The 72,089-nt window shown below is 32.3% G+C and overlaps 6 protein-coding genes across 8 annotated transcripts in view; 3 read left to right on the forward strand and 3 right to left on the reverse strand.

Moving 5' to 3' along the window:
• Positions 1-16,691: 16,691 nt before the first annotated feature.
• Positions 16,692-18,153, reverse strand: LOC106766043 (2-oxoglutarate-dependent dioxygenase DAO). The gene is made up of 3 exons (XM_014650808.2): positions 17,730-18,153; positions 17,333-17,648; positions 16,692-17,246 (listed from the first exon to the last, which is right to left on the reverse strand). Exons 1-3 carry the CDS (start codon positions 18,065-18,067, stop codon positions 17,001-17,003), a joined length of 900 nt encoding a protein of 299 aa, XP_014506294.1. The 5' UTR covers positions 18,068-18,153; the 3' UTR covers positions 16,692-17,000.
• Positions 18,154-31,073: 12,920 nt separating this feature from the next.
• Positions 31,074-37,134, reverse strand: LOC106766874 (beta-glucuronosyltransferase GlcAT14A-like). The gene is made up of 4 exons (XM_014651651.2): positions 36,576-37,134; positions 36,135-36,210; positions 35,854-35,969; positions 31,074-31,664 (listed from the first exon to the last, which is right to left on the reverse strand). The coding sequence occupies exons 1-4, from the start codon at positions 37,063-37,065 to the stop codon at positions 31,147-31,149; spliced, it is 1,200 nt and encodes a 399-aa protein (XP_014507137.1). The 5' UTR covers positions 37,066-37,134; the 3' UTR covers positions 31,074-31,146.
• Positions 37,135-46,361: 9,227 nt separating this feature from the next.
• LOC106757729 (cation/calcium exchanger 1-like) lies at positions 46,362-48,104 on the forward strand. Its single transcript, XM_014640497.1, has one exon. It carries the CDS (start codon positions 46,362-46,364, stop codon positions 48,102-48,104), a length of 1,743 nt encoding a protein of 580 aa, XP_014495983.1.
• A 4,508-nt stretch (positions 48,105-52,612) lies between these two features.
• Positions 52,613-57,352, forward strand: LOC106764738 (chaperone protein dnaJ 72). The gene is made up of 3 exons (XM_014649139.2): positions 52,613-53,212; positions 54,334-54,403; positions 56,961-57,352. The coding sequence occupies exons 1-3, from the start codon at positions 52,815-52,817 to the stop codon at positions 57,036-57,038; spliced, it is 546 nt and encodes a 181-aa protein (XP_014504625.1). The 5' UTR covers positions 52,613-52,814; the 3' UTR covers positions 57,039-57,352.
• A 4,357-nt stretch (positions 57,353-61,709) lies between these two features.
• LOC106776446 (membrane steroid-binding protein 2) lies at positions 61,710-65,444 on the reverse strand. Its single transcript, XM_014663944.2, has 2 exons — positions 64,979-65,444; positions 61,710-62,363 (listed from the first exon to the last, which is right to left on the reverse strand). The coding sequence occupies exons 1-2, from the start codon at positions 65,296-65,298 to the stop codon at positions 62,087-62,089; spliced, it is 597 nt and encodes a 198-aa protein (XP_014519430.1). The 5' UTR covers positions 65,299-65,444; the 3' UTR covers positions 61,710-62,086.
• A 3,597-nt stretch (positions 65,445-69,041) lies between these two features.
• Positions 69,042-72,089, forward strand: part of LOC106770907 (cleavage stimulation factor subunit 77) — a 46,256-nt gene continuing 43,208 nt past the window's right edge. For all 3 annotated transcript variants that reach the window (XM_014656757.2, XM_014656765.2, XM_014656773.2), the window contains exons 1-5: positions 69,042-69,239; positions 69,328-69,393; positions 69,468-69,530; positions 69,664-69,773; positions 70,533-70,633. In XM_014656757.2, coding sequence (XP_014512243.1) covers positions 69,237-69,239; positions 69,328-69,393; positions 69,468-69,530; positions 69,664-69,773; positions 70,533-70,633 — 343 coding nt within the window. In that variant the 5' untranslated portion in view covers positions 69,042-69,236. The remainder of the gene's footprint in view (positions 69,240-69,327; positions 69,394-69,467; positions 69,531-69,663; positions 69,774-70,532; positions 70,634-72,089) is intronic.

Raw genomic sequence — 72,089 nt, forward strand, 5'->3', positions numbered from 1 at the left:
AAACAGAAGTTAGTGCAATTGATCATCCTACCCCTATCCTTAGGTGGTATTGCAAAATCAAGAGATTACTCACCAGTTCATGTCATTAATGTACGTCCCCATATCAATAAAGACAAACATCAATATACCGAATGAGTTAAACGATAAAGGCCTTAAGCACAGATGATAACCCAACAATAATCAATCGAAACATATGAAGACCATATAAATAATCAATAGTTTCAATAAGAGAGAGTATCAAAAGATTACATTGTTTTCCCCAACAACAATAGGGTTTAGTTCACCATAGACATGGTGAAACTAGATGAAAAATGGAAGAAGAATGGAAGAACAAACCCTAGAAAAGATGAAAAGGAGCCTAAGCATCCAAGAGATCCTCTCCAGAGAGCAAAATTAGGTTTGGTCGTTCTTCCCTGTCAAAAGAATGACTCTGAATTCGTAGTAGGGGTATATACAGGTGAGGAGCGCGTCAAAATCAGGCCCAAGTCCAGCGAGCCACCGCCGGGCGGTTTAAGTGTGTCGCCCGGCGGTTTCCCATAACCTGCCGCCACTGCCCGGCGGCAATCGCCACCGCCCGGCGGTTTCCCTCAAATCCGTCCAGCGTCAACGCCATGCCTTCTCATCGTCCTGGACCGCCCGGCGGTTTAAGTGTGCCGCCGGGCGGTGCTTCGACTCTTCAAATCTTCATTTTTCTGCTCTTTTCTTGAGTCAACGACCTGTATCTCAACTCCATTCTTTACTTTTCTCAAATTAGCTACAAAACAATGCAAAACAAGCATAAAATCGCTAAAAACAGCTTTTGACTCTCTTCAAACTCATTTATTGAGTTTTGCTTGATTCTAAGCTCATTCCGAGTAGTAAAGGGTGTAATTTGGTCCAAATTGACATATGAAAATCATTGTTTTCAACCTTCATCAATATCAAGCAAAACTTTATAAAGAATACATCGTCTGATAAGTGACAACCAAAACACTTTAGCCTTGAGAAAAAAATCTTATGTTTAAATCATCTTATGAATATACATTTTCTTACAAAATGATGAATTTATAAATGAAATGAAAAATGATAAAATGTCTTAAACATGCCACACTACTTAACGCTTATCAATGTCGAAAATATTTAATGAATGTATGGAAAAGTACTTTGATGCTTGTAAACTTTATTTCTTGATATTTGTGCAGATAAATAAAGCGAAAAGATATGATTAGAATCATGGAATCCAAGAAAAAGACGTTGTGAGAAAATAAGAACATTATAGGAATGTGTCCTTGAAAACCATATGCCCTATCACATCGTACAAGCTCAAGTTTCGCTTAAGTCTATAAGAAAAAGCTCTATTGTTTTACAGTGTAGACTTGAGCCTAACCAAACTACTAGAAAAGTCTATTAAGCCTATCTTGATGGTCAACTCAATATCCAACGGTCATCTCACGAAGTAATATATAAAGAAGATCAACCCAAGAGAAAGTAGTTGTTGAAAAATGTAGAGGAGAGAAGAGGTGAAAAAGAAAAAGTGAAAAGTAAAATGAAGAAATATATTCAAGAATGATCTACTCTTCTTCACCTTAGTGCATATAAAGTGTGATGATCTTCAAATCAAGAAATATGATGAAGATGTGAAAATTTGAAGAAGAAATGAAAACAAAATAAGAGATGAGAAAGAAAGGAAAAGAGTACACACAAAGGAGATCATAACGATTCAACTCTAATTTATCTCAACTTTTATACTGTTTGATGATTTTTACATTAAAAGTTGATGATGAAAGCAAACTTGAGCAAAAGAAAATATAAATAAAAAGCTATGATATATAGCTTACTATTACATCTCCAAACTTGCAACGTTTGAAGCTTTTGGAACGAAGAAAAAAGTAGAAGTTGAAGGAGAAATAAGAAAAGAAGAAAGGGGTAAGTATCAGAAATATGGCTACACTACTACATACAAGCATACATCGTCTGATGCTCCTCAGCTCAAAGGAACAACCTCATTAGTTACCAAACTACACTTTAATACTTTTATCCTTTTGTAGAGAGTTACTCAAGTATGTAACTAAACAAGATTTCATATTGTATTGTATTGAAAATCTATCCTCTCATTAAGAGCTTCTAATCTATATCTTGTAAGAATCCCACATTGGATTTGCTATAAATTCTAGACCTAGTTTAGCCACTTAACCAGGAGTGGGTAACTTGGTCTAGATAGTTGTCTAGGGATAGATCTTGAATAGGATAAACTTGGACTAGACATGTTTTCTAGGGGACTAGGAATAATGTAAGAATACTTGTAACTAGGAGTGGGTAAACTCGATCTAGACAGTTGTCTAGGAATTGATCCTGAAGAGGCTAAACTCGAACTATACGTGTTATCTAGGGGACCAAAAGTGGTGTAATAATACTTACAACTAGGAATGGGTTAAATTCGTTTAATCTTGACAAGATTAATGAACCCCTTAAGAGTACTTAAGGAAAAACTGGATGTAACTCAAGATTGAGTGAACTAGTATAAAAATTATGCCTTGGTACTTTCTTCTTAAAAATTGTTGTTATGTTTCGATGTTATCTTCTGAAAGAATTTTTATTTACTTATCTTATAAATCGATCTTCTAAACATAGTTCAATTTCATATGTTTTCATTATAAGTCATCAAAGGTTGCTTTGTTGAGAACAATATTCACCCGCCTCTAGAGTTCTCTTATGTACTTCAAGTACATGAGCATGAGCTTCAACTACATAGAATTATTAAAAAAGAAAAGAACATAGTGATAAAGGCTCAAAAATATATAATAAGGACTTCCACACAAATAGAAGAACCTTAAGGAGAGTCCACTAGTGAAGAAGACTCCATAGAACAAGGAGAAGAAGATGAATTATCATTTATCTCCATGAATATCTACTCTATGTGGAAAAAGAAGAAAGGAAAACATCATGGATCAACTTTTAAGAATGATCATCAAACAATATATCAGTTTTGAATCCCTAGGTCTTCTTTTTTTCCTTGATCTTTTTCCACAATCAATCTGTTGAGCTCAGGCTCATGGAGCTTTCCAAACAATATTGCCATGGACATTGAGGATAAGTTTTGTGACGGTAAGATTGCGGTCACCTTGGGCTGCCAAGACCTGTCCAAAGACTTTAAGATTTTAACATTCGGTTCATCAGTATCAAAGTTCTTACCCAATCCTGTGAGGTGGTTGACGATATGAGTGAAGCGCTTTTTCTCGTTTGCTATGGTTTCTCTAGGATTCATTCTGAATATTTTGTACTCCTGAATCAAAGTATTTTTCCTTGCATGCTTTACATCATTTGTACCTTCATGAGTGACCCTGAGAACTTCCCACATTTCCTGAGTTGTCTTACAAACTGAAATTCTATAAAATTCATCAAGCACAACAGTAGAAGAAATAATATTTCTAGCTTTTATATCAAATTGTGCTCTTTTATTTTCCTCCACGATCCAAGGCAAATAAGGTTTTTCTTGTTTAACACCATCAACAATTCTAGTTGGGATAAAAAGACCATGTTCAACTGCTTCCCAAATGCCTTCATCAACAGATCCCATAAAGAATTGCATTCTGACTTTCCAGAAAGAATAATTATCACCAGTATAAAGTGGTGGTATGTTGATGGAAGCACCTTTAGCATATATTTGGTTATGACCGACCATTTTTGTAAAGTTTGAAAAACTATCAAAGCAAGCTCTGATACCAATTGTTGATATTGGTATCGCGCAACGGAACGTTTTAGAGAGCGTGTAAACTGGACAATAACCACTAGGAGAGGGGTGAATTGGTTCTTTTTAAATTTTGGTTTTCTTTTAGAACTTTTATCGAATAGTTTATAAATAAAAGGATGAAGGGATAGAGAAAATCACACAAATGATTTTATCCTGGTTCGAATCAAAAGATTCTACTTCTAGTCGTTAATCACTATAAATGATTGATTAACTTTTCACTAGAAATTAGTTTCAGATTACAATCAGTATGATACAATAATTAAGAACAAAATACACCTTCCTTCGACACACGCTAGAATGAATACCAACTCATTCAACTTGCAGAGAATTGTTTGCACCTTTAGACACATTAACCGCAAGCTTCTCCTTCCTCAAGACTTGATTAAGCTCACACTTAAACTAGAGAACTTCCTTAGAACAAATTTGTGCTCACAAATGGTTTAGGTAACCTATAAAAGGTTTAGGAGGGTTCTATATATAGGTCAGGGGTCAGAAAATGAAAAAACAGCTCCCAACTACTAGTGATAATCGATTGTCACAAGTGATAATCGATTATTTCAAGCTGCTATGGGTTTTGGAAAATGTGATAATTGATTATCCTTAGTGATAATTGATTATTGTTGAACCCTGGACAATATCAAAACTTGCGATGAAAATCGATTATCCCCTATGATAATAGATTATTGCTGCAAGAATCACTAGGTTATGTAAGTGTTTTACAATTTAAAAATAACTCTTATACAAGTGCTTTCTATAATGAATGCTTTTAACATTTAAAGTATTGGATTCTTCAAGTTTTCAAGTCTTCAAGTATATCATCATCAAAATCACTTTAAAGCATCAATGCTTCTCATTGGTAACAAAGAAGTGATCAAAATTTTAGAAGTTGGTATGAGTAACCCAATTTTTAATAGTCCATGGGTAAGTCAAGTCCAAGTTATTCCCAAAAAAAAGGAGAGATGAGAATAATTTGCAATGAAAAGTATGAGTTAACTCCCTCTAGAACTATTATGGATGAAGGATGTGCATTGACTATAGAAAACTCAACCATGCTTCAAGAAAAGATTATTTCCCACTTCCATTTGTAGATCAAATACTAGAAAGATTGGTTGGACAAAAATATTATTGTTTCCTTTATGGACATTATGGCTATAACCAAATAGTTGTGCATCCTCAAGATCAAGAGAAGACAACATTTCCTTGTCAATTTGGTGTCTACATATATAAAACAATTCCTTTTGGACTATGCAATCTCCAGTCATGTTTCAATTGTTGGTATAAACTTAAATTTTAGGGTTTTATTAATAATTTTGTTTAAATCTTATTTTATTAGTTTTAGGTCTAGTAATATTTAGTTTGATTTTGATAGAGATAAAATAGGGATATGTTGTTATGATTTTCTGTTTATCTAGGTACAATATTATTTTATGATAGATTAAGCAGATTTTATTTTTAAGATAGTTGATATTTTATTTTTATTTCCCGTAATATTGTATGTGCTACGGCTATTTAAAGCCCTTCAATTATCAATGAATTGTAGACTCAATTTTAGGAAAATATTTGAGTATGTATAACGTGAGATTTTCTTAACATCAACGATGTATGTTGGTCATTTCTTCTGATTTAGTTAAGAAAAACATTAAGGTCTACATGGATGACTTTTTTGTTTATGGTAAGTCATTCAATACATGCTTAGAGAAACTCAACATTATTTTGAAATGCTAAATAGAGACAAACTTGGTGCTTATCTAGGAAAAATGTCATTTTATGGTCAAAGAAGGTATTGTTTTAGGCCATAAAATCTCTATACGAGGTATTGAAGTTGATCCTACAAAGGTGGAGGTCATTTCCAAGCTTCTTTCACCTATTAATGCTAAAGAAGTATGGAGTTTCTTAGGCCAAGCAGGTTTCTATAGAAAGTTCATACAAGACTTTGCAAAAGTTGTCAAACCTTTGAGTAATTTGTTGGTCCAGGACACCAAATCCAATTTTGATTAAGATTTTCTCACGACTTTTGAGCAGCTCAAGCGCAAACTGAGCTCTACGTCAATTATCACACCACTATACTAGAATTTCCAATTTGAATTGATGTGTGATGCAATTGATCATGTTGTAGGTGTAGTTTTGGGGCAAAGAAAACAAAAAAAAAGTTCATGTCATTCATTATGTAAGCAAGGTTCTCAATGAGGCCCGAATCAATTATTCCACCATAGAAAATAGCTTCTAGCAATTGTCTAAGGGCTAGAAAAGTTCAGATCTTACATAATTGGCTCTGAAATCATAGTTTACACCGATCATGTAGCAATAAAGTATCTTATGAAGAAGTAGGACTCAAAACCGAGACTAATTAGATAGATTCTACTTTTGCAAGAGTTTGACTTAGTCATGAAACACAAAAAGGGTAGTGAAAATCATGTTATTGATCACCTATCCATGCTGGAAAACATAAAGGTGAATTTCAAAGAGCTAGAAATTTAAGATGAGTTCCCTAACGAGTAGTTGTTTTCTGTAAAGGAAAGGTCGTGGTTTGCTTACATAGCAAATTACAAGGCTGGTGGAGTCATTCCAAGGGAAATCACATGGCACCAAAAGCAAAAACTGATTAGAGATGCAGATGGCTTGCTGCAAAGGTGTGTATTTGGAGCTGAAAGCAAAGATATCCTATGGCATTATCACAATTTGCCATATGGAAGCCATTTCAGTGGAGACAAGACTGCTACCAAGGTCCTGCAATAAGGTTTTTTTTAGTTATCATTATTTAAAGATGCGTATGAACATTGTAGGAATTGGGGTAAATGCCAAAGGACTAGCAATATATCAAGAAGGCATGAAATGCATCTGTAGAACATCATAGAAGTGGAAATTTTTTTATTGATGGGGTATGGACATCATTCATCCATCACCTATGTGTCATTCACATGAGTCTTATGTGTCACTCACATGAGTATATATTAGAGGTTATAGATTATGTGTCTAAATGGGTGGAAGCAAATGTAGTGTAGAAGGCTAATACAAAAACTATCATAAAATTCCTCAAGAAAAACATATTCTACATATTTGGTACTCTTGAGGAAGCCACTTTTGCAACGTGCAACTTAAGCGTGTACTTGAGCAGTATAATGTGAAGCATAAAGTTGCCACAATCTACCATCCACAAACTAATGGCTAGGAAAACGTTTCAAATAAAGAGTCGAAGAGAATTCTGAAGAAAACAGTTTCTAATTCCAAAAGAGACTAGTCTTTAAAACTAGATGACATAGTGTGGGCCTATAGAACAGCATTCAAGACCTCTATAGGCTTGACTCCATTCCATTTATTCTATGGAAAAGCTTTTCATTTACTATTGGGGCTGGAATAAAAAGCTTTGTGGGCTTTAATAGCCCTTAATTTTGATCTAAATGCTACTGGTGAAGAGCTTAGATTGCAAGCATGACTCCACAAGGATCTACAAATTAAAGATGAGGGTCTATCTTGGCAAAAAGATTCTGAAATGTGAAATCAGACTGAATCAATTGGTTCTTCTTTACAATTCTATATTGATATTGTTCTTAGCAAAATTGAAATCCAAATGGTTTGGACCATTTATTGTCAAGAGTATGAAATGATTTGGGGCAATTGAAATTGAAGATCTTGAGACAAAATAAAGTTGGATAGTGAACGAACAAAGATTAAATGAATATCAGGATGATAATCTTGCCAAATTCACTACAAAGACCTTACTGAACGAATCATGAAAAGAAGAGGTATCGAGTTAAAGATGTTAAATAAAAACTATCAGGAGGGAGTCCGACTTTAATTAGAATTATTAGTTTTATATTATTTTATTGATTAAATGTTACATGCAAGACATTTAGGATAATAAAAGGTTAGACAATACTGGAAAATTAAGAGAAATCTCACAACAAAGAGTGAACCTTTAAACATGAAGTAGAGTTTGTGGCTCAAACAACAGAATTGGCGCTTAAGGCACCACTCGCAGGTGAGTCACACCGAGTTTAAAAATTTAAACTTTGATAACTGAATCCTATATAAATTAATTCATTTAAAACCTACTACTCACCCGAGTCACTCCATTCACTCTCGCAAGCTCTCTCAATCCTTCAAAACTCTCACAACCATCATTCTGTCACATTGCGAAAATTCTTTCTCTCAACATCTTCACTGCGTTATTCAATAAGTATCATACATTACATTTCAATCTCTTATGGACATCAAGCGTATAGGGTTCACTCAAGCCCCTACTTACGGCTTGAACACCCTTTCTTATGTTAAATCATTTGCATGTTAATTTCTGTTAATAAGGAGGTTTTGATTTACTGTATTGATTGTTTCAAAGCTTGAAGAACATCTGAATGAAGAGTTTTTCCTTAAAAATTCAAATTTTATGCTTGCATATCAAATTTATGAAAGGATAAAGCAATTGTGAATACCATGTTACTGATTTCATATGTTGGATTGCATGTTAAAAAATTTTTTTAGTGGTTGATTGTCACAAACTAAAAATTGTGTCAGACAATGAATTCAGTGCCAAAAAAAAATCACTTTGACAATTGAACTGATGTTACATGTGATGTCGCTAAGGAATTACTTTTATCAACAACCATATAGAGAAGGAATTGATTTTTTATGGTAAAACTTTTGCAGATGACAAAAAAAAAAGTAGGAAAAAAGTTTTTTAACAACTTTTCTTTTACAACATTTTGATAACTCATACATGATAGTTTATGTTTGATCCGTTTCAAATATTTTTTTTTTAAATAAATTTAAACAAATTAATAAAATAGTGACACTATCATATTGTTAAAAAATTATTAAAATATCATATAAAAAAAATATATAGTTCACGACATTCCTACCTCTAAGAAAGGCAAACTGCTGCAAACTCAACGAAGAGGAGGGAACACAACCTTGTGTTGGAAATCTCTGAAAGTTCATCCTCAAGAATTTCAAATTTTGGGGTGCAAGTAAATTTGAAAGGAAAGTGAAAATGGAAATAAAATAGAGATTTATTAAAAAAAAGGCAGTTAAAACCATTATATTTTATATGTAAAATAGTTTTAAAAATAACAGTTAAAATCTTCATTTTTAACATGTAAAGTGTGGCTATTCTCCAACTATCGTATTATACTAAAAAATAGGTGATTTTAAAAAGTCACCATATTAAATTGCCACAATATATACGAATTTTTGTAATGTTATAAATTGAGTGAGTAAAATTAATATTATATTTTATACAATAATTAATATTTATTATTTAGAATAATTTTAACATCATAGTTTTGACTTTTAAATAGTCAATTTCTTAACCATACCAACAAAATCAATACTAAACATAAATTAGTGAGTGTTTTTCATTTATGTCCTTTATATTTGAAGCAAAATCTCCATTTTTCTGTATTGTATAAATTTCACATAACATATTATACCCTTTTATATTTTTGAATATATTTATATATTTATGAAATGGAATTTCCCTAGTGTAAAAATCACTTTTTATAAGGATTTTTTATACTAGTTATAATTATCCGGTGTAATAAGTGTGGTGGTGAAAAAATTGTATAAAATGACATTTTTAGGGTTTTGGAAGCATAAACCATCTTACTTTTCCAGTATCATTCTCTACTCTTCATCTTGAGTTACTCTTGTTAGAAGTGGACTTTAAACCTAACTCAACCCCACAAAATCGGCTTGTAAGGTGAGGTCTGCACCCACTTATATACTATGAATTGGCCTTATCTCTAGTCAATGTGAGACTTTCAACACACTCCCCTCACACCGAGGTATATACATCTCGAGCGTGGGACTAGACATTAATGGGTGGTCCAATAGCGACCCGATAGTTGGTGGAACAATATGCCCAACAAACAACAAATATCGTTAGGATAGGCTTTTAATGATGAATCTGATACCATGTTAGAAGTGGACTTTAAGCCTAACTCAACCCTACAAAACCGGCTTGTAAGGTGAGGTCAACACCCACTTATATACTATGAATTGGCCTTATCTCTAGTCGATGTGGGACTTCCAACAACTCTCCACAAAGGTAACACCTGGTCCTGCTGCTATAAGCCTTCTCTAGCCCAAAGACGTTGACGATGATTCCAAATAGAGCTATCATCGGCTTGTCATTGTCACGAGGGGTAGCTTCCCTTGGATCTTCTATGTGTAAGTTCGAAGAACCTCCACTGATGACCAGACATTCTTTTCTCTCATCGTCATTGCCTTAATTCGAGTCATTGGTGACGCACCACATCCTTTCTCCTTTTCGATTGTTTTCTCTTTAATGTTGATTGAAAAAGGTAGTTATGAGATAAGGACTCTAATTCTTTTCTCCTGAATGTTGGAAAGAGGCGAGAAAAGGACTTAGATGTTTTTTCTCCTAAATGTTGGAAAGTAGATTGAGATAGGAACTTTAATTCTTTAGTCTTCTATACATTATTTTGAAACAAATTCTTTGAGCCACTAGAAATTGGAGAGCATGTCCACAAACAACAACAGAGAATGTCGATGGAAATAGTTAACAATGATGGATTTTAGAGTTATAGATAGTATAAAAAGTAATACTTTCTAAACTCATTATAACCTTAATTAGTATTAAAAATAATAACTTTCTATATCACCAGTATTTTAACTAACCCAAACCGATATAAATTTTTTTAACCCATCATGTAAAAAATCATTCTAATGGGTAATTTTATAGTGAATCTATTTCAATGTGTATAGTATGATATCCAGGATGAGTGGTTATGAAGAATAGTCGATCGATTATATATAACATCACGTCTATGTTGGGCCATAATTGGGCCAATGCTTATTATTGGGCTAGAGTCCAGCAGAATCAAAAATATCTAATTAAAGATATTGAGGACAAAATAATCAAGGATATCTGAAAGATATTGATAAAGTTGTTTATGAGCAACCAGGTAAATCTGTTTCAGGTAATTATGTTTATATTTTATTGGGCTTGTGATAACCTATAAATACAGGGTTAAGACTAAAAGCGAGGTATGTTCCACTCACGTTCCATCTACACCTCACTAATACCTAGAAACATTCAATTAAGAACCAAGGTTCTTCTATCATACGCCTAACTTGAGCGTCGGAGTGTCATTGTAGGTACCTCTCCCCTCGGTCAAAGATCGAAGTCCACCAAATGGTCAAGGCTGAAGAAGAGTGAGCGGTCCAGATTATAGGAAAGCGAGCAAAGTAGAGGACTATGAAGGCAAATAGGCGTCTGTCAGGTCAGTCTTTCGGTCCCACAAAATTCATACCGAAACATTTTGGTTCTCACCATGAGGCCGAACGACATTCCCACGAAAGCCACGAGGAACCAATACGAACGTTCGGTTTCGACATCACTACTTCGAATCAATATTAAAAACTTCCAACAAAACAAAAACTACTCGACCAATATCATCATCTCAACAGAAAATTTCATATTTTTTAAAATATGAAAATCTTAAATATCTGATTACAATGTATATTACCGCAACTATTTTATATATATATATATATATATATATATATATATATATATATATATATATATATATATATATATATATATACTGCAAAATTAAGGTAACGGCGGTACGATGGAAGGAGTAACAGGAAAAGAAAACAAATTTCCATGATTGTTTAGAGCATTATATTTGCAAGGTTTAATACCTATTTTGGTCTCTCCTTTGGGAGGGTTTGTTCAAAGTGGTCCCTCCTTTTTTCAAAAGTTCACTCAAGTCCCACTGTTTGCAAAAACTGTTCAAAGTGGTCCTTTTTGCTAACGGCGTTAAGTTCACTAACGGTAGAGCTGCCAGGTGTCTAACATGTGATGATGTGGCATTGTTATGTGTTTTAAAAAAAAATAAATTATTGTGACGTGTAAATTAATGTTGTTAGGGTTAAATTAAAAAATGAATTAGAGTTAAATTAGAAAATGAATTAGGGATTGCATTGAGGATTGGGAAAATCTGGGCAACTTAGGGTTCATACCTTCAATCTGAGTTTTGCCCAGGTTTCAAATTATTAGTAAGTTACAAGGTTAAGGAAGTTCTATCTTTGGAACGATGTAAAATGGATGGAGGAAAAAAGTGGTACTGGTGTAAAAGCGAAACCAGAGTTTTGTTCCTTCTTGAATGTGAAGTCCCCGAAGCGGGGTTTGAAGTGGAGCATGAAGAGCGGGGAACCGGTTCGGGAGGGAAGATTGAACTCGCAGCTCATGAGCATGGAGCTCTTGAGAGGGGAANCGAAGGGTCCGGNTCCCGTTTTCACTATGAGCGAGAAAGGGTTCTTGGAATCGTTAGGTCGATACGCCACTTTAAGCGAAGGACCTGATTCGAAAAAGGTAGAAAGGTTGAGAGTTAGTTCTTTGGTTTCACCAGCGACGATACCGGATTAAAAGGGCATTCCCAGAACGCTCAGCGGCACCTTCGCCCTAAACAAGGGCTTCTGCTATTCTTCCCGGAAATTCAGAGAGGCTTTCATCCTTTCTTTCAACTTGGAACCCTAGTTTTGATTTGGGGCTCACTGGGGTTTCATCCATGTCTTTGGAACGATGTAAAAGCGAAACCAAAGATAGAACTTCCTTAACCTCGTAACTTACTAATAATTTGAAATCTGGGCAAAACTCAGATTGAAGGTATGAACCCTAAGTTGCCCAGATTTTCCCAATCCACAAGGCAATCCCTAATTCATTTTCTAATTTAATCCTAATTCATTTTTTAATTTAACCCTAAAAACATTAATTTACACGTCACAATAATTTATTTTTTTTAAAACACATAACAATGCCACATCATCACATGTTAGACACCTGACAGCTCTACCGTTAGTGAACTTAACGCCGTTAGCAAAAATGACCACTTTGAACAGTTTTTGCAAACAGTAGGACTTAAGTGAACTTTTGAAAAAAGGAAGGACCACTTTGAACAAACCCTCCCAAATGAGGGACCAAAATAGGTATTAAACCTATTTGCAACTAAGAACCATGTATATTTGCATATGCAATTTTCTTCCTCAGTTATCCACTTTCACGAGAGGAGAAAGAGAATACAAAACGAGAATAATATCTCCACATTATAACATCTAAGATTGATTTATATTATTAAATAATAGTATAAATATACATTTGTTTCATATAATGTTTCATATAATAGAATATGTAAACCAAGACGGGTTACTCTTAGAATATTGATGATGTCCTTAAAGAATGTGAAATTTTTGTTTAAATGGCGGTTTTGATGTCTTTTTTATTATATCTTTTATATATAAAATAATATATAGCTATAAGTATAGTCATTTAATTGTTGTAACTGAAACAGTTGTTCATTTATTATAGGTTTAAACCCTTATTTTTTGTCTCTAAGTTAAGTTTTGATGTTCAGTTTAGTCTCAGCTTTTAAAAATGTCAACTTTTAATCCCTATGATATAAAAAATTGTATCAAATCATTCCTCATGACAACACTTAATGAACAATAAATCACAAGTTTTCATACCTAGGTATCCAATATTTTGTGATTTGTGAACGGAAGGTGTTATGAACAACAAATAACTTAATGAAAAACTTGTGATTTGTTAACGAATAAGACTGATTTGATACATTTTTCATATCATAGGGACTAAAGGTTGACAATTTTAAAAACGGAGACTAAACTGAATATCAGAACTTAACTTAGAAAAAAAAAAGGTTTAAACCTTTATTATATATGTTATTTAATAGTTATATAATATATATATATGTATATATATATATATATAACTAATAATTGAAACGGAAGCATTTACTTATCGTATATGACACGTCAGAAAGTTACATGAGATATAACCATGAATATGAACAAGAGGAAGAGGAGAATCAGATTTTCATAACCACCACAGAAAGCTTAATTTACAGGATCCTTTATCAAAGAAAGAAGGAAGCAGGGATTGACAGCAATCCTTCACTCTCTTTGAACAGAACCAATCCAATGGTTGTAGGGACTTTCTAAAAAAAGCCGAAGATACCCTTCCTGAAAGCTGGAACATCTACCATTTTTCAGAGATTTCCGTCGCCAACCCCGACTTGGCGACACTTTTTAGCTCATCAACAGAAATTCAGAAAGGATAGACTTCAGAAACAGTCTTCTTGTCCATCTGTCGCTAATAATAACAAAAGTCATCGTCTGACAAAAACGAAATCGCTGGAAGACAGCAGAGGTTCCGGGGTTGATCCAGGTTCTATCTTTCAATACTAATATTCTTTATCAATTTTTTATTCTTTTCATTCCAGGATTGGCCCAAGAAGAGACGTTAACAAAGCAAATAAAGCTGAACTTTTGTCAGTGGACTTGTTTTAAGGAGAAAATCAGTTCCTTTCTATAGAATTTTATTTCGTGCTGCTAGGGGAAACATGTTTCTCGAACAACCGTCAGAAGGTCATAGAGATAAAGGAATCACCGTATACCTACTTTTGCATAAACAAATTCACACCTATGGAACCGCCAGGTTATTTAATATTATTATTATCTTTTTCCTCTTCTTCACTATAAGCTAATTAGTTATCGTACGAGTCTCAATTGCGCATCTCTGCTCGTGTCTAATGTATACCGAGCGGTGCTCATCCATTTTATTACGGCCAACCTCCTTATCTGTTTGTGCATGGTATAGTCACGATCAACATTTTCAGCTCTTTGACAAGCTAGAAAGCATTAAACATTAATACCTCAAATCATGACACTTCTTAGTATGGATTCTTCGAACGCTCAACACAACGTCTGAGAATGAATGAAAGACACTAAAGCCTCTATTTTGCACTACTCAGCATATCTCGAGCATAGCTTATTTATATTATGGATAAAGATACTTAGACAACATTTTTTGACAATATTTGAACATCATCATACGTGTCATTGTGTGATTGGTTCATGGTGGTGTCATTGTGTCATTTGGACCAATCACACAATGACATATATGATTGATGTTCAAATGTTGTCAAAAAATGTTGTCTATGTATCATTACCCTTATATTATTAAAGTCACAGGACTCTAAAGTAATTACACTTCAACTGAACGGCCTCATCTATATTTTTACCTTGCACGGTACAAGACCCTAAAGTAGTCACATCTCGACCATGCCACTTCTTAATATAGATTTTTCAAACAATCAACCGAAGACCAACCAGTCTTACTTTCTCGGTCGATTGGCCTTATAGCATAATCTTTTTTTTATATTAATTGTTTAATCTTGTAAATACATTAGTTTGTTTGGCTACTCTTTTTCTCAATGCAGATAATCATATCTTGCAAAGAAATTACAAGAAGTGGCTGACAAAGAGTCGTTCGTGCTGAGGCACCTAATAAAGGGATACATTCCCTAGGGCCAAAGAGCCTGACCGCGTTGACGGATAAATCAACATCCGAACGCGTCCAACAAAGGGATCTGTCCCTAGGACCAAAGAGTCTGAGTGCATTGACGGATAAATCAACATTCGGACGCGTCCAACCAAGGGATCCGTCCCTAAGGCCAAAGAACCCGAGCGTGTTGACGGATATATCAGCATCCGGACACGTCCAATCAATGGATGCAATCCCTAGGGTCTAAGAACCCGAGCGCGTTGACGGGCAATCAACACTCGGACGCGTCCAATCAAGGGATGGAATCCCTAGGGTCTAAGAACCTGAGCGCGTTGACGGGTAATCAACATCCGAACGCGTCCAACCAAAGGATGCAATCCCTAAGGTCTAAGAACCCGAGCGCATTAACGGGTAATCAACATCTGAACGCGTCCAAACAAGGGATGCAATCCCTAGGGTCTAAGAACCCCAGCGCGTTGACGGGTAATCAACATCTGAACGCNAATCAACATCTGAACGCGTCCAAACAAGGGATGCAATCCCTAGGGTCTAAGAACCCCAGCGCGTTGACGGGTAATCAACATCTGAACGCGTCCAATCAAGGGATGCAATCCCTAGGATCTAAGAACCCGAGCGCGTTGATGGGTAATCAACATCCGAACGCATCCAATCAAGGGATACATTCCCTAAGGACATTAAAAACGGTCTACTTATCATTGGACGATCATAACGCACCAAGCATGATAAAGATGAACGACCTTATAAAATGGGTTAGTCTAATTACTTATATTCTTTTGACAATTCATATTCGGGTGTTATCTTCCTTTGGAAGAGGTAAAATAGAGGTTATCAAATCGCTATTCAACATGGGAAAAAGTTCTAAAAAGAACTCCCATCAGCATTCAGCCTATGACAAAGTTCAAAAAGAGAACGCATAAAAGCTCGTCGTTCGGTCCACAGATGAGCAACGACTAGAAGCACGCTCTCCAAACACAACGAATACAACCTCCCTTAGACTCATAAGTCCTATAGTTAACCATAGCTAAAGCCTAACGCTTAACTTGGACTTGGGGAGCATTATGTATAGTATGATATCCAGGACGAGAGATTACAAAGAATAACCGATCGATTATGTATAACACCATGTCTATGTTTGGCCATAATTGAGCCAACACTTATTATTGGGCTAGTAGTCCAACAGAATCAAAGATATCTTATTAAAGATATTGAGGACAAAATAATAAAGAATATCTGATTAAAGATATTGATAAAGTTGTTTATGAGCAACCAGGTAAATTTGTTCCAGATAATTTTGTTTATATTTTATTGGACTTGTGATAACGTATAAATACAGGACCAATGCTAAAAGACAAATATGTTCCACTTACGTTCCATCTACGCCTCACTGATACCTAGAAACATTCAATTAAGAAACAAGGTTCTTCTATCATACGCCTAACTTGAGCGTCGGAGTGTCATTGCGAATATCTCTCCCTCGATCAAAGATCGGAATCCACCGAACGATCAAGGCTGAAGAAGAGCGAGCGGTCCAGATCAAAAGACTAAGAAGGCAAAGACGCGTCTGCCAGATCAGTCTCGGTTCCACAAAATTTATACCGAAACACAATGATATCAATCATAACATTAATAATCAGAACTTCATTTCATAATATCGCCTACATATATATGTAGACTTTTTGGACATTTAGAAAGTACAATAGTAACGCAAAACAACAAAAACACAATGATATAATCTACAACGAATCACAACATTTTGAGACTTCTGCAAACTTTTGCGAATATATCCTAACAATTGCACAACTGAAAAAACAAAAAGACACAAAAACTAAAGATTTTCAAAACATGGAACATTCGTGTTATTGCCAACTTTACTTTTCATTGTAAACTTCTGTTGTTTGGTGTTTTAGTGCACAGAAACCACTAAGCAATACGATATTGATCAAGAACTTCAGCATTTCTCTTTCCTGTGACGATTCTGAACTCCCTTAAATCTGCATACTGAAATGGTCGATAACGTGGACCACCGTTAAGTTCCGCTAACTTTGGATGAGCTTCAACAATACCATCCCTTGCTGCTAACATAAATATACCAAACGAATAACGAGTACATGTTTCCTTGCAGATTACACGATGCCTAGCATTCCAAAATTTTTCATTGCTCCAAACCTGTGAGAAAAAAAGGTATATTTATTTTCAAGAGTAGTGTACAAATATTAATATAATTCAAAAGAAACCTAATAATATATGCTCACATGTCCAACATCTCCAACAATGCAGAGGAAGGAGCCTGATTTTGGAGTGACTTTTTTCAATAAGCCAGAATCATCCAACAGTTCAAGACCAGTAACAGTTTCATCATCTTGAAGAAGAGTGATAAATCCTGTATCTGAGTGCAACATTATTCCCATTTCACCAACATTTTCAGGGCTGAAATTGTATTTAATAGTTCTTAAAAGGAAAGGCCAGTCCTTGAAATCAACATCCACTATACCCAAACACTTGGCCATCTTTTGTGCTATAGTTGATGCTAAGTCATGAATTGCTTTCCCATACTCCTTTACTATTTCCCTGTCATGCAAACAAATCTACATTATTTAAAGCTTTTGCAATGGCTGCTATGAAATAAAGAGAGAGGTTGAAGAAAGGAACCTGTAACGGGGTGGTAAATCCAGCTGGGAAAAGAAATCTTCAAGTGCCTGTGGTGATTTATGATAGTCATATATTCCCATGGCCTCATATAGAGGACTTGATGGAAAGGGTGGAATATAACCACTATCAGGAATTATGGATTTGTTACGCAGTTTTGTCTCCAAAGGAAGATCATGCCAGAATTTCACCGCTGATTTCATCTCTTTCATGAGTGTTTCTGAAATAGGGTGGTTGATGACCCTGAAAATACCACATTGCTCACATGCTTCTCTTAGCTTCTTCCATTCCTCTCCCTCTGAAAGCTTCTGAAAATCCACCACAGGAACATTAGCCTCCATCTCTTTCTCTTTCACCTTCTTCTTCTTCCTGATCCTTTGCCTTGGATACACTCTCTGTTTTGCAGAGCGGAGGAATTACCAAAAAGGCTTCGGAGGAATTGTTATATATAGGATAGATAAAAATAAATAATTTACAAAATTTGTTTTATTATTATAAATACTATTTAATTATAAAATTGTTTCAAGTAAGTAAATTAAATTTCACATGTTAAATATGTTAACAGTTTAGTTCAATAATTGTAAATTTTAAATTGATTAGAAATAAAATCAATTTAAAATATATAAATATATAATAATTAATTTTATAAAATTGAATTATATTTAAATTTGATTTATAAGAGTCAATATTAATTCTTATTATAGATGAATATACTTTAAAGTATACTTTTTGACATAAGTTTTGATCTGATTTCTCTTTTAGGAATTAAATTTAGAAATAAGTATTTTTTAAATTTAAATTAAAAAATAAATAATTTTACTATTTAAATGAAGTGATTTGATATATAATATTTTAACAATTTTTTTTTAGAGACATAATATTGTTTGATGAAAACAAAAGTAAAATTCAATTGAAAAAAAAAATATAAGATGCGGATTCAATACAAAACTCTTTCTACATGAGATTGAGATTGACATTGACATCTAGTACACGTGATGCCGACACAAAAATTGAAGAATACTATGAACTATTACATGTCATGTGCAAAGAAAACGTTAATTTTAACTATATAAATCTGATAGAAGATTAAATTAAATCAATTTAATACAAAATAAGATAATAATTGAAAATATAGAAAACCAAGTTAAATAAAAAAAAACAAAAATAATTACCAAAAAGACAACTTTAGCCTAGATTTAATAATCTTCTTAATTTTTAATTTTAAAAAAACTCCAACTTGATGACTCCCTATAAATATTAACCCACAGATTCACCATTACAAGAAAGTAACACTTAAAAGTAAAAGAATAAAAGCATATAGTTTTGTTTTCATTTAATTTGTACGCATTTTCCTCTTCTATAACATAAATAGAAGGCAATAGATTTACTTTCAGTAATGAAAAGCATTATGGATAAATGTAAGCAATTAATTAATGCGAAAGTTTAGAAAGTTTGATATCACTACAAGAATTTTTTTAAATAATAATCATGTTTTATGATAAAAATAATTAGCCATCATAATTATATTAATTTATAAATTAAAAATGATTAATAACTAAAATAATTTTTAAATTCATCTCTAAATTAATTACTATAGTAAATTTATTTTTTAAATTGGTCACTAATATTAATTAATGAAACTACTAAAGAACTTATCTTTAAATTAATTTTTAACTAAAATAAATTTAAAAACTAATTTTTTTAATAGTAAAAAATTTGGTAGTATTTTAAGCATTTTCTTCCATAAGATAAATAGAATAGCATGTTTTAGGACAAAAGTCTTACTTTTAGTAATGAAAATGGCTAAATTTAAGGAATTAATTAACCACGAAGGTTTAGAAAGTCTCATGTGAAATAAAATATAAGGAATATGTAAAAGTGGGACCATCTCTATATATATATATATTAGCAGGTTCATATATATTACATTCATTAATATTATTCGTGGGCAACGAGGAGAATTAAGAAAATAAAGTATAGATCTATATTTTTATATTTTTTAGTGCATGATTATATTAAATAGATTATTAATGCATGAGGGCAACGTGGAGAGTTAAATAAGATATGTATATATATTTTGTACGATAAATATCTTTCTAAATTACTTGTAAAAGGAAAAAGATAATTCGTCTCAACAAATTAGCATTCTATATCAATTATTAATAGTGAGATTATATATTTATGCTGAAAAATAGTTTCAGATCGTTTCATTTTGTAAGAAAATATGTATATTTTTATAATAATTAATCTAAAAGTTATGAAAAAAAGAATTTTGAAATTATTAGTAATATATTTTTCTTCGACTGACGGGATATAACACTAAATTTCTATCGACTTACTAATAAGATATACACTAGTTATTGCATTAATTTTTAAGTAAAGAAAAAATAATAAACTATATTCTATTGTCATTTTAAAAGTGATAATAAATAATTAATAACTTTGTACGATGAAGCACGTGAAGTATCATGGCATCTTTCGCTTATAAAACTTAAATAAAGAGAAAGTGTTACAGCAAGTTGCAGCACACAGTGACGGATGATTGTGGTGCTTCGCCCCTAGTTTATATATATATATATATATATATATATATATATATATATATATATATATATATATATATATATATATATATATATATAAATTTATGTATAATTCAAAACATTTCTTTAAAATTTAATATATTTATATATTTGACATTTCAAAACTTTCTTTGTATATATATAAATATTTTGTCATTTTTAAAATTATTGAAAATTGGTTCATTTATAGTTTATTTCAAATTTTCTTAGACATGATTTTTCTTTTGTTTTTATAAGACTAAATATATTTTATGAAGATTTTTTTATTTGTATTCCAAACTCCCACATCATATCTTGATGTCAAGATATTTTAGATTCTTGTTTCTCCAAAACGAATGAGATGTGTTAGCACAAGACATAATGACAAATAAGTGAGCAAAGTAAAAAATGATATTAAATATTATAATAATAAAATGTAATTAATTTAATTATACTGTGTTATTTATGATTTTTATCTAAATGAGTATAGTCTATATGACTAATTACTTTGATTAACTTTGTCTAATATTATGTTAATATGCTTTAATCATCATCTTATTATCATATTTTGCTACTAATGATGATATTCTAACTAAGATTACGTTTACGTTGTTCTGATCTTATTATATTTAGGTTAAGTACATCTCATATTAGTTGATCGAGATCAACTCAAGCATATGTAATACATCTTTTATTTCATTTGTATTGTTTAAATACATTGCATAGTTTTCATTTTTGTTTCTTTATTTCTAAATATTTTACAAGATTAATTACGTAAAATCCAAACCAAAACTTAAAATACAACAAATTTTTCAGAACATAATATATATTTAAAATTGTTCCACTCAAGTACCTAATAAAACTTCCAAAATAAAAAATAAATAATAAGATGTCTAACACAGTGTGTAGTGTAAACAAGAATCTAACTTTAACTTTTAAGTTTAAAAGCAATCTAAACTGAACAACACCTAATTAAAACCTAATTTCCATGTTGAAAAAAATAATTTGTCCATTGATATGTTATAACTTTTGTTTTCTGCTCAACCTTGACAACAACATAACCGTAAGCTTTGACATAGGATCACCTTCTTTTTACATGTCATCATCTTCATGTACACCTGCTTCAATTATTAATATAAATTTATCTATGTAAATACTTTTAAAAATACTTAAATTTACATAATAAAAAATCAATAATAACTAAGTGTAAAATAATTCAATTATTAAGTAATAGAAAAAACTAATTATATATATATATATATAATAATAATTGTAAAATCTTAAAAAATAACTAATTATAAATTAAAGTTTGAAATAAAATAAAAAAATAAATCATATCAAAAGCATTTAAATTGAATGTATACGTAAATTTTAAAAGTGTGAGAAAAGTCATCATTTAATAGTAAAAGTGGTCAATGAATAATTTAAAATAAAATTTGTTTCACATTACATGGTGCCAAAAGCATGATATATATGTACAATGAATTATTATGCATATTTTAAGTCTCACTTGGATGTATACGTAGAATATTTTCAAAGCTCCAATCTTTTGAATGGTCTTGTCAAAATAGAAATGCAAAGAAAATGAGACCAATTCAAAGCACTATCCTTTACCTTTATATTAAATTAATTCAAAGCATTATACCTTTACCTTGCAATCCAAGGACTAGGATGGAAAAATTCTAAAACTTCAGTAATAGCTAAGAGGTACGCCATTTTGATGAGCCAAATATTAATTTGCTTCAATTGCAACCCTCTCTCTTCCACAAGTTTTGCCGTCATTTTCCTGAAACAAAGCAAAATTAATGAGTCAAAATTCATCATAAAAAACTGAATCAATCTTCCCATATGTCAAGCATCATCCATATTTCAAGCTACAGCTTCTCTATTTTTATTCGTGTTTAATTTCATGAACAAACTTCTTACACTGAAACCCACTCCATTCATCTTCTCTATCACCATTTTCATATTTTCTACTCCCAATTAAGACCTAGCACACAAACCAACATTACATATTCTTATTCTACCTCTCAAATCACTAAACAAACAATCTTTCATTCACCTCCAATTACAATAAAGAATAAACAATAAATTTATCATCACACCAAAAATATTTTTACAACCTTCTTCATCCTAAATTCAAAACCAAAAAACTAAATAACAATTAATCAAAAATGGGAAATAAAAAATAACAAAAGAAAGGAAGATGAAACCTGCATTGCACAAGATGACTACTCTAACCAGAATGGGATGACATAGAGCCTGGCTAGATCTTTCATGGGGAACCAGATTTGGAAAGAAGGAAGAAGGAGGAGCAAAACCCACCATATGAGAAAATCGAAGAAAGAAAAAGAGGGAGCTCACAGCAATGTCGTGGAGACTTGGGCGGCGACAACTGTTTGGCAAAGGTGAAGTCGTGGATGAAGGAGATGTGATGGTCGACCATGATGACCAAGAAGAGCTTGGACACTGAAAAAAGTTTTAATGATTCAGGAGAAAGTGAAAGCGTGAATGGACTCTAAGTAGGTTAACACACTTTTTTTAAGTTTGTTAAAGAAGTTATTGTCGTCCGTTAAAGAAGTTACTGTCAAAGCGGTTGCAGTGGAATGATTAGCGTGAAACAATAAACCAAGAGAGGGTGAATTGGTTCTTAATTAAAATGTATGCCTTTTAAAATTTCTTCTCAAATTAACTTACTTAACAAATAATAAATATAAATCGTAGAGTAAGGTAGATAGAAATTTGCATAGATGAATTTTATACTGATTTAGATCTTACTAATTCTACATCCAGTTGCTAATCTAAACCAGATTAACTTTCCACTATCACAAAATAGTTACAAATTACAATCACAGAAAAAAAATTTGTAAGAGTTTAGAAATCACCTCTCTTGAAACCACAAGAGATGAACCTGCACCTCCTTTGAATATTCACAAAGGATGAATCACATTATTCCTCAGTCACCGCAGTAGCACTACAACAGCTCCACAGACTAAAGTTTCTTTAGTTGAGCAAGAGTACACAATTTTGAATGATTTCAGATGTCTAGAGCATAAGGGAAGAGTTGATTTTGATGGAAAATGCGAGCCAATATATAGACCCAAGAAAATACTCTTCCGTTCTTCGTTTCCAGCCATTTAACGCTTTTAATCGATTAATATAATTGTTAATCGATTAAAACAAGTGCAACGACTAGTTTTCAAATGCTGGAAAACTCCAACAGTCACTTTTAATCGATTATTCTTAGGATTAATTGATTAACTAATCGATTAAAATGTGCTTTAATCGATTATTCTAGTGACACCTTAAGTTTTCTGCACAGGCTCTGTTTTAATCCATTAATACTTGTTTTAATCGATTAAAACAGTGAGATTTAGATTCTGAAATGCAAATACAAAGTATGAAGGAACATGAATCAAAACCTACTACAAATCTAAGTCCTAAACATCAAACTACAATTATTACAAAAGCTTTTATAGCAGTACAATTCTTTAAAGGTTCTTCTAGATATCTCTTATACTTGAATTAGACATCATCAAAGTTTTATCTTTGTCATTTTTCTAATAATTACAGAAGTAAAAAAGTTGATTTAAGTCTATTAGAAAAGTAAGAGACTTAGAAATAACACTTCTCAAAGTCTGTTAGTAAAGTAAGAGATGTAAAATACTATTTAAGTCTATTAGAAAAGTAACAGACCTAAAACTATATTTTTATTTACCAAATTGTCACCGCACATTTTTTAAGTCTGAATTTTTTTAACAGACTAATAAGTATATTTTTCACTAATGATTGTATGGTGTTGGCTGCAAAACCAACGGCAAGTGCACCGGTCGCAGCGTAGCAAGTGATAAATATCGTTCTCTCCCAAGGGAATTATGCAACACATGACAATTCTTCCTTTTTTAACTCAATTAGATATCAAAGTGCACAAAAACAACACAAGAAACTCTTTATGGTATTTTATCAAACAGTTGGTGTGCAAGGAATTTAACATAGTGTATTTACAATTTGTCAAGACTAGAATCATCCATTTCATTCTCGTGCATTCACAAACAACTCAATTCCATCAATTAGGTGTTCAATTTCAGTTCTAAGTTCAAGTCATATTTTCCAATACATCAAGAACTACAATTCAAGCCATGGGTGATCAAGCCACAACAAACATTAAGCATAGAAATCAAATACTAACATTGAAATGGAAAAGCATATATCATTAACATCACAAAATACATAAGAATTCCATGTTTTACAACTAATCTCAACAAATAGAAAAAGCCCCCCATGGTGGAGAACTTAGGGTTCACAAAATTGAAGAGATAAGGAAGAAATTGGAACCAAAGAGAAGATGCAAAGCCTTTCCCAAGGTTCTTGGCAGCTGCTCCATGCTCCATTTGCGCCTCCCCTTCACATCTCCATCTCCAATTTGTGACCCATCTTCTTCCTCCACCCAAAAGGGGCAAAATCACCATTGAAGAAGCTTGAAGACCCAAGGAGGAGTGGCAGAGCTTCCCAACACCCCAAATAGCCTCCAAGGGCCTCTCCCAATCTCTCTAGGTGAAGAATGAAGTGTAGGAGGAGAAGAATGCCCCAAAAATTGCGAGACTCATGTTTAAATAACCCATTTTGACACATCAACGGAAAGTCGCGCCCAGCGCCCCTTCTAGGGCATCCGGGCGCCAAATTCTGGGCAAAACAGTGAAGCAAAGGGCGTCCAGCGCCCTTCTGGGGCACCCAGGCGTGAAATCTGCAGAAAAAGGGCGCTCAGCGCCCCCTAGGGGCGCCCGGGCGTGGAAATTGGGCTACAGCACACAGAAGGGCACCCAGCGCCCCCTAGGGGCGCCCGGGCGCGGACAGCTTTGACAACATTCTAAAATTCAGGCTCTTGCGCGATTCCAAAGGTGTCCCCAACAAGGGTATTTGCTTCAAATTGATCTTTTATGGTCCCAAAACATGTTCCCTTGAGTTCTTGCATGTTTTCCTCCACTAGAATTGCTTCCTATTCATTTATTTCACACACTCAAACATAGAGATTAGAGGTAAAAACAAGCATATATTAAATAAAACACAAGAAAACTAAAAAACACACTAAATGTGAGGATAAAACAAGGTAAAAGCTATGAAGGAGTTGATTTTGCTACTAAAATTATGTTTAGATAATGGTAAGAATTAGCATTATCATATGGCTACCAGTGATGAACCCAAAAGAACCTTTGCCAAGACCAGATGGTTGAAGAATTTGGCCGATCGATCATCTGTCAAGTTAATTAACCAATGCTAAACCTACTTAGAGGTAAAGTATGATTGCTCACAATTAGGTCGTTACTAATCAAAAACCTACTCCGAATTCTATAAATACAGATGTGAGATAAGAAGGTAGGTGATTTTGCATTTACTACAACATTAATAACTAAGCTATCGAATCTTTACTAACTCTGACATCGAAATACCTTTTGCAAATAAATTTCCAAGTGAAACAAGTGCACGACATAGACGAACAACATGAATAAACGATTATACAAATATTTGACTAAAAGAAAGCATTTGGATATTTTCTTGACATTTTGGACTTTAGACTGTTGACCTCAACTTCTACATCTGAACTACAAATGAACTTACTTAAGAAAGAATAAAGCGATTACATCTCGCAAGTTTAATGGTTAGGTGTCTTTCAACAAAAACATTCATAATTTATATAATACTTAAACATATTAGATTTAAATTGCTTTTATTTTTTAATAATTTCATTTTGTTTAAATAATTTTATTTAAATAAGATAATTTAAACTCATGAATTCTTTTCATTTAAAAAAAATATTCTAGTGATAATCAAAATCACCGATATTTTAGTAAACATTGATTGATGCTACTTGTTTTACAATAAGATGTTTTCCAAACAATATTGACAATTTTTTCTCCATTAATATCAATTAAAACTATTTTCATTAATAATCAAAATTAATTAGACTTTTAAATTAATGTTAGTGAAAAATATCCATGACTCATGTATACCATATTTTTTTTTTCATGTATCATGCTTTTTCTTTTTTCCTTTATATTTTCTTAATTATTGTCCATCTTGACCAGGTTATCAGTGATATCTATTTAAAATGCATAGATAAATAAAATTATATTCAAAACTTATCATGGAAGGTATAGAAAGACTTGTCATACTCTTTTTTTAAAAATTTTTCCGCATAATCTTTTATTGTTTCTGAATCTTTCATCCTTTGGCTTTGGACTTTCAAAAACTACTTTCTTTGTGATTTTTCATTTGAGCAACCGTAGGATTATTTGGAAAGGAAGCCACTTTGTAGTCCTCTTCTACCACTTCCTATACATCGTCAGCATCAAGATATGCTTTTATTTTGATGGCCCACATTTGATAGTTTAGTCCAACAAATAGAAGCACATGAATGGTAGTAAAGGATGTTTCAGATTCCATCTTATCTGTGGTGGCTATTTGTTGGTTGTAAGTGCTTGTGGGTTATATCAAAAATCCCGTAAGATCATTTTTGCTCTTGATACCAATTGTTGGGTTTTAAAGTATAAGAGACAAAAGAATGAAAAGGAAACCGATATCTTTTACTGAGTATAAACCGTAAATATTTAATAATTTGTAACCAAATTTGAGAAATATATGTTAAACTAATTAATTAAATAATACATAAAATCCTCCTAAGAAATAGGATAGGAATATATTTTTATTTAACTAATTTGACTCCTTCAACCACATGTTGTTTGAGTCACAAAATCCGAACAATTTTTCATAAGCTGTCATGCCATTATTTGATGAGTGAGCAGATGCATTAAATTACTTTACCGTACAAGATTATTTTACTTTATTTGGTAAAGACATCTTGATTAAATTCAAACAAGGATCTAACCTCTCTAATAACTACAACAGAGGAACCCTGGTACACACTTAAAGTCTTTCGTCATAGAGGCAATGGTTTGTGGGATGTTCGTGAAGAGAGAAAAGAGGATGCTTGAAGGAAAAGAAGAAGAGAGGATGCGTAAATAAATAGAAACAAGAGTAAAGTTAGGGATTGAGACCTAATATGAGAGGTGTTTAGTATCAATCATAGTAAAGACTTATTATCATAGTTCTAAAAAGACTTGTCATAATAGGTTATGAACATAATTTCAATTTTGCTATGACAGGTGGTGAATTAATTATCATAGTAAAGGCTTATTAGGACATGTCTTCCTATACTTGTCATAAACTAGTGCAAAAAGGGCTTTAGACGTTTGTTATTTTGGGTTTACTCGAACCGACGTCTTTATGGATGACATTAATTGGACGTCGGACTTTGCAGGTCTAACGTCTTTATAGAGGTCGGTTAATGCCATGTCTGACGTCTATAAAGATGTTAGACATGGAATTAACCGACGTCTAATGGCACTATAGACGTCGAACTTGAAACTAACCTACATTTAAGGACACTATAGATGTTGGTCAATGCATTAATCGACGTCTACTGAGTTTTTGTTGTGTTTTAGTACAGTTTTGTCCGTGTCTTTGGGTAGCGTAGCACCTCCTTCCTTTGCTAGTTTCTTTATAAGAAAAAATAGCATCTTTTGGATCTCTTATGGCATTTCAACCCAAAACCAAACCTGGGTCTTTGCTTAGTTCCATTCCAACCGCCAAAGATAAAGAACACAGTGACATGAAAACTGGGCAAGGACCCAGGTTCGGCTTTGGGTTGAAATGCTCTAAGAGATCCAAAAGATGCAAGCTTTTCATATAAGGAAACTAGCGAAGGGAGAAGGTGCATTACGCTACCCAAAGACACGAGAAAAACTACACCAAAACACAACGAAAACTCATTTTAATCGGTTCAAATGAAAGATAATAGATCAAAGACTACTTTAATCGGGGTAAAAGTAAGTTTAAATGGTCCAAAAGAGATAAAACGCACCTGCAAATGTAATCTCGCAGAGAGAAAAGGTGAAAGAAGACGATGAAGTGCGCATAATTGTTGGTTCCGCAATGTCTAATTTAATAGGAACTAAGACGTTGGATGTACGGAGAGCCGACGTCTATAATTGCATATAGTTGTCGGAGTGGCAGGATCAGACGTCTAGATGGTTATGTCTGACACATATAGTCTCTATCTGCCATTTGACCTATAATAAAAAATTCACCTGTTATCTATCATGTTACCCACAAGACACTTGTTTAAAATATACCTGCAAGTATTTTAAAACATACGAATATATGTAAATATCTGTGTATATTTAAAAAATGATATTTTATAAATTTTTGAAATAAAACCTAAATAAAATTACAAAAAAATATAAAACATAAATTAAATTAAATATAAATTAAAATTTAATTTTAATTAAATTTAACTAATAAAATATAAATTAATTTTAATTTTAATTAAATTTAACTTAATAAAATATAAATTAAATTTCAATTTTAATTTTTTACAAATAATGACTACCTATCAATGCAGGTAATATGATACCGCATCCGATTCATATTAAAATATTTACTATCCTTTGATAATACAGTAAATTTTATCCACATATTCGAGTTTTTTTTTTTTTCATCTTAACTCTACTAGAGAACTTCAACATGTCATATTCTTCATAGTTATTTGGAAAATGAGAGAAGAAGTTGTTATATTTGCACTATCTTTCTGGTACCATCGTGATGTTTTGTTGCCATCTCCCCCTCTCCATTGCATACCTCTCTCAGATTAGGGGGACATTTTTACTTTCCTAAATAAGTTCTGATGAATGTGTTTGGAATAGCTTCGTAAGGACGGCTAAGAGAGAAAAGTAGAAAGAAACTTTTAGATTAGCTTCTCCACTATTATTTACTTATTTTCTTTAAATTAGGTTAAATAGATCCATTGGTCCCTATTTTTGCTGGTTTTCTTCAATTAGGTCCCTGTTTTTTAAAAATAATCAATTTAGTTCCTAAATTTGAAAACTTTAACCAATCAAGGACATTCCGTTAATTTTCCTAGACGGCGTTAAAAATGGTTTGTGCTGTCAACAGTAGCTGTCATGCTGGATACACGTGGCACATAATGTCTTTAACACGTGGAGTTAAAATATTTGTTTATGCATACAATTGAATAAACACATGGTTTCAGTGGTTTCATGGTAAAAGAATTGGGGAGAGGGGGTTGGAACCATTATTCATATCCAATACCTCACTATCAACTACTATGAACATTACAGACTGACCCCATCATTCACCATCACCCGAGAGAGAAGAAACCTCAGGGCCAAGAGCAAGAGAGAACCGATAGTTTTCACCTTGGTTGTCATCCGTGAACCTCCCATTCACCCTTCTCGCACCAGCAAAAGCATTGGATAACCAAAACAGAACCTCGATCAAGAAAGAAGAGAAAACCATAATCGAAAGGAAAAGTTTTGTGAAGCTGCGAAGGTAAGTTCTCCTTCGTCGTCGTCCCCAAACCTGCAAACTGAAACTAGCACCCTCTGCGTTTGACCCAAACCTGCAAACCGATATTCCTCATGCACACCCCCATCAACCTTGATTTTTACAACACGCCCTTTCTCTGCAAAAAAAGGAACCAGCCCAAACACCCTGAATCAGTTATAGCAACCATAAACACATGGAGAAGATTACACAAATCAGAAAATCGGTTGTTCAAGGATTCATTCCACTTTCAATCTTCTTTCGTTAACATCACCAGCTGAATCCCTCTTCAATCCCCACGCCTTCATCCCCGACAACACCAAAGTTCATTCAAGAAATCCAAGATCAACTGTTTACATTGGATACAGGGTACAAGTTAAGTTTGTAATGTTGTATGCTGGAAATTTCACCAAAAAAAAGATAACGCTGGAGATTTGATCTCCAATTAAAACCTCAAGATATAAATACCTGAGCCCAAGTTTCCATGGTATATTGAAAGCCTGGAGGCTTATCTGAAGCCCCAAAACCGAGGAGATCAATAGCATACACTGTCACCCTAAAGTTCCATCTTTTATTTGTCAACCATTTTCTGTTGGAGGCCGGTGGTGGTGCTGCTGGAGGCGCCTAGCGTTTGAGGGGAAAGAAAGAAAACCTTCAAACGGAGAGGGAGTGGAGTGGCACCGGTAGCGCTGGTGAGGAAGCGTCTCCGGCGAGAAAAGCGGTGAACGACGGTAACGACCACGTCTGGACCGGTGAACGGTGGTGGCTCGCGGCGGCCGACTTCGGTGGAGGCAGCGGCGGCGACGTCGCAGGGTGAAGAAGGGGTTTCTCCCTCGCACGCGAAGAGGAAAGAAAGGAAGAGCTGGATCGGCGGTCGACGATGGTCTCGACGGTGAGCGGTGGAGTCGGCGACGCCCTGGTTCTCGGCTTGCGGTGGCCGGCGTGGTTGATTCGGCAGAGGCTGGTATGGGTGTGCGGCAGACACCATTCTTCCTCACTCTAGAGAAGGGTCTCTGTTTTGGGTGAGAGAAAAAAAATGAAAGCACGTGCTTCTTCAATAAACAAATATTTTAACTCCACAGCAGGACACCTAGGATTGCCAGCAAGACCATTTTTAACGCCGTCTACGGAAATTGACGGAATGTCCTTAATTGGTTAAAGTTTTCAAATTTAGGGACCAAATTGATTATTTTTAAAAAACAGGGACCTAATTGAAGAAAACCAACAAAAATAGGGACCAATGAATCTATTTAACCTTTAAATTATATGGTATACATTAATCTAAATTCATTTAACAAATTATTAAACCAATTTAGAAACGCGTAAAAAAATAGAGTGATGGAGCTAAAGACTTTAAATTTAAGAGTATTAGATATGAAATAAGCATTTGTTCAAAGTGTACCATATGATACGATCGAGGACATTGTTTTTACAAGTGATAAAGCATGGAAAATGAAAAGTTAGCGGCATTGGCGCTTGTGAAAAACTTTGCGAGAGAGAATGTAGGACAGCAGAAACTTCAACTTTTTTGAGGCAGGGCCAGGTTTGAGAAGACTATAATTGTGATGTTTGAAACCTGAGCAAACTGTATTATGCCTTTCTCCATCTGAGCACCATCCTCCAAAAGAAAACTCCCCACGATTCCTCTTCAAAAGCTCTCTGTCAATCTTATCTAGAAGAGGGTCATTTTTCTTGAATTTTCTGGCAAATGGACGGTTGCTCAGCACCATTTTTCTGTAATCTTTGAGTCCTAGTGTTCTTGGGTGTTGTTTTGGAGGATAGTCCCAAGTGATGTAATGCAGATCACTGTTTGCTGTGGTGTTTTTGTAGTCCTTGGAGTTGCAAATAACTGTTTGGAAATATCCTTCTGGGGATGACACAAAGTTTGTGTAGTAGAGGAGGAGTGTTCTTGGCAAATTTTCCCACCCAACTATGCAATACTCTGCAAAAGATCTTGATAGTATTGTCCATGCTGAACCTGGAAATAATGCAAACACATTTCTAATACCATCAACTTTATAAAACTTTATTATGATAATTTTATCTTTATATTTTGTCAAATAAATATAAAATATGTGATGGTATTGTTGTTTATGCAACAAATTTTATGAATGTATATATTTTCATAAGACCAGATGTACACGTATTTATAAATTTTAATTTACTTATTGTTTTTAATTGATGTAAAATCTTTAATATATATTTATTGAAATATCAGTTGATAGAATTGATCTGATAATCTGGTTTTAGAATTGATTGCAAAGAACTTTGATACTTTACGAGAAGTAAACTTTTTAAAAAATGAGTATTAAAACTATAAGAATCGTGATTGTGCATGGTTTGTATAAGAAGAAGAGAGTGAGAACGATATAGAAGAAGAAAAGAGAAAATGCGGATAAAAGCTCGCTGCGAAAATCTTTTGTGAACATATTTCACATGTTTCGGAAAGCTTTTATCGAATAGAAAACTCATTCTTCAAAAATTCTATTTGGAAAAGTTTATTTTATAATGTATTTTATGTATTCTGGAAATACTGTTCCAGAAATCTTGTTTCAAAAATTTCATTAAAGAAATCTCGTTTTGGAATGCATTCGAAACATGTGATTTGTGCTCAAAATAATTGTGGAGGTGCAAAAAGTAAAGGCCCAAATGTTAATTTAAAGAACTTGAGCTCGGAACAATATACCCCACCCATTCAGGCTTACTCCCTTTATAGGGATGGCAAAAAAACCCGTACCCGCAAGTATCCGCGGATAAAATTCGTTACGGGTATTTAGTACCCGCGGGTAAAAGGTATCCGCGGGTAGCGGGTATTTTAATACCCGCTTGTTAATGGGTCGGGTTCGGGTATCACACTATATGTACCTGTGGATACCCGCTACCCGTTAGAAAAATAAAATTACAATTTTATCCTTTAATTATTTTTTATCAGACTTTCTTTTCTGTTGAATCTGCTTTTTAAAATTGGGCCAAGCCCAAATCTCTTTTTAGGGTTTTTTTCAAATCAGAATAAAATCCCTTTTTAGGGTTTCTTCTTCAAATTAGAACCAGGGAAAGCTACCTCGTTATGCCGCCTTCTACCGCTCCAAACGAACCTAGATGCAAAGTATCAAGAGAACGTATGGGAGGAGATCTCATCCTCGATGAGGAAGCTTAGATACAACTGAAACGCGAAAAGGTGCAAAGAAAACAAAAGTGGGAGAACATCAACAAGTACTTCAAGAAAGTGAACGAAAGCAACAAGCGAAGGAAGATTCGAAAACGTACCCTTATTTCCACCTTGACGCGTTGTAAGGGAGAAGAGCAAGGTAATGGCAAGGCGGTGAAGCCGGAAAACATGGTGGTGCCGCTAATGGTGCGACATCAATAAAAAAAGGTGGTGGTGGTAGGTTATAGAGAGTGCAGAGGTTATTAGAGGAGGTGGTGGTGAGGCTGCTCCCTTTGTTTGAGAATAAGAAACCCTAGTGGTTTCGGATCTAAAAGAGACTAAATGGGTCAGTCCAACAGTTTTCTTTTTATTACCTGTTTATTATTTTTATTATTTTCTATTATTTTTTTTCTAGAGTTTGGATTACGGGTATCCAACGGGTACCCGCGGGTTGGAAAAAATCCGCTGATTTTTTTAAGTCGGGTATCCAGCGGGTAGCGGGGCGGGTAATGGGCACAATTTTACTTAGCGGGTCTGGTAGCGGGTAGGCACTATTCGTGCCCGACCCGACCCGTTGTCATCCCTATCCCTCTACCACCACATAGTGTTTCCTACACCTTTTTATTTCTTTTTTTCCCTTTTGTAATATTTAATGTGGTGGTTAAAAATTTTAACTTTCTCCAACTTCCAACCACTTCATTAATGGTCACCACCAATATATGAATGAATCCCCATACTCTACCACTCCCAAGGAAATCAAATTCCTTTTTTTTCCTTCTCCCAATATATGAATGCACCCTTACACCCCACCAATTCCACATAAATCAAATTCTTCTTCTTATTTTCCTTGTGCCTCTAATGATTCTCCTTTAAAAATAAAAAGATTCAAAACAAAATCAATTTTTAATTAAATTAATAATAATTAATTTAATTAAATAAAACAAAATAAATTTAATTATAAATACATAATTTTCTTAAAATATAATTACTTAACTTTAAAAGTATCTAAAAATTAATTTACAAATCAATAAATTAATAAACTAAAAAGTAAAAAAAAAAAAAAAACAAATCTTGGAAAGCTGAATAAGTGTACAAAAATTAACAACCTAAATAAAATTAAATTAATAACCTAAATAAAACAAGAAAACGGAACGTTAAGGCCTCAACGGATACGAGAGATCCTTTCGACCTTCAATGAAGGAAAACACCCAAAACGTTGAAAGGCTTCAACGGATATGGGACACTCATTGAGCCTTCAACGGATCTCGAGATCCATCCATGGATATCGAGATTCATCCAGGGATATCGAGATTCGTTGAAGGCTTAATGGATGTCCCATATCTGTTGCAGCCTTTGGTGTTTCTCTTCTTCATTTAACACAAAACAAAGGCGCAATAGAATCACTAACCTAGATCAGAGACGACAACAAAGGAAGCACCAAACTCTACAGCACCACGAACCCACCATGAATCAAGCAACAGATGATAAATTGGAGAAAAAGGAAGATGGGAAATTGGGATAAGAGGAAGAGGAAAATAAGAGAGGAAAAGAGAAAGAATGTGAGGTTGTGGTGTGTGTAGTGCCGTCAAAATGGGTTGAAACCCGTGAGCCAACCGGGCTCACCATGGGTCACGGGTTTGAGCCGGGTTGGGTTGGAAAAAAATATGAAAATATTGATGCGAGTCAATTTTGACTCGGCTCGCTAAAAACCCGGCTCACCCGGGTTGAACCCGTGGTGAGTCGGGTTGCCTCACCAACCCACCTATTTTTTATTGAAATCAAATTAATTAAATTAATTATTCAAAAGCACAACCTTTACTTCACAGTAGAGCTTTTCGTGTTGTGTTGTGTTGTGTTGTTGTCTATCCAAAAGTTCTCCTTTGTTATATATTTTTGTTAACTGCTATATGTAGTTTCTTGGTCAAACGGTTGTGTAGGTCTCGTTAAACTAAATTGGCAAAATTTTATACTTGATAGCTTAAAATATATAACAATAGAATTCTTTTGTTTCATTTTTTTTATATCAATTTGTCCAATTATTACTGTTTCAATTTGATCGATCAAAGTAACATGTTATAAGAATCTTAGAAGAAGAAGGTGAAAAAAAGTTAAGTGAGTCAATGAACCAACCCGTTTAACCCACCAACCCGTGGTGGGTCGGGTCGGGTTCAAATTTATTCGGCTCGCTAATAAATGAGTCGGGTTGGGTTGGCTCACTAAGTGACAAACCCGTGGTGGATCGGGTTGGGTCACCCAGGTTATCCATTTTAACAACTCTAGGTGTGCAACTGAGTGAATAAGAAAGTAAAAAATTAAGGTTTTAAAAAAAACAAAAAAAAAACATAAAAGATAAAAGTAAATAAAAGTATTTTTGAAATTAAAAAAAAAAATAGAAAGGTGTAAGGAGCTGTGATGGTAGTGGTGATGGTGGTGTAGGGAGTAATGCTCCACCCATTCCTTTTAAGTAATTTTTTTTCCTTTCCCTCGTTTTTTTTTCACAGTCAGAGTTGTATTTTAGTAGAAATATATATATATATATATATATATATATATATATATATATATATATATATATATATATATATATATATATATATATATAGAAGGTGTGGAGTTTCACTCAGCCAACAGCAGCATTAGGTAAAGTTCTTGAAACAAACCGTGGATATTACCATCTTGGAAGCATGACTTGTAACCAAAAAGAGTGACATCTTGGTAGAAAGTAATTGAATGAGAGCATCATGATGGAACCCTTTGACCTCTCAAGTAACAATGAATTGATGAGTGGTTCAGATTCCTGGGTTTTGTTCTATTTTATTTGGTACAACTTTCACACTCATCTTTAAAACTTTTTTTTTTGTTATTATATATTATGTGATTTGAGGTGTCCAAATATTGGTAAGTAAAATATTTCACAAGGAAAATAATTATAAATGCATGGAGAGGAAGAATTGAATGGAAACATGCAATGCAACACATAAAAATAAATCTAAAGGAATATTGAATAGTGGGTAAAAACCTGTATAAAGTTTAAAAGATGTTGGGAGACTCCTCTGCTTAGTGACCCACCAAATCTGTGATTTCTTGAGACTATACAGCCCTGGGTCTATAATTATTGGCTTCCCTCTCTTATTCCTGAAATCAGTATAAAAGGTTAAAATTCTTTTAAGCTATTCTGCATCTTCTCAATTTAATTTCATTATTTTTAAAATTAAATTAAAATATAATTACTTCCATCAAATTCTATCATATTTAATTTATGATATTCTTTGTCTACGTCACGTGTTAGTAAAGGCTTACAATTTCCAACCCAACTGACTGCTGTGGTGAATGAAATTTATATGCTTTGGAACCTCAGAAAAGGCTTGGATCATATCTGAACATTAATCAAGAAAACTGAATTCAGATCAAAAAATGGTGATGCAATCTACAACACATAATTGAAACTTTTGATGCAAAAGAAGAGCAACAACGAGAAATGGTATCATGATACACTTTTTCATTCATTTGACACATAACACAAAGGAAAAAATCTTTTTAACAACTCTTTTTTGACAACTTTTTGACAACGCATACGTGTCCGTTTATGATTGATCTGTTTCAAATATTTTTTTAGAATAAATTCAAACGCACTAATAAAATGGTGACACGTGTCTTGTTGTAAAAAAATTGTTAAAAAAGAATTGTTAAAATATAATCGTCTAATACAAAATAGTCATTAACTAAGGCGACTCACCATACCATCTTGTGTAACCAAAGGGTAGTCCGAGGCACTGAGATTAATAAACCAATCCCATTGGCAACTCCGGAGAAGGATTGCCATAGCATGGAGAGTGGTAGAAAGCATGGTTGGTCCTTTATAGGTGACAAGATTACGCTTTTCGACAACCCAAACGTTCCCAAATGCAGCATAAACTGGGTCCTTAGCCACATGTTGAACCACATCCCTGTGTTCAGCTTGTGGTGCCCCAGAATCCATATGAATCAAATAGTAGTTTCCTGGATGGTAGAGAGCCCTCACCAACCTTTTCAGCTTCCCGGAATCCCCTTTGGAAGCAGAGATCAAGTACGCAAATGTAACTGGATATGTGTTGTTGGCCTTGGTGCTGTTCAAGTAGTTCATAGAAGGCTTCATGCTGGAACTGGGTATGGTTAATCTTGTTGTAGTGAAAACAAGAAAGAACAGTACTGAGGTTAGTATGAAGGAAACAACCAAAATTTTGATGGACATTTTTAGGAGAAATTTGCAAGATACTGGGATTGGGAGAAAAAAAACAGACTCGGGAAATTTGAGTTATGGAATGGTAGTTATATGGTTAATAAGGAGGGCTTATTTGGAGAATATATTTATACAATATATTAATGATTAATTTAAACAGTAGTTTTTTTTAATAAAAATTTTTTGGTAATTAATGTTACTAATCAATTTAAAATATAATGATAAGTAATTATAACTTTTTATTTATAATAGAGAGTAATAATTTTTATTTTATAAATTAATATGAAAATTACTTTTTATAATAATAAATTATTTTTTATTTTTAAAACTTATTTATAATAAATAAATTATTTATATTAATAATTTTATATATAAATTTTAATCATCGATAAATATCATGATGTTGTCTTTTCTTTCCTTGTTGTCTTTTTCTTCTTTTTTATCTTTTTCTTTCTCTTCCTCTTCTTTCGCAATCATTATTGTGTTCCATAAGGTCGCTACCACTTTTGTCACCTTATTGACTCCTTTTTTCCCTCTTTGTTAACAACCAGTGCAACAGTTGCATCATGGTAAATAATAAGTATTTTATTGTTCTCTCTCAAGGAACTTGTGCAACATATTACAATTCATAATTCAATTAAACAACAATATTCACAAAAATACAAAGAAGCTCTTTTGGTATTTTATTAAATAATAAGTGTAGGATTGAAATTTAACATAGAGTATTTACAAATGTCAATACTAGATTTCATTCACTTCATTCTCATGCACTCACAATCTCAACAAATAGGTTTAATTCTCTACGATGGATAACATAAGGCTTACAAATTGGAGATAAGGAAGAAATTGAAACCAAAACAAAGAAGGCCCTTTTTCCCAAGGCATCTTCTCCAAGCTCTAATCATACATCCTCTTCATATTTCCACTTCCAATCTACAAATTCTCTCCCCCATCAAATCCCAAAGGGGAATAATATCATGGATGAAGATTGAGACCTAAGTAGGAGAAAGGAGAACTTTCCAGACCCCTAGTAGCCGCCAAGGGCCTCTCCAAATCACACAAGGTGGAAAGAAAGTGTAGGAGGGAGAGAAGAGAATAAGTCAAACCCTAGCAGAAGACATGAATAAATACTGTATTTTCACAATTTAGTGTAACTACCTCCTAATGTCATCTCAAAACTGTCATGTGCACTCATTAAATTCGCAAAGGATAGACTGTCGCCCAATGTCGCATGCCATCGTCCGACTGCTTTAGTGAACCACCTTCCAACCCTTATACTTCCAATGGTTTCTCGCCTGGTGAGCTTTAAGTCTCCCAACAAAAGGTAGCTCTACAACTGAGTTTCCTGTTTGTTTATGGCGTTAAGTGCAATTTGTAAAATACGGAAAAAACTGGGTGTCACACAATCCCTATGATTGCCTAACATGATTATATGTCTTATAATTCATCTTTTATTGTCCAATCGTTCTTCCTTGAATTCCAACTTATTTTCTTATACTAGAATTGTTTCTAATTCACTTACTTCACACACTTAAAAAAATATTATAGGTAAACTAAACTCAAAATAACTAAATTCAAAATAACTAAAACACAAAAAAAAAATACAAAACAAGAGAAACTTGAGAATTAAACAAGATCATAGTTACAGAGGAGTTGGTTTTATTTATAAAACATAGCATGATTAAAAGGTAAAAATAAATGTTATCACACCTCCTCTTTTTTTTCTTATCTTCTTACTTTCCTCCTTCTTCATCTTCCACAATTGTTGGAGTGTTTGCCTAATTGGACTCTTTCTCCTTCTCCTCCTTTGTCACTACCACTTCTTCCTTTTTATTCTCCTCCACTTCCTCCATCGTTGCCTCCTCTTTTTCCTTTTTTATCTCTCTTCGTCCTCCTTTTTATTTTTTTTCTTATTTTTTTCTCACTCATTTTTAATTAATTCATAAGAAATATTTTGTTAAATTTGATAGGAAAATCAAAGTTTATTTGTAAAAAATACAATTGCTAAGGATTTATTAAAAGATTTTTAAAAAGTTAACTTATTAACAAATTTACTCACTAATTTTAAAAAAATAACTACCAATTCATTTTCAAAAGATTCAATTAGTGACAGACATTGAACAAATCCATTATGAATTGATTCGTCTTTGGATTTTAAAATAATTCAATCATTGGTAAATTTATTAACTAATTTTATCATGACAAAACTTAAAGTAGAAACTTTGACATCTATTTTTTTTTTACAAATGATGAAAATATCAATCAATAATAAACATTACAAATTGTAAATGAATTTAGTTGATGAATGTTACTCACAAATCCATTATAAACAAATATTTTGATAATAAAAGTTATAATTTAACGACAAATATTTCTAAAGAATTTATTATTGATAGATATTTTTGACAAATAATATTGAAAATTTTAGATTTCGATCAATTTTAACAATAAATTTTATTTTAATAATAATTCTTTTACTAATAAAATTTGGTCAATAATTTAAAATTTTCTTATAATGCATTTGTATTTTCAAAATTCACAATAAAGATTAATTTAACGAAAAAAAATCTCTAAGGCTGTGTTCGGATGTGAAGATTTGGGGGAGATGATTTGAATGAATTTGAGTGGATTTGAGGGTAATTTTTTTGTTGTTTTTTTTAGTGGATTTGTAGGTAATTGAGAGTGAATTTGAGAGTAAAGTTTGTGAGAATTAGGGTGAGATTTGATTAATGTGATAAATTTAAAACATTTGTTTAATTGGTAGAAATTAAAGATTACCAAGATGTCCCTAATTACTAAAATAATATAAAATGTTATTTGTTAGTGTTATATTTAATTGTAAAAATATTTATAAAAAAAATTTAAAAATAACTATTAAAAATAATTTTTAAGAAGTAAAGAAATTATAATTTGAAAAAATAAATAATTATAATTAAACAAAATACATTCATATATATATATATATATATATTAAATAAACCACATTCACAAGTCTTCATTCAACCTTTTTCAGGGAGAAGAAAATTTCAATAAGTTCATATATGCACGCGTTTGGAACCGGATATGCAAGTCTGTATCCGAATACGCTTCTTTGCAAATTCTTCCAAAACTTGTAATCGGATATGCTCTTCAGTGAAACCGAACGCATGAAGATCTCTTCTTCAACCCGCTNCTTCAGTGAAAGGGGTATATACGACTTTTCAATCTAAATCATCGCAAATCTTACCAAAATAGCGAGATGCTTAAAACAGTATAATCTCGCAAATCGTCACTTTTCCGTCTTCGCAAATCAGTACAAGCGAACAACGTTTCAGTCTTAAATCCATCTGTGCTAATCTTTGTAAACAGTACCATGACTCTAAACGAAGAGAGGCTATAAAAGATTGATATGATGTCACTTAAACTTAAAGTAAAAAAGAAAAAGAATATGTAAAATATATATCAAATTTATAAGAACATCTCAATTTCTATTAAAAAAATAAAATGTAAATATTATACATATATATAATTTGAAATATTATAAAAACAAACTTTTAATTACATGGATTTTTATTTATAATTAAAAAATGTAGATTCCACATGTGTTACAAGCAGTTAGCGGTTAGCACATGTGTTACAAGCAGTTAGCGGTTAGCACATCTGTTGCACATATAAAATATATACACTATGCGCATGGAAACTAAGAAATGCATGATTTATATGATTTTGGGTTAGAAAACAAGATATCAATTTATCGCGAAAATTGTGTAGAGTGCACATGTGTTGCAAGCAGTTAGCACCATACAACTTTTAAAATTATATACATATATAAAAGAATAAAAGAAACAAAAGATAAAAAATATTAAAGAAAATAAATGGTAAAAAGAATTCAAATTTTTCTTATCACACCCAAAAACAAAATGAGGAAGAGTATGAAGTGAAATTGATCTAGAAAATATAAATTGTTCTTGTTGAAATAGAACGAGGATAACTGCTTGCTAAGTTTCCACTCAACACTCCAATAACCTATCGGTGTAAGGAAGTGACTTGCAGAACACGCTCTCATGCTTAAGTCAAATTTTTTATCTCTAGGCCTTTAGTAATTTAATAGTGAATAAAAAGTGAGTTTACTTCAAAATGAAATTAAATCCAATGTATAAGAATCTACAAATTAATTTACTTCTTAATAATGTAAATATTAATCACAGTAGTCGTTGTGACATTAATTGTGTCTTAACTCTGTTCTATAGTTGTCACGACCAAACGGTCATAAGATGTTTTCGGGTACGTCAATCATTTGATCCTTTCTCTTCATTTTGTCACCGTACCCAGTCAGTTAGCTGTAAAAAAATAATATATTTCTATACAAATTCGTTAAAAAAAAGTTAATTATATAGTGTAAAACTTCTATCTTTTTGAAATAAAAAAACTACTATAGCTGTTTAGTGTAGTCCTCGCATAGGTATGTCTTACCAAAAGGAGTTAGAGACTCATAGTCTTTCCCTTTTTCTGATTGAATTGCTAAATCTGTGAGAAATTTGTATGAATTTTAAGCTGCTTGTGGTAAACACCACCCTTGATTTTGATCCTTTACTTGCAATATTATTACCACTCAGCTATGCCAAGTAATAGAAATTTCGTAATGATGTTATGTCACACCAACTAAAGGCATTAAAGTTACACATATGTTTTTTTATTTACGAAAAAATGTTTTCTTATAACTATCTTTGTGTATATATAGTTTTACATATGAATATAACTTTAGTCTCTATAAAAATTTAATTAAATATTTGAATTTCTGAATTTTCAAATTAATTAAAAACATAATAGGTGAATATTTATTCGAGATTGTTATCAAGCGTTAACATTTTCTGTCCTAGAATGGAATAACATTCGTGAATCAAACTTTTCAATTTTAAAAACCTAAAAAATAAAACGTGTAACAACTTTTATTATGAAAAAATTGCTCAGTAGGTCAAAATAGAGATGTAACACTAAAAAAAGACAATTATTTAATGGAGATTTATTTTTCGTGGAGGTTTTTCACCTTCGTAAATTAATTTGTGGGTTTTTTTTTTCAAATCTTTATTGTCACGTGGCAAATGTTTTTTTACGGAGGATTTAAACATCTTTAATTAGTGATTATTATTTTGTAGAAGTTTGAAACTTCTTTCTTTTCAATTATTTTATTATAAAGATTAATTTTTTATCATTCTTTTTTTGTTAATAATCTATTCAATTTGATAATTACAATTTAGGGGTTTTAACCTGTTTTATTTGTATTATTTAGTTTGTAGGTTTACTATTTTATTTTGTTTCCGTTGATAAAATCTGCAACAGATAATTCGTATTCTATTATATTATTTGTATCCGCATCGCGTAAAGATATTATATTATTTGTATCCACAGATATTCGCTACCCGTAAAAAATAAAAATAAATATTTAATTTATATTTTATTACATTAAATTTAATTAAATTTAAAATTAATTTATATTTTATAAGGTTAAATTTAATTAAAATTAAATTCTAATTTATATTTAATTTAATTTATATTATTTTTTATATATTTTTTTAATTTTATTTAAATTTTATTTTAATGATTTATAAAAATATATTTTTTAAATATTTGTGGGTATCCGCAGGTATTTGTTGGTTTTAAAATATCCACAGATATTTTTTAAGCAGGTATCCGTGCGGATAGCGGGCCAGGTAGCAGGTGGATTTCTTTTATCGGGTCGGGTTGCGAAAAGGCACTACCCGTGCCCGATCCAACCCGTTGTCATCCCTAGTGTTACATGACAATGTATGTCACCATTGAGGTGCTTATATTTTGTCATCAATATTTTTTTGTAACAAGATTCAAATACGATAATGAAAAAAAAAAAACATGACAAACTCATTTTTATCAAAGTATTCAAATATATATCATTAAAACATTTCGTTTTAAAAAGTACCATAGTAACATAAAAGTAAGTTAAACTGAATATAATTACAACTTCATCTATAATTACTCAAAATCCATAATAGACTACATATAGTTCAATCCTAAAAAAACATCATGAACTCCTTAAATGTTGTTAGTAAGAGATTATCCTCTTAATACTGCAAAAGGCTTTTTTGAAATCGTTTAATATGATTCAGTTTTAACAAAAACAAAGTCTTTTAAATTGACATTTTTGAAATTTTTGCACAATTATAGGTGTTAGTTCTAAAATAATTGAAGCATATACTGATATATATGTTTCAGTTCTTTAAAAAACCGAGACCTATAATTTTCCAAATAATTTATAAAATGTCATTGGTGACATTTTTGTAAATATTTACACAATTATATGATTTGATTCTTTAAAAACCTAAGGCGTATTTCATCTACTAGAGTTAAAATTACATTTCCACTAAACTTTATTCATTTGCATAAGGTTTAAACCCTTTAGTTGTCCCTATTTTCGTTGGGTTTTCCCATTTTGATCCCCTTCTTTTGAAGTTTCCCAATTGAGTCCTTATAACTGCTAATTTCAAGTAATTGAGCCCCTACCGTTAAATTTCGTTAACAGAGTTAATTTTCTACACACGTGGTAGGTTGATGTGTCAATTTTTTGAAACGTGGCATGCTGATGTGAGAGTAATGTGCCTATGAACCTCTCTTATTGTTTTTTCCAATTTTTCATGTAGTCACTGGAGTTCATCACGCTCTATCACCTTCTTCATAGTGCCAGCATGCTCGTCTCCTCCACCACCACCACCAACGTAAACCCTCACGCCACCGCAAAAAGAAGCCATCGGGAGTTTCGTCAGAACCACTGTGAAATCTCGAAACTTGTAGGCAAAAGCTCCAAAATCACAGATTCACCATGAGCATCACCACGAAACGAACTCCTCGCTTCATCTCCTTTATCGCGAAACACTTCCTCGCAACCTGCAAAACCTAAGACACAGAAAGCTCCAAATCTCTTCGCACCAGAAACCCATTTGGAAAATTTTAGTAAGAAGGGAATCAAAATGGAAAAGAGTCCAAAAATAGAACAACTAAAGAGTTTAAACCTTTGCAAAACACACACTCGTAACGTAAACCTTGTATTATTTTGTGGGAAATAAAGAAAAATGTTCAATAACATCCAAGGGAACCATCTCCCGAACAATCTTGTCAACAACAAAGATATAAAATGTATTTGTCCCTAGACACCAATCCAATCCTCCTAAGGAACTATAGCTTCCTCACAACCTCTGCCTAATCATTTCCCCAAATCCCATAGTAACTATATTTTGTTATTTTTGCCCTCCCTTCTAACGTAAACTTTCATAGTTCTATCAGTTGCCTACACAGAGAATCCACACAGCACTCAATTTGGCTCCACCATCAGTGTATGATTGGAGCAGTTTTATAGATCGCATCGGTAGATAACATTGAGCTAATAATTTTTAGATTTGATGAAATGCTAAACGAACAGTAAATCCAACAGCAGGGTATATATATCAGTATATTAATCCAAGATGAACTTGCTGATCCCAAATTACAACACTGGAAACAAATTTCATAACATAAAGGTTTAATTTTGGTGTAGTCTTCAATCACGATAAAATTAATAGTGCAAGTTTCCTATGTGGTATTTCTTTCATTCACATAACATATAAGTTCATACAATTCTTTCCTGAATGAAATAAATAAACTATGACCTCTTTTCCAGTAAGCATATAAGTAATAATCATCTCCACCACCAAAGATAAATGGAGTCAACATAATCAAGAATAAGTTGGAGAAGCTTCATTTTATGTTGACAAAGACACAACGCAATGTTATGGCAAACCCAATTAGTTTATCAATTAGAATATAAACTTATCTCTAATGTTAAATACTTTTAATTTTTTATTGTTATTGATTTTAAATTAGTCTCTAATTTTAAATTAAAAATAAATTTAAACATTAATTCAATACTACATTTAAATTATTTTTATTCTCTACAATTATTTTTTACTTAAGTATTTTATTTTAGTATGATAACATTTGTAAATTTGTAAATAATAAATGTTAAAGAAATTATTTAATTTTATGTTTAAGTTTTTACATCAAAGTCTGAGCGTGATATCTTTAAAAAACCCGAGAAAAAATGTCTGACTTTTTTATATGTTTATAAATGACGTCAAAATAATATTTTCTTCTATTTCTTTTTTATAAAAGATAGCCTCTTATTCTTTTCAGCTCTAAAAACAAAACTTTCTGTTCTTTTCATGAGAAGCAGTTTCCTATATCATTCCAAAAAGGAGCGTATGAAACTTCTGAATATGTCTGCTCTTATTAAGCTTTTTAATTTAGTTATTGTTACCATACGTCATCTATAAAACTTCTGAAGTTTAGGGTTTTCAATTTATTTATATGATTTTAATGTGAAAAAAACTAATAGTTTGATAACTATGTTTCAATTTCACCCACCATTACGTCCTATCTGACACTCTTTTAATTTTAGATTTTAACTTATTTGAAGATTCATAGTACTTTCTTTTACTTCTCGTTTTTCCTTTTTATCTTTACAAACTATATCTTTTACTGCTCGCTAATTTTGTTTCAGTGTCCGATTTTAATGTCCAACAACTAATGCATGAAAACAGAGTTTCATCAGAATTTATTAAAATTAATCTATTCTAAAACTAATCATTGTCAGTTAATCTTGAGATCATTTTATTGTCAAAATTAAATATTGAATATAAATAAGGGATAATGATATTTAGACAACATTTTTTTGACAATATTTGAACATTGATTACGTATCAATATATAATTGATTAAAAATTATTTCACAACGTAAACAAGAGAGTAGAACGTATATAAAAGTAAAATATTAATTAATTTAGATAATAATATCAATTTTTATATGATTGAATTAAAATCTTAATAGTGTTTTTTCTTTCCGATGAATCCCTACTCGATATTTTACCATAGGGAAACCTAATTGAGTTCACATTCAATTTTTGGGTGATTGGTCGTTATTATTTCAACTAACTATCACTTTTCTTTATTATTTTTTAATCACTAAACTTTTAAGCACTTTCCCAACGTTATTTTACGTACTTAAGAAATTTCCCTTTGCATAGTATCAAAACACTTCGTATCTGTCAAACACTGGTACTTCAATTATAGTACTAGAAAAACAGGTGAGAATTGAACCTTCGTATCTGTCATGTTTTACCACGACTTTATCGTACTAGTTCATGCTGTTCTAACGCAGCAGAGGAAATTCCACGGCACAACAACTTCACACCATATCATATGACACAACTTCTGAATCCTCCATATATTGACACGAATAACAGATCCTCAAGAACATGCTCTAAATGGCACGTTCCATCTATAACACCAAACCATTACACAGGAAACTACTTCTCCTCAACATATCCTTCATTTTCCTCGTCTGTCTCTTCCTCAATGCCTATCTCCACCCTCCCAGTTCCGATGTTGATGCCTCCACAAATGTGTTCAACCATGCCAGAATGCTCAGCGACATCAGTGTTGATGGTTGCTCTGATCTTCACAAGTACTTGGATAATGACTCCAAGTGCTTATATGTTAAATCCCATGCTCAGTGCAGGTCAAAAGGGTATATAAATTATCTGCAGATCTTTTACTGCAGCTTTGGACATTCCCCATTTTTGGGTCATGCCCTGCTTATACTGTGGCTTGTGATTTTGTTTTATCTTTTGGGAGATACAGCTTCAAATTACTTTTGTAGTAACCTGGAAGGTCTGTCTAATATCTTGAGACTATCCCCCACCATAGCTGGGGTAACCTTGCTTTCTCTCGGAAATGGTGCCCCGGATTTTTTTGCCAGTGTTGTTTCTTTCACAAGATCCAATGACGGTGCAGTTGGCCTGAATAGCATTCTGGGAGGGGCGTTTTTTGTGTCCAGTGCTGTCTTGGGGATCATAAGTTTTCTTGTTAGTGCAAATGAAACTGCAATTGACAAGGCCAGTTTCATTAGAGATGTCATTTTCTTCCTTTTCTCACTTTTCATTCTCCTTGTCATCATTTCTATCGGGAAAATCAGCTTGTTGGGTTCAATTTTTTATGTTTCCATTTACTTCCTGTATGTGTGTGCTGTGTCTGCAACACATTTCATCTATGGAGGGGACAGGACAGAAGGGGAACTTGGCTCATCTTCTGATGACTTGACTGAGTCAGGCGTGCCCTTGCTAGGCTGTGTTGATGATGAGAAACCAAATGGATCAAACAAAGAGGTAATGGAAGATCAAGGGGAGAAGCATCATCAGGGTTTTGGTAATAATTCTTTTGACTTTACTTACTTGAGCAAGTTTCTACATGTACTAGAGCTACCTCTTTGCTTGCCAAGAAGGCTTACTATACCAGTTGTGAGTGAGGAAGGTTGGTCAAAGCCATATGCTGTTATATCTGTCACATTGGCACCAGTGTTATTTTCAGCTCTTTGTAACACCCAAATGGAAAATGAGAGTTCAAGGAGTAGTCTTGTTTCATACTTGACAGCTGCTTTGATTGGCATTGTTTTGGGGAACATGGCATGTGTGACAACCAAGAGCACTAGTCCACCCAGAAAGTGCTTGTTTCCTTGGCTAGCTGGGGGCTTTTCCATGAGTGTAACATGGACTTACATCATTGCTGAGGAACTTGTTTCCCTCTTGGTTGCAATTGGGAATGTGATAGGAGTTAGTCCTTCAATCCTTGGACTAACTGTCCTAGCTTGGGGTAATTCTCTAGGAGATTTGATAGCCAATGGTGCAATGGCCAAGAATGGAGGAGCTGATGGGGCCCAGATAGCTGTCTCTGGTTGTTATGCAGGCCCTATGTTTAACATTTTGATGGGCTTGGGCTTACCTCTTCTACTCTCAGCATGGTCTGAATACCCAGAGTCTTATGTGATTCCCAAGGACCCTTCTCTTTTTGCAACACTTTTGTTCTTGATGGGAGGGGTGCTTTGGGCCCTTGTGATATTGACAAAGAAGAATATGAAGCTTGATAAGTCATTGGGAATTGGGCTCTTGACCATTTACCTCTGCTTTTTGTTTATAAGGATGGTCATTGCAATTGGTGTTATTAAATTTTAAAGAAATACTTTCAGAGGGATTAAGGGCCCTTTTCATGTATTTCATGGACATGACTTATTTTATCATACATTTCACTTTTTAAGATCATTAATAATGTAAAGTCACTATGCCTTGGTATCTTCTTACGGTAGGAATAGAATAATCACCATCTCATCAAGGAGTCTAATGCCATGGAAAAGGAATTACCAGATAGAAATTTAATTCAATCAAGATATATTATACAAGATAGTTTAATTATCATATGGATAATAATACTTTGAAAATATTTTTTTGACAACATTTTAACACTATTTATGTGTCATTCTATCATTGGTTCAAAATTACTCCACAATCAATAATAATAATCATAAACACTAATATGAACAAATCATAAAACAACACATAAATTGTATTAAAATGTTTGTGAAAAATATCATTATCCCATGTCAAATAGAGTTGTGTGATATCATCATATTTATCCCTTTCTCGTTTAACTTTATTAATTTTTGTTTTAATATTAAGAGAATGATTCTTATAAAGATCATGATATTTTAATAAATTTTTTTAATAATTTTTTGACAACAAATTATATATTAATGTTTTATTAATTATATTTGAAACGGATCAATCATAAACAATTATACAAACAATTATAAAAGAATTATTAAAAAAAATTATTAAAAATACATTTTCCTCTGTTACAATGTATAAAGAGTGATTCTTTCCATTCCTACAAACTCAAGATGGAGACGTATTATTCCTTTTCATTCCTTTATTTTCCCTTCGAGTTTTCTAAGATATAACAAATGCACTTGCCGTTTACATACAACCATGATAAGTGGATTTTTTCTTTCTGGACTCCACCAAAATACTGCCGTTTTGAAAATATTTTATTTAAAATTCAAAAATTACAATAAATAATAAATAATATGATTTCCATTTTCTGAAAATTTGAGTTATTTTGAAATCAAAATATACCTAAAATATTTCATTCATTATCTTTGAGGAAGTATAAAAGAAGCATCAAGAAAAAGTATTTTTTACTGTCCACTTAGACCATTTTGTGCTTTGATTTAAATTGTACTTATTTCTTCATGCATTCCCATGTTTTCTTGTGCGATCCCCATACTCTTAATGAAATGGCTTAGTTACCGTTTATAACAAAAATTGTACCTTCATAATGACTTTCAAATTTGTATTATAAATTGTATAATTTAGAATATACATTTATATATTGGATTTCTTTTTCAAATAGATTATAAAATTTTTAATGTAAATTTGTATTTTGAATTCTACCATCCCAAATGTAATTTTCATTTTAAATCGTCTTCCACAATTATATTACAAATTGTATAATTCAAAATGTAAATTTGTATTACAAATGGTATAATCTGTAATCTAGTTTACATTATGAATTGTCTTTCAAATTTACGTTATAGATTTATAATTTAAAATGTAAATTTGTATCACGAATTATATAATTCGAATTATAGTTTACATTTTAGATTTTCTTTCAAACTTATATCATAGGTTATACATTCTGAAAATGTAAGTTTGAATTAAGTTTGTTCAATTTAGGATATGATTTGTATTTTGAATTCTCTTCAAAATTTGTATTACAAATTATAAAATCCTAAATATAAATTTGTATTATAAATTATGTAATTTGAAATATTTATGGATAATACAAACTAAAATATCTTCTATTAATTTCAGAAAGAGTATGATTAAAATTTTAAAATGTATGGGATGCAGAAAAAAAAAGTATGGGGTTCACAAATAATCCCAATGATATCATTTTTAAGTCTTTGCAAATCATCTAAGTCTTTTGTTGTTGTCTCTGTACCCTTAACATTTACCATTTCAAAAATACATGGAAATTCCAAAATTCAAAACTCAGTTTGAAATATTGGTTCAAGATCACTAAAAAAAAATCTAAATTTACCGATGGTCATTATTTGTCAAAAACTGTAAAAATCTGTTGTTAATCATTTTTTTCGACAGATTACTAACGTACAAAATTTATTAATAAAAGGATTGTTGGCAAGATTCACTAACGGATTTCATTATGGAAAATGATATTTTAACACGATTTCAAATTAAAAAAAAGAACTTTGATTTTTTTCTTCCAAATATGTCTTTGTCTCAGTTTTTTTAATTTGAAATCGTCCAATCACATCTTGACACGTGTGCAGTGTCAAAATAGTATTAAAAAATGGTGTTAAAATATCATTTGGTAATTACATATAGATATATTAATTATGAATTATTATTTGGTTGTTTATATTTAAATTTTGGATTTTGGATGTTCATTGAAAAATTAATTTTTATTTTGTTTACCGTTGTGCTTTAGAGTTTCTCCTTAAACAAATTCCTATTTTCATCCGATTTGCAAGAAAATTAAAACACATATAAACATAAAATTTTCACTCATTCAGAATTAGAAAACAAATTTCAAAAAAAAGGTTCCATCGCCATTATTTAATTCCATCCATCATCTTTGTCATGTTTTAAACCAAAAGTATTTGCACAAGTCATTTCCAAATTACAAATTGTAAATCCAGAAAAATTAGAAAGAAATACAAAGAGTCATCTCCAACACCATTTATCCGCACAAACCATCACATATTCAATCACCTCCATTTTCAAATATTCAATCAAGTTGCTACTATTAAAAAAACACAGAATACACCATAGAGAGATCAGCAACTTCAACCTCCGCACCAAGTTGCAGTACAGCTTCTTCATTGGAGGCTTATAACCAGAGATACTCATTGTCTCGTTCACCAACTCAATCATATTGCTCGTGTTTTCATCCTCCATGATCGCGTGTCTCGGAGCTTCGCAGATGCTACTCAATGCTGACATTTAGTTGAAAACCTTCGCAGATCTTCGCTCTACGAATACTGCAATCGCTGATATTTAAATGAAGATCGCTCACACGTGTCGATGTTCATCGGGGAGAGAAACCAATTGGAGAAACAAACCACAACTTACAATCACTGACTCTTTTCAGTTTCACATAGGGTAAAGACATATCTCTTGAATCACATAAGAGAAGAAGAACCACCTTCCTTGAAATCCACAAGGAATAAACACCTCCTTTGAATCATACAAAGGATGAACGACTTTTCCTAACAACAATAACAAAACTCAATCACTTAAGATCTCACTTGGTGTAAGTTCTCGCAACCAATCTATAAAATGAATTTTCGAAATTAGCTCAAGAATTTGAGCAGTTAAGTCATAATTGTTATTGATCATTTTGATTATCGTCAAATGATAATCGATTATTACAAAAATTGAAAAGTCTTGCCACAACTACCACTTATCATAACTATCAATGATAATTAATTATCCTTATAAACAAAACTTTTTGAAAGTTTTTGAAATCATTTTGGATAATTAATTACCTATGTAATTAATTAATTATCGTATAGCATTTTTGACATATTTAAATTTTTCCCCACTCATATTGTACTAGGTACTTTGAAACTTCTATAAACTAAATCCTAGACACATTTTGTTCATTTAAGACTTATTACAAAATCTTAAAACACATATACTAAACTATAAGTCTTTCGATATCTTTTGATATTAGAATTTTTGAATTTGAACTTGTTTTTATTATCATATCATGATCTTCATTATTATTTTTTTTTCATATATGATAACTAAACCAATATATATCTCTATTAATATTAGATAGTCACTTTAAGCCAATAATATTAAATGAATCTTTTTTAGGTCATGTTTTTAGCTTCATTTATTGGGCTGTTGGATTGATAAATACAAATTTAAAATTTTAATTTGAAATAAATTCATTTAAATAAACTTAAATCAATATAAATTCATTTTTAATAAATCATGGATCTCAAATTTTGAACTTTTTTTACTATAAAGTTAGACTTGTATATAAGAAGATGAATTTTTCCAACACTCATCTTGATAAAAATATTTAATTAAGAACCTATGAAGAACACAATCATATTTTATTTGCTCATCCATTTTTTTTAAACCTGAAAAATAAAACTCATCAAATATTTATTTTATTTAGAAATTTGATTCCAACTTTATTCAAATATTATTTTATTGTAAAAATAATATTTAGTTTCAATATTTTGATTATTCTTAATTATTTATAAGAATGACAAAACAGACAAACCAACCTCCAAGTTCACAATAAAATGCTCGAAACAGTTTGAGATTCTGAATCCTTAAAGAGGCTATAATTTTCAGTCCATTTTAACACTGTTGGACAGGTTAACTTAGGCCATAAAGTCAGTCTGGACTTGAAAGAGTCGTATAATTCGCTTACCACCTCTAATTATTTATTATTAATTTAAAGATTAAAATATATTTTTAATTATTGAATTTTAATACAAAATTTATTTTTTTATTTTAACTTTTAAGTTTATAAATAAATAAATATAGTTTTTTAATTTAATAAATAAAATTAATTTAAGCTAAAGACATAATTTAAATTTTAATAAAAACATTTTAAACTTATACCTCTCAAATAAAGCAGCGGGCACAACACGGCCACGATTCGTCATCCTTCAAGCCATGAATAACAAAATCCCCAGTCTTCTAAACCGGAAGATCCTCTTCCTGTACTTCCCCTTCGCCACTTCTCGGAGAAAATTCATACGAGAGAAGGGAGGAAAATCCTATAAACTCTAGTAATCAATAAAAACCGAAACAAGCTCAATCCCAATTCGGTCCAGCGAAATGGATCACTACAAGGTTCTCGGCTTGCACCGAACCGCCACCAAGGAGGAAATCAAAACCGCTTTCAAGAAACTAGCGTTTCAGTTCCACCCGGACAAGCATTCCCAATCGCCGAGGGCCATTAGGGAAAATGCCACAATTCGATTCAAGCAGGTATCGGAGGCCTACGAGGTCCTTATGGATGACCGAAAGCGAGCCGACTACAATTTCCGGCGGAGCTCTGGCAACCACGGCGGAAACAACCCCTATTCCCATTACAGCTATGGATACAGTAGGAGCGGGAGCAGGTACGAGTACAAACCTGGGTCTGGTGCTGGTGGTGGCTTAGCTTCCAATTTTGAAATGGCTCTCCGAATTTTGACGGGGCGGTCTTCACTTCTCTATCTCGGCTTCGCAGGGTAATTCACTTTCCTTTACCTCATGATCTTGGTTGTTAATTCTGCTCGTTCGAGTTAAAATTTGATGCTAGGAGATCTACAAGATGCAAGAGATTGTGTTTCTTAATTGATTCAGAATTTGATTGTTAAATATGCTTCCGTAACTTTTTACATGAGTAGGCTTTATGTAACTTTTTGTGTTTATTTATATATAATGGTTATCCGCTGAATAAGATTAATAGGCATGCGTGTCCATGTAAAAGCTTTTACATTACATATATCAGCAAATTCACGATATATATAAATAATGGTTGTTTCAAGTTTAGATGTTTTCATGCTTTTCATCTTTATATAATATATCAAAGTATATCTTGAAAATAACTCAATCTACTCTCCCTAAAATTTTAATTTTTTTTGGATATATTATGCTTATCTTCATTACTTTAATTATTTTTTCTTGTCAAATGTAGTGGCCTATACCTGGACATTTGATATTTGAATTTGAGATACATGATGATAGAAGAGCCTAAAAACTAGTTGTGTCAGGGTTATGTACCCAAACACCTGAGCTAACTATTAAGGAGGGATAACCAAACAGTCAAATTACTCACTGAGTATCACATACTACTCAATGTGGAAGTTAAACACTCCATAATACCCAATTTACAATCATAGCACAGTCCTAGGTGGCTTTCTCTCTATGACACTTCAACTTCCCATTGGTTAGAACCCTCCACCGTCAGAACCTTTGTTGGTAACCCTTTCTGAGACATGAGCAACCAACCTTGCTACCAATTGATAAATACTCAAGCACACGGGGAACCTACCGACAGAAGCTAACTGTTGAGGAGGGATAATCAAGAATTTCCGTACTCCACCAAGTCGATGTGGTACTTAGGTACCTCATAATACTCAAGTTCCTATTAGTCTGAACATAAATGAGCTGTATCTAGATATATGCATGGTTGAGGATAGATAATGCAAAAGGATAAGGGGTGTTGCATAAGTTCTAAATCAAATTTTCTTCTATCTCTACATGCTATCATCCTCCTTGTTTTTTTTCATTTGTGGATAACTATCAAGTGTTAAGAGACATTTAATATAAAAATATTCTCAATAACTTAATGTTAGTTCTTGCCCAGGGCTATATTATGTGGGATAGTTGTCATTGATGCAAGCCGAGAATCCTTATGGAGAATGCAAAATTCTGGGGTAAGATTTTAATTTTCTTAGCCATCTAATTTTGCTATACAATATCACAACTTAATCGTAGCCGTTATTTCATTTTTCTATCCCAGTTCGTTATGTAAGTTCTTATATTGTAATACATAATTGATCCATAAGCATGAACTTTTTCTTCATATTCAGTTATGATTTCTATTGTCAATGTCAAAAAATGTTTATTCAAGTAATAAATCCTGCCTAACAGATGTAACTGACTCAAAGATACAAATTGATTTCTGGCACAAATAGCTATTGTCTCATATACCACATATTATGGAACATAACGACAATTAAATGATTCAAAACTATGAAATCAAGAGTCATGACAGTAGATTTCTGGTGGAATGTGATAGAACACTTGAGGATGGGCTGATACAGAAAGAAAAAAGTAGTGGAGAAGACCGTGTTACTGTAAGACCCAAAGTCTAGAAGATTTATTCTAGAAGAAAGAAAGCGGCCCCAGAGAATATTAATTAGTTTTGAGGGTAGTGACATGGCAAGGGATCTTGAATTAGTGTGAATTCAGGTATTTGAGAAGGGGGGAAAGAGAAGGAAGTATGGAGAGTTTGTTATGGAATAGTGTAAGGAGAGCTATCTCTCTAGAGAAGCCATAGGCTTTGGAAAAGATAATATACCGTGTTGAGCCTTTGCTTGCTCATTTCACATATATTCAATAATACAATTTTCCATATACTATCTGATTCTTTTCTGTTTTTGAGTGATTTTTCCCAAATGCTTGCTCATTTCTACAAACATGTAAGCGGGTTGCTGAAAATCTATATTGGGTTCAAATGAAAAAAATGGTGCAAGAATTTGTTAAGAAATGTGATATATGACAAAGGAAAAAGTATGCAGTGACATATTCAGCTGAGCTCTTACCAGTATTACCCATCCCTGACCGCATTTGGGAAGACATTTCCCTTGACTCTATAACGGGGTTGCCCAAAACAAAGGGATTTGAAGCCGTTTTTGTGGTAGTAGACCGGTTGTTAAAGCTTATACCCCTCAAGCATCCGTATACAACAAGGGGTGGAAATATTTGCTAAGGAAATTGTGAGGCTCCATGGGGTGTCTAAATCAATTGAGTTATCGAGAACCCTTGTTTATGAGCTTATTTTGGAAAGAATTGTTTCGTTTACAGGGCACTGCATTGAAGATAAGTTCATCTTATCATCCCAAGATGGACAGTCAAACAGAATTGTGAATAGGTGTGTGGAGATTTACTTCATGTGTTTTGTAATGGAGCAACCTAAACGCTAGGTGGATTGGATACCATGGGTCGAATTATGGTACAAAACCACTTTTCATGTGAATACTGGAAAAACACCATTTGAAGTGGTATATGGGAGAGCACCTCCTCCTTTGGTTCGTTTTACAGAAGGAGAAACGTATGTGGAGGCTGTGGCGGCAAAATTAGTAGATCTAGATGAAGCTCTACGACAATTAAAATATCATTTGCTGCGTGCTCAACAGCAGATGAAGAAATATGCAGATAGGAAACGCAAGGTAGGAGAGTGGATATTTGTAAAATTGTGGCCCACATAAGCAGCAGATGATGACATGTCGCATTAATCCGAAATTGGCACCTCCTTATTATGGACCATTCCTAGTCCTGGCCAAGGTGGGAGCTGTTTCTTACAAGTTGAAGTTACCTGAGACAGTTAAGGTGCACTCAATATTTCATGTATCACAACCAGTGCTATCGATATTGGATAATGGAAAATTTTGGGAGACCCAAAAATCCTTTATAAAATTATAATGGAAACTATAACAGGTTATGATGGAAACAAGGCAATCAAAAGAAATATAATACCATCTCATATAATTTTGATGCAAAAGTAATGATATTATGTCTAGAAATTGAAATAATAATAACATATCAAAACATCACAAATTTGAAGTTCAAAACATTGTCTTCAATATTATCATCCAGTGGAGCACATCCCTTCTCCTGTTCCCCTTTGGAGAAACTCTTGTCAATGTTAAGTAATCTTTCAAACTCAAACCAGAGCTATCATGCAATTCATTTTGAACCCCAATTTTAAGCTTCTCTTTATCTTTCTTTGTTGAGTTAGAGTTGCACCTGGACCTTTCTTAGAAGCTTGAGAAGATCCAATTACCACCACTTGATGGTTGCTTTCTTTTATGGATTGCTTGTCTCCTTGTATAGACTACGGGTTCTCTATTACCGGTAGCTTCATAAACAGTTGCCCAATTAAGAGTGGGATCATCATAAAAAACCAACTCATTTCCCCACTCTTCATTTTGAATTCTATTTTGGCATGTGAGAGCCCGAGAAATTGGATGAATTGCATCTCCTGTCAACCTTGGGCATAAGATTGATTTTAATGAGCGGGGTATTAGTGAGTAGAAAATAAAAGAGTAGGAATTGGAAGAACTCAACCCATGAAGTAATTGCTTACGTGTATGCAACAAGTAGCAATTGATTATTGTAAATTTTATGTCATTTTTTAAGCTTCCATGTTAACATTAAGTGAAGAGATACTGAATTGTTCCTTGGCACTAAAATTTATTTTGTACTTAGAAATCTTTTGAAGAAGCCATGAAGTCCATTGAGAAAGCCAAAGCGTATAGAGAAGATAACATGAAGGAACGTCCTTGATTGAATTTTTCTGTTTCTCATTTCGTTTGTCACCTGAAAGCTTCTTCGTGTTTATTGAATGGTTGTTGCAAAAAGACTATTTAGAACTGCGATTGTTAATCTGTCTGTTCCATTTGTTGACTCCAGCTACATTTCATAGTTATTTGTCCTCTAATTGCTCTGAAATTTACTATGTAGTTACTTGTTTAGCCTATGACTGATACTTTGTAACGTACAAAATTCTTGTAAATAGAGCATTACACTAGTATATACATAGTGCTTGATACTTTAGCATGTTTATTTAGATGCCTCATTTATAATTTTATATTTTGTTATTACCAATAAAAGTAAATGCTCATTTATGACATTGTAAGCGTTGGTTGGTTCTGGGTATGTTTACAAGATATTAGTAAAGGAGGACTGTGTAAAATAGACTAAAAGCCAGTTATTTAAAAATTTAAAATGGGATGGGACTGGGACATTTTTCATCACACTGATGTAAAGTAAAAAAAAAATGACAATTTCATTTCTGTCAATTCAATTATTGTTACATCATTAAATTTTGAAACCTTTAATCACCAATTTGATTTTCAAGGCACTGCTAACAACTTGTACTTACAATTTTTATGATTAAACCGAAATACTTTAGTTAAATTCTAAAAGTTCATAACTTGAATTATAAGTTACAAGATAGCGAGTTCAAGATAATGAAATTCGTACAGAACAACGTAACAAATATGTAAGTGTAGTAAAATTAGGAATTAAACCTCATTTAAACAAGTTAAAAGGGTAAATGAAGTTAGTATGTTACTTTATAGGACCTTTGGAAATATCATTTAGATGTAAAGGTAACGTGATTATAATGTTTGATTTTATGCAGAAATTGTGTATTATTTTCAATACATTAAAATTGTTTAAATCTTGAGATGAATGTTTTGGTGATATGTTCAAGATGTAATTTGATTAAATGTTTCTTGTTGACAATCTCATGAGCTATGTATGATATGCTTGACATATTAAAGAGTTGAAAGTGTTTGAGATAAAATTTGTACAATTATAGTAAATAAATTTTGAATGGGTTATGTTACATATTTTACCACCAAAAAGTTAGAATATTTCATTTTAGTCAAATTGATAAGTTTAGTAATATTAATTTAATTGTATCAATGATAATTTTATCAAACGTGACACCAGTACTAAAATTAGAATTTTTATCATTTTGGTTTTTGTTTTATTTTTGTTATTTTCATTTTATTTTTGTTTATCACTAACATTTTCTTTTTCCTTATTTTTTCTAATATTTAATTTATTTTCTTTAGTTATTTTAATTTGGTAATATTTTTTGTCATGAAACTAGTAGAGAGCACTTTACAAAAAAAATTAAGAATTGTCTATCGAGACTTACCTTTCTTGTCTCAAAGTCTACTCAACAACATTTTAACTTTTTTTTTTATAACATCTTTTTCAAAAGTACAAAATAATTTTCCATATGAAAATAGTCAATAATTTAATTTCCAAACGAATTATAATTACTATTTCAAGAAGCCAAATCAGTCATATTTTCCACAACATGTACCACTACAACAACATGTAGCAACCAATGCACCATTTTATAGAGAAGTATCGATATTAATGATTGAAGTAAGAGAGAAACTAGAGGCTATAGATGAAAGGTTGAAAGTTGATCAAGGACTTGGTATGAAAAATGAGTAAATACTATGTGAAATGATGGAGTATGCAAGAAACAAAAACTTTGTAGAACTAGTTTTAACTGTTAATACCATCAAACATTTACAGAAACTATAGAATTTAAAACACTTTGTCATGACATAAAGAATATGCTTCTAAAGTTAATGTCCGATGATTTATGTCAGATAATGAATGATATAATTAGCAAGACCACTTTAAAAAATAAGATGAAAATAATGGTTAAAATGAAGCAAATGATAGATGTCATGAAAACATATGGATTCTCTACTTGACCAGAATATGATGCACTCGTGAAAGCATGAAGGAAAATAATGCTAGCTAAAGATGAAAAGCTTAATGTTATTTATTTATTTATTATTTTTATTTAATATTTTATTATTATTATTATTTATTATTAATTAATCAAAAGTAAAACCAAAACAACATTATCTTTCTCTCACTGGAATCGGTTCCGAGGTCTTGGGAATCAATCTCTTTTTTCCTTTACAATGTCATGGAATCGGTTACAATTACATGATAATCGACTCCTCTTTTTGTTACTCCATTCCTCACCACAGTGTTATTGAGCATGTTAATTTGAGATTCTCTACTAATGATGCACTTCAACCAAAAAAATGTTAAGGGTAAAAATGTATATTCATTTATGTTAGGAAAATGTTTTAGGAATATTTTATTTTTAATTTTAATTGAATCAAAGTTTGTTTTTTATTTTTAGGAGTTAGTGAATTTTTGAATTACGGATTAGAGTAGTGGATTAAAATTAGGGTAAAAATGTCAGTAGGTAGTTACTTTTTTAAATTTTAAATATTGTACTGTTTCTCATTATTTCACAGAAAGAATAATTGTGCTAGGTTTCTTTGTTCTAATATCAGAACCCTTTATTTGATTCATTTTTTTATTTTTAGTCATAACTCTTTATTTTCATTTTTATTGTATTATGTATATAATGCAATAAAAATGAAAATTATAATGAAAATAAAAAAAAACAAAAATAATTTTTATTTTATTAAAGAACAAGTTTGTTATGCTTAATATCTTTAGTTGGATCTGTATTTGTATTCCCTTAATCCTTTATTGTAGTAGTTTTTTGTTGGAGAAATTGCCGAATGTGAAAATGGATGTTGAATCAAATTTCTCACGTTGCACCTCCAGTCTTGGATGGAGAAAGCTACAATCTTTGGGTTGTCAAAATGGAAACTCACCTGAGGCTCTAGATCTTTTGGAAGCTTCTTCCGCTGCCAGATAATCCTACCATGGCCCAGATCAACAAAATTCACAAGGAGAGAAAAACTAGAAAAGCAAAGGCCAACTCATGTCTATTTGTTGGTGTTTCTCAAACCATCTTCACAAGAATTATGACTCTTAAATCAGCCAAAGAAATTTAGAATTATCTACTCTGGGATGAAAGAATAAGAAGCATGCAGGTGCTTAATTTAATGAGAGAATTTGAGTTGCAAAGGATGAAAGAGTCTGAAAAAATCAAAGAATACTCAGACAAATTGTTGGGTATTGCCAACCAGATAAGGTTGTTGGGTAGCAATACTCCTAATTCCAGAATTGTTGAGAAAATTTTGGTAACGTAAGCATTTATTGCTTCCTTGGAGAACACAAGGGATTTGTCTAAAATCACATTTGTAGAATGCTATGCATTCCAAGTCCAAATGCAACTAAGTTTGATGAGGGAAGATCATGATGTTGAAGGTGCTCTTCTAGTCAAAAGCCAACCAGCCAAAAAGAAACGTCTAGCAAACACTCAGAGAAATACAAATAATTACGATAAAGGAAAAGGTGGAAAGAAAAGTTACCCACCTTGTCAACATTGCGACTGGGTCACACCCTCCATTCAGATGTTGGCAAAGACCTGATGCTAAATGCAATAAGTGCAATCAAATGGGACATGAAGCAATCATATGCAAGAGCAAAAATCAACAAGAGGAAGAAGCTAACAACATCTGAATGGAGGATGACCCAGTTTGCCACAATGTTGACAAGGTGGGTAACTTTTCTTTCCACCTTTTCCTTTATTTTGTATTGCTTTGAATGCTGGCTAGATGATTCTTATTGTAGTTTTTGGCTTGTTGGCTTTTGACTAAGGGCACCTTCAACAGCATTATATTCCCTCATCAAACTTCGTTGCATTTGGACTTGGAAGGCATAGCATTCTGCAAATGTGATTTTAGACAAATCCCTTGTGTTCTCCAATGCTTACCGTAGGAAAATTGTTGCCCAACAATCTTATCTTGTTGGCAATACCCAACAATTTGTCTGAGTATTCTTTGATTTTTTTCAGACTCTTTCATCCCCTTCTTTGGCTGATTTAAGAGTCACAATTCTTGTGAAGATGGTTTGAGAAACACCAGCAAATAGACATGATTTGGCCTTTGCTTGAACTTCTTTATAATTTGCTTCTACAGCTCCCAAAGATCTAGAGCCTCTAGGTAAGTTTCCATTTTGACAGCCCAAAGATAGTAGTACTCTAACCCATAATTCAAAAATTAACTAACTCCTAAAAATAAGAAACAAACTTTGACTCAATTAAAATTAAAAATAAAATATTCCTAAAACATTTTTCTAATAAATGATATCAAATTTCACAGTAATGTATAATATGAGTTTCTAAAGAAAAAACTAAAAAAGAGGAAGAAGTATAATTTATTTAAATATAATCCCAAATAATTATTGCAACAAATCCTATCATTTGGAATTAACTTCTTTGTTTAAACTGACACCTTTAATCCCGGTCATTATTTTTATTTTTATCCAACCATACAGGTACGTAACACCAAAGAGGGACCATGAGAGGATCAAAATCCGTTTTATATTTCAATTATTATATTTCTACTCTTATTTTCTTTCACTCTAACATTTAAAATTTGGAACTAAATATTAAATAAACATACTTTAAATCTATCCAGAAATAATATTTTAAAGAGAGTAATTCTAGAAAACAGAATAATACACCTTATATAAACACTTTCTTAATAATGTAAAAAGGGTAAAAGCTAACTATTAAACAACTCAGTCTTACACGCAAATTTGGGACCAAGTTTGACAAAAACGACCAAAAAGGATTAATTTCAAAGGCAGAATAGTGAGGTACAACAAGCTATGACAATCAGATTTCTTTTTCGGTATCCATTTACATATATGAACTTGGGAGATGTGTAAATATGGCCAAATGCAACACGTATTTGATGCATTGCAAGAGGTTTATGTTGAAATAATGACCACTATCCAGTGGACAAATATGCATCGCAATGTGTTCGTGCTACTTACCGAGCTGTACTTTGAAACTATCAGTGATTCAGAAGCCCTATAGAAATCCTAGGTTACAAGCAACCTATACAATATAACGGTTTCTATTTTGTCTCATCCTTGTATTCATTGGAATTTTCCAAATTGTCTTGAACTTGTTCCTCTTTTTTTAGTGCTCTTTGTTCTGGAATGAGGAGGCCAACCTTTGGATATTTTTCTATGAATTTAAATTCCCAGTCCTCTAATATTGTAAACTCTGACTCACCTAAACCTTCGAGGTCCCCATTAATGTCTTCAGGTTTGAAAGACAGAAGTGCAAGGGCTCTACTACACTCCTTCCCTGCAAACATTGCATAAGGTCCTCCTGGACCATAAAAATTCCTGCTTGTTCATAATCAAGTAGAGTTGGTCAGTGTGGTCACTTTTCAGTTATTACTAAAAACTCAAGAGTTTAACTCATATACCGTCCCTGTAAGATATTTTTACAGACATTCAATCATATTTGACCACTTTATCACATCATTCTATTCACAAATATGATACGATGTTTGTGTAAAAATAATAAGTAAATGATCAATTTGATTTTGAAATGCGTAAGTTGTAGTTATTAGCTTTTTAAAAAATGAAAAATAATAATCCTAGAGTCTCGGAATGTGCAAAAGTTTCAAACTGATCCCTAATCTTGTAGCCTAATGACAAAAGACTTTCTGCTCTAATAACAATAGATCCTTAACAGTATATTTTAATAACAAAATAATCTCAAAATTTCACAAAAATATTTCATTCTCTAACAATTAAACTGAAAATTAGTCACTTTTAAAGATCAAATCCATCATTTATTTAAAAGTATTCTACAGCAGTAGTGTATGTAATTGTTTTAGCCAAGGATTTGCGAGATCTCTTCAACTAGATCATTCAATATTTTTTGTCTACTTTCCAAGGTTTGGTTTTCTTTATTTATTGTGAGACTTTCCTTTCTACAATTGCAATTGGTTCTCCAAAATCATGGTCTGTCACTCCTCAGAGTATATCGATGTAAAACCTCTCATACTCATCGATACACAACCCGTTACGCTCAAACACAGGCGTAGGGTCCATCAAGCCGATTATAACATTCGTATAATGGCCTATTGGTATATGATCCTTCAGGCCCGAGTGCAAGCTTAAAGTCTATCAAGCCATTATAACACTTAGATCATATGACCCATCAATACACAATATTCAAGCATGAGCGTAGAATCTATTTAATAGTGGACCTCACTATACGAGATCCACTAGAAAGAGCATTAAACCTATGAAGTTCATGAACTATATTTAACCAAAATTATGAATGTTATAATAGGAATCTTTATGTTGGCATAAGAGACAAGTGTCACCCTAAGGTGGACTACAGATTGTAAACATGGTCTCCATACTGCCATTCGGAATAAAATTGCAAAAAAGAAAGTTATTATTTGGTATATGGATCTATCAAAATTACCAACTTGCAGATAGGGGTTCTTTCACTCATGCCTTAGAGCTTCACTTTGGCCCTTCCACGTATGTCAATCATCAAGAAAAACTCTAAATTCAGCCAACATAACTTGGTAACAGAATACCAACAAGCTTTTGAAAAACTTTGCAATAGTTATTGGGCTAACCCCTGACATGATTTGAATTGTTTTATTTCTAGACTCATTCCAAAAATATGTTGTGAGCTTGTTGTCCTCCAACCCATTTCCATTGCCCAAGCCTTAGGTTTGACTAAGTTACTTGAATCCAAGTTCCATGACTCCAAACCAAAATACACTAGGCGCCAAACTATCCTCCCTCTACCATCTTCTAACCTTTTACCGAACCCTAAACTTGTCAATCCCCCTACAAAATGTTTGACTTCAACCTAACTTCAAGAGAGACGATGTGTAGGTTTGTGTTTTAACTGTGATAACAAGTTTTACCCAAGTCATAAGTGCACTACCAAGCGTTTCCTACTTTTATAAGGAGATTATGATCCCCTTAATCCTAACCACACATGTATGGAAACTCCATTATTACTGATTTAGATGGATCTATGCATACCTCCACTTACTCACTTTTCAACAAACATATTTCAATTCCACATCCCCGCCATACAACCCCCAACCGCCCCCACAATCCTAGAACATCAAATTGTATTGTTATCCTCATGCTCATAAACAAACAATGGCCTCCCTCATCAACATTATGTTGATAAAGGAATTATTCGATCCAACACAGGCCTTTTTTCTTCACCAATTATTTTTATAAAAAAAGGACGGTACATTTGAGATTTTGTGTGAACAGAAGTGAACACCTAAAAATAGTTGTTGACAATGTGACAATTTTAAAAGACAGTGGATGGCTGCAGATTATAGGTGGACAGCAGCAAAAATTGCTCCTGACAACGGCAATCAGTGCCTGATAATGGTGGACAGCAATGGCTATGTCTGACAGATAAATCAAGAAGAAAAAAAACCAGAGCGGCCGGCTCTGATACCAACTAAGGTTAATACAAAAACATATATTTCTAGAGGACTTGCTACACATCTAATCTTAGTGTTACATTTAAGTAGAAAGCAACCAGTAACACCTAGACAATTCAATCTGGTTGGAAACACTCACTCACATCCAACTAATACACAGCTCACACACAACTAATTATTCTAACAGATATCAAGATGTTTTAATTCGAGACTTATTTCAGCAGATGCTCCCGTATATACCTGAACTCTAAGTAACTCTTAGTTTTATTTAAGAGTAACCATCACTCATCCACCTCAAGATTAGAAGTAACTTAAAGCAACAGTGTCAGTGGTATTGAAATTTCCTTTGAACGCATCTAAGAAAAAGAAAATTGAAATTATTAAAATTATTTATATATTTTTAAGAATGATTATGGAAAAAGTTAGTTAAAAAACATTCATAAAAAAATTTACATAATTAAAAAACAAGTGACTTTCTCATAGGCAACAGCAGCACACAAAAAACGAAAGTTGTACCTGCCAGTGGACACGTCAAAGATCTGACCCCTGATTGCCATCAAAAGCGGTTTATTGGGGTCGGAACCATCATAGGCTCGCAATTCCCGGTCCGTTACTTGACCCAACTGGACTGGTTGGCGAGGCGGTTCGGGGTCTTGGAACTGGGGGTGAGTTCGGGCCGAAACAACGGGCGGTTTGTTGTAGTCTTCGGGGGACACAAACATGGCGCTCACGGTTCTGTAAACGACGACCATCATAGCCAAAACGGTGAAAAAGGCGGCGGGAGACAGCCCCGTGTAAAACGTTATCTCTTCCATCACGCTCGTGTACATACCCATTTCTGAATACTCTCTCAAAATGGCTTCTGAAAAGGAAGAGTAGTAAGCGTTGGTAGGTGAGAATGGAAATGAAGCCACCTAACTGGATTTGGTTGTTTGGGTTTTATGTTCTTTTGTTCTTTGGATTTTGGAAGGCACATCTTATGTGGGAATAAATAGAAGTGTTGATTTTCCACCATATACTTTTGTATCAAACCTACCAATATTTAGACTTTAACTTCGATAATTTAAAAGTTATTAATTTGATTTTAATTTATTTAAACTAAGTTAATATGGTATCTCTTGTAATGATTTTATCATTAAATATGAGATGCAAGTAATCGAGTATGGAGGGTTTTTTTTATATATAACTTTAGTTTATTTCACATACAATGGTCATTAATTTTGAGTATGATTTCTCAATAACTACTTGAATAGATTTTTTACATTAAGATCAAAATTCTATTGTTAACTACAACCTTAGATTTATTCTTAGCATTTAAAAGCATATAAGAGAATTGATTGGACCACAATTTAAAATTAGTTTCCTCTCAATGTTAAGCTAATGAAATAAAATGAGTGATTGATTCATTCAATAAGTATAAACCAATTCACAAACTTGTATTTAAAAACAAGCATTCATAAATAAAATAGTATCGAATACAAGAGAGTTTCAAAATGGTTTACATCTCACTCCAATACTTAGAAGATTTATTTTCTGATAAAGGATGGAAAAAAGTTAATAGAAGGAAGGAACTTTGTCTCCTAATCCTCGAATAATCTTCTTTATAGTACAAAGGAAATAGATGAGAAGACTCTTTAAAGTCTCTCTAAACCTATCTAGAAAGTCTAGTGAAAAGTATCCAAAAAGGTTCTCTAAAATATAGAGGAAATTTTATTTTTATAAACAATGACAATGTGGCTTCAACAATGGCATTCATGGCTTCAATTGTGAGGTTTCCTCTATAGCTTAGGCTTTGTGTTTCTGTGTTGAAGCCTCTTAAGATTACTTCTAGGTGAATGATTCTTCATGGCTTTAACCTTAGGTCAAGACTTGAGATTTCCTTCTAAGGTGAGTTTTCTTCGTGTGACTCAAGCCTTAAATTCCACGTTGCAGCCACGCTTAAGTCAGTTTGTTGTGTTTTGGTTATAATTCCTTTGTTTTCTTCATATTTCATCTTTGACTCTCCAAGTTTATCAAAATCTGCAAAACAAGTAAAATTGGAGTGATTAACATTGATTTTTAACATAATCAAAGCAAGACAAGTACCAAATTAAAATCAAAGCTAACTCATATTAAACACTTATCAATAGGTTTATAATAAAATATAAAGCTAAGATACTTCACACACAAATCTAATAATGTAATTAACTACACCAACAATATCTCAACAATAACACAATATGAACGAACCAAAAAAATAGAACAATGAAGAAATTAAATTATTTATGCAATTAAACTTAATGATTTCCCGAAACTTTCAACCATAAATGCTCTCCCTCCCATTAAAATTAGGTTTCATCTCCAACAGTCAATATTGGCCCCATTCAGTTTTAAACAAAAACACTTAATCAAAATAGAAAAATTAAATTCAACTAAAATCACAACAACAAAATTAGAAAACTCCAAATCTCATAACCCTCCAAATTTAATTCACCATCATTCTTTCTTGAAACAACAAACATTAGAACTAAAAACCATACAGATAGGAAAAATTGAAACACAAAGGGAAATGGAGTAGATGAGCCTCATTAGTGTTGAAAATATTGTGAGTTCCATGATGATCGTGAACCTAACCAGGGGAAGGGTCGCCACAAAGGAGTGGCCAATGCAATAACGAACACACATAAGAAAAGTATCGACAATGATGGTAATGAGGTCACCAAATAGTAAAACGGCTAAAACTTTAGGAGGTGTTCATGGTGGTCAAGTAGACGAGTAGTGGGCAAAGTGAAGATGACCCAATAAGATCCTCAGTTGTGACGATGACAACAATGAAAATTGTGACAAGGACAACAAAGTAGAACTTACCCCACATTGTTATCGTTTGCACCGGAGACACGACCTAGAGACACCTAAATCCTCAATGATTTCAAGTCAGTGAGCTTTTTGACTTTGGTCTCGTCCAACGAGTAGAGTCTTGCCTAATGACTATCAAGTTAGTAACTCTCTGACTTCGACTTCGTACAATAAGAATATTATCGCCCATCGAGTTTGCATAATTATATAAAACATAACTTTGTAGATTTATGCCATTTCAGCCCTACAAATCAGTCCAACAACAACTACTAATGGCAAAAACATATAAACTATCAAATTACACATTACTCAATGATTCAATTAATCTTAATTACAATATTTAACCAAACAACATACCAAATTTCAAAATCCAATTTATGTAAACCAAATTAAATCTTAACTAAACTCCACATCTCATATTTCATTAGACAACTAAATTACACAAACCAAATATCATACAAACATATAATTAGCAATTGCAAGTTATCAATCACTTAAAAATAATGAAATTAACTTTCTCTACCTGAAAGATATACCAATTGTTGAAGAATCTTATAAACACATGTAGACACACAAAAAGCTTTTTTAATCCCTTTGAATAACACAAACACGATCATGACATACCATTAAGACCACATATCAACGTAAGCTCTTCTAAAAAACTCAAATATTACACGTGAACCAAAATGATCCACATGCATAAAACGAACATACAAACTATGAAAATGACAAAAAATTAACTAACTCTATTGAAGAAACTAATTAAACAAAAATAGAAAACCCATCTCAAGAATCATCTTAACTAATTTTATCTTCAAACACATAAATGTATGATATAAAAACATACATAAAAAAGAAACTAAAAAAAATTTATCAAAAAATTACGTATTTTTAAATAATAAAACTTATTTATAAAAACTTTACTTATTTAAACTTTAAATATTAAAATAATCGAATTTCATCATATATATATATATATATTAATTTTAAAACATAACTTTCTAAATTTTTATAATGTTCAACAAACTAAAATAATAATTTATTAAATATTATATGATAAAGCTGAAATATATTTATGTTTTCGGGATAAATCCGTTTAAAAACAAATCAAAATGGATAAAAGGGTAAAATAACTAGAGAATTTTTTTTTTCTACGTGTAAATAATTTGTATAGTTAAAAAATATATTATCTTTTAAAATAATTTTATTTTAAGATATTAAAATGAAATATGTTTTTTAAACTTAATTTTATTAATACTTCAAATATAAGTTATTTTTAGTTATTTATTATATGATCAAATAAATAAAAATTATAAAGGAATAAAATTAAGAATAAACGAAACAGTATCCAAATATATTTTCATTTTTGAATTAATTAATTTTTAAAATAAAATAAATAAATAAAAAAGTAAAATAGCTTTTATATACATATAATAAAAGAAATAAATAAAAAATAAATTAGCAATCTCAAGTGATTAAAAAAATAAGTTTTGAAACACTTGTTGACACAATAAATATAAATAATAAAATAAATTTTTATATATTTTTTCATAATAATAGAAGTGGGCAAGAGTGTATGTTAATTATCATATCAATATAATAATAGTTAGTTTAAAGGTTAAAAGTATTAAAATTTAAAATATAAATTACAAACAAAATAATAAAAGGAAAAATATTCGAGAGTTATTCTTTTATCCCTAAGTTTTATGTAACTTCTTAAATTAATTAGATTGTCTGAGTAACCTAGCTGTTAATTAAACCTCATAAAACAAAAACGGCAAAATTCCCTCAATCCCCATGTAAATAGTTTCGATTAATCGTCGTCTTCTCCAACAAGCAAAAATACCCGCTTTCTTCTTCTTCCCCTTTCCTACTCTTTTCAAACTGGGCAACATGAAAGCGTGACTGTCACTGGCTTCTTTTCTTTTTAACCCCCAACATGGTACACCTTCATTCTTTCCTTCTACGTTTTTGATGAGCATAAAAATTTGACCTTTTTTTTTTAATTTAATTTTAATTTTAATTTATAGGAAAAAACCAGTGGCGCAGACAAGTACAACATTGAAACCGCGGAAATCTTGGCAAATGAGGCTCAGGTTCGGATCCAATTCCTGAGTTCATATTTTTTGCATACCCTTTAGCTGGTTCATATTGTTTCTGTGCTGTTCAGCATTTGCCTGTTGCAGAGGCCACACCCATATACGAGCAGCTTCTGCTATTGTTTCCAACTGCTGTAAGTGTTCTTGTTGATAGCTTCGGTGGTTGTTACTGGAAGCAAGTTATGGTTTTGGTTGTGTTTTGTGATTGAAATTATGTCGCTTCTTCTGCTATGGGGCTGATTTTTGTTGATGCTTGTTTGTGCTCAGGCCAAGTTTTGGAGGCAATATGTGGAGGCATACATGGCTACAAATAATGATGATGCTACAAAACAGATTTTTAGTCGGTGTTTGTTGCATTGTCTTCAGATTCCTCTATGGTATATTGTTTGCTTAATCTTGTTTATGGCATTGGCTGATGTACTTTTTTTTACTGTCTCTTTTGGATAATTTTCAGCTGCGGTTGGGGATAGATAGGTTTTGGGAAGAGTACATGATACAAAATTACTGCATATGTAGAGCTGCATTTCTGTTCAATCAACTAATATTTGTAAACTTATTTTCAGTTGGCTATCTTGTAAGGTTTTATTGGTTTGCTTACTTGAGGGGACCTGTCTTGTTGCTATTCATAGATATTCTTGCATGGGCGTCCTCTTTAAAATATTGGAAATTTTACATGTAACTGTTAGAAATTGTTCAAAGTAAGAGTGAGTTTTCAGGAAGCAAAGTAATCTGATTTTATTTCTTAAAGATCAGAGGTTACACTGAAGTATTTATAGGATCAGTACATTGTCATAGTGACAGTGGTAGTTAGTTGAGTAACTGACTTAACAACATATATGTAACTGACTTAACTACTTTGCGAACAACTAACTGCCTAAGAGACAGTGACTAGCTGCTCTTCTAATGCAGTATTCTCACAGAAATAGGTAAATCATAGAAGGTCTTGAAAAATTCTCAATTTCTGTGGCATGTGTTCTGAATGTGTCCCATCTTCTCTATCCTATATTATGTTTGGTGTTAAATTTGTATAAGATAGTTCGTTTTTTGCGAGAATGGATGAAACATCTTGCTTATTTTGCTGGTCTTGTGGTACATGCAAATAATGTTTTTGTTTCAACCTATCCTCTGGTATACAGGAGATGCTACATTCGTTTCATTAGAAAGGTCAATGACAAGAAGGGCATGGAGGGTCAGGAAGAGACAAGAAAAGCTTTTGATTTTATGCTTAACTGTGTTGGTAAGTTTTTTTCCTTTGTCCTGTTCGAATTATCTTTGTTGTTTTGTTGGATTGAAGTATCAGCTATTTAGGAGATGGGGAAACTCATGCATGACGATTTGGTCATGTGAGGAGCATCCAGTAGAGACTTTGGTGAAAAGAACATTGATTAGAGGCCCATAGTTGTTGTAGAAGTGGATATTAAAATTGGTCCATTGGATGGGTATAGAAAAGACCAAAGATATTAGGAGACACAAATACAAAAATGTATCTCTTTTAGTTGTTTTACTGGAAACATGCTTTTTGGTGGAACTTATTTGATATAAAACCATTTTTCTGTTTTCATCCAATATTTTAAGTTGTTAGGTAATTGGTTTCTAACTTGATATTAGAGTTCTATTACCAAATATCTAGAGTCAATCCTTGCTGCTCCTATTCTTCTAAATAAAACTTGGATTTCAGCAGACAATAGGGTTAGTTCATGCATTACCCATGCTTCAAGGTCAAAGAGTTGTTTGAAATTGTATTAGGCTTCAATGGTCGTGTGGTCTAGAATTTGATACTTGCTTCCTCCATTCATTTTGTATGTGGATTACAACGTAGGGTTGGGCTCTTTATTGTGTGCAATTCAAGCCCTAGGGGCTTTGTGTGAGGAGGAGTTTTACATATGAAACCATTTATGTACCTTGAACCAATGGCATGTTCTTTTGTGATAACTGGAAAATATCAGTAGATTGCATACTTATTTAAATACAAGAAACTCTGGAAATATAAATTTTAAAAATATTTGATGAAATTTTGTTTTACTGGTGAAATATTATTTGTTTCATTTTTTGCAAATAATTCATTTTAATGTTGACTGAAAGAAGTTTGAGTATTAAGAAAACTACAAATCTTTCTTGATTGAATAGATTATTAAAGGGTAAAAAATATTGATTTGACATATGAACACAAAAGACATGTGCCATAAATTCTCAAAATGAAGACACATGACTACATGTTAAGAATAGTACATAAAAGGTTATCTTTCTTTTTTTTTTTTAGAATGGGGACTTGAATATAGGAGTTGATTCGTTTAAGTCAGAGCCTATTGGCAACGAGAAATCCGTGTTTCATATTCCACCTTATCAGTTAAGGCTTTTTACTGTTTTTGAATGTATAATGCATTGATAAATATGTTAGTGGCTTTTGTCTTTTTACTGATTGGGTGCATGTCTGAAATCCTATTTATTGCAGAGTTCAAAGTAAAAGAAAATAGAAACTTTTAAGAGATTGATTGAAGTTTAACTGGTCTGATTCAGGCATGGGGCTATTGGGGAATTTCATAAATTTTGAATTTTAAGAAATTATTGGTAAATTTATATTTTTCTTAATAAACATACTATAATCGCAAATTTCTTGTGTAATTTAATGAACCATTTGGTAGATCTATTCACTTGTAATTTTAAATTCTTTACTCTAGTTGAGGCCAACATTT

The sequence above is a fragment of the Vigna radiata genome, chromosome 1 (assembly GCF_000741045.1).
Source record: "Vigna radiata var. radiata cultivar VC1973A chromosome 1, Vradiata_ver6, whole genome shotgun sequence".
In the NCBI taxonomy this organism is placed as follows: Eukaryota; Viridiplantae; Streptophyta; class Magnoliopsida; order Fabales; family Fabaceae; genus Vigna; species Vigna radiata.

Excerpts from the sequence above, each read along its gene's own strand:
- LOC106766043 (XM_014650808.2), bottom strand. The coding sequence starts at position 18,067 with ATGGAGGCTAATGTTCCTGTGGTGGATTTTCAGAAGCTTTCAGAGGGA. Across the intron at positions 17,649-17,729 it reads GATTTACCACCCCGTTACAG|GGAAATAGTAAAGGAGTATG; the intron begins GTTCCTTTCTTC and ends TTTGCATGACAG. Across the intron at positions 17,247-17,332 it reads TTGTTGGAGATGTTGGACAT|GTTTGGAGCAATGAAAAATT; the intron begins GTGAGCATATAT and ends TTTTTCTCACAG.
- LOC106766874 (XM_014651651.2), bottom strand. The coding sequence starts at position 37,065 with ATGTCCATCAAAATTTTGGTTGTTTCCTTCATACTAACCTCAGTACTG. Across the intron at positions 35,970-36,134 it reads AGTCAGTTGGGTTGGAAATT|GAATAAGAGAGGGAAGCCAA; the intron begins GTAAGCCTTTAC and ends TACTGATTTCAG. Across the intron at positions 31,665-35,853 it reads ATCTTTTAAACTTTATACAG|GTTCAGCATGGACAATACTA; the intron begins GTTTTTACCCAC and ends CATTATTTCCAG.
- LOC106757729 (XM_014640497.1), top strand. The coding sequence starts at position 46,362 with ATGGCACGTTCCATCTATAACACCAAACCATTACACAGGAAACTACTT.
- LOC106764738 (XM_014649139.2), top strand. The coding sequence starts at position 52,815 with ATGGATCACTACAAGGTTCTCGGCTTGCACCGAACCGCCACCAAGGAG. Across the intron at positions 53,213-54,333 it reads CTCTATCTCGGCTTCGCAGG|GGCTATATTATGTGGGATAG; the intron begins GTAATTCACTTT and ends GTTCTTGCCCAG. Across the intron at positions 54,404-56,960 it reads GGAGAATGCAAAATTCTGGG|AAATCTTTTGAAGAAGCCAT; the intron begins GTAAGATTTTAA and ends TTTTGTACTTAG.
- LOC106776446 (XM_014663944.2), bottom strand. The coding sequence starts at position 65,298 with ATGGGTATGTACACGAGCGTGATGGAAGAGATAACGTTTTACACGGGG. Across the intron at positions 62,364-64,978 it reads TTTGACGTGTCCACTGGCAG|GAATTTTTATGGTCCAGGAG; the intron begins GTACAACTTTCG and ends ATGAACAAGCAG.